This window comes from Ricinus communis, chromosome 5, assembly GCF_019578655.1.
Source record: "Ricinus communis isolate WT05 ecotype wild-type chromosome 5, ASM1957865v1, whole genome shotgun sequence".
Classification (NCBI taxonomy): Eukaryota; Viridiplantae; Streptophyta; class Magnoliopsida; order Malpighiales; family Euphorbiaceae; genus Ricinus; species Ricinus communis.
Window position 1 is genome coordinate 1,683,814 of NC_063260.1, and position 62,868 is coordinate 1,746,681.

At 31.3% G+C, this 62,868-nt stretch overlaps 11 protein-coding genes and 1 non-coding gene across 18 annotated transcripts; 5 read left to right on the forward strand and 7 right to left on the reverse strand.

Moving 5' to 3' along the window:
* Window positions 1–896: 896 nt before the first annotated feature.
* LOC8260643 (pectinesterase inhibitor 4) lies at window positions 897–1,783 on the reverse strand. The gene has a single exon (XM_002529588.3). It carries the CDS (start codon window positions 1,746–1,748, stop codon window positions 1,131–1,133), a length of 618 nt encoding a protein of 205 aa, XP_002529634.2. The 5' UTR covers window positions 1,749–1,783; the 3' UTR covers window positions 897–1,130.
* A 4,451-nt stretch (window positions 1,784–6,234) lies between these two features.
* LOC8260644 (3-dehydroquinate synthase, chloroplastic) lies at window positions 6,235–9,392 on the reverse strand. The gene is made up of 8 exons (XM_048373576.1): window positions 8,832–9,392; window positions 8,477–8,627; window positions 8,213–8,380; window positions 7,872–8,098; window positions 7,445–7,568; window positions 6,872–6,934; window positions 6,640–6,783; window positions 6,235–6,553 (listed from the first exon to the last, which is right to left on the reverse strand). Exons 1-8 carry the CDS (start codon window positions 9,155–9,157, stop codon window positions 6,422–6,424), a joined length of 1,335 nt encoding a protein of 444 aa, XP_048229533.1. The 5' UTR covers window positions 9,158–9,392; the 3' UTR covers window positions 6,235–6,421.
* A 2,207-nt stretch (window positions 9,393–11,599) lies between these two features.
* Window positions 11,600–14,247, reverse strand: LOC8260645 (probable methyltransferase TCM_000168). Its single transcript, XM_002529590.4, has 4 exons — window positions 14,011–14,247; window positions 12,661–13,065; window positions 12,282–12,557; window positions 11,600–12,155 (listed from the first exon to the last, which is right to left on the reverse strand). Exons 1-4 carry the CDS (start codon window positions 14,104–14,106, stop codon window positions 11,796–11,798), a joined length of 1,137 nt encoding a protein of 378 aa, XP_002529636.3. The 5' UTR covers window positions 14,107–14,247; the 3' UTR covers window positions 11,600–11,795.
* A 1,467-nt stretch (window positions 14,248–15,714) lies between these two features.
* LOC8260647 (cell cycle checkpoint protein RAD17) lies at window positions 15,715–20,893 on the forward strand. 2 transcript variants are annotated; one of them, XM_048373575.1, is made up of 12 exons: window positions 15,715–16,138; window positions 16,248–16,305; window positions 16,606–16,718; window positions 16,795–16,842; window positions 17,482–17,538; window positions 17,948–18,050; window positions 18,525–18,730; window positions 18,819–19,176; window positions 19,356–19,481; window positions 19,689–19,887; window positions 19,975–20,035; window positions 20,483–20,893. In XM_048373575.1, exons 1-12 carry the CDS (start codon window positions 15,953–15,955, stop codon window positions 20,711–20,713), a joined length of 1,746 nt encoding a protein of 581 aa, XP_048229532.1. In that variant the 5' UTR covers window positions 15,715–15,952; the 3' UTR covers window positions 20,714–20,893. The 2 variants fall into 2 exon arrangements, with proteins under 2 accessions (XP_048229532.1, XP_048229531.1); XM_048373574.1 differs by having other exon boundaries at window positions 15,717–16,138; window positions 18,423–18,730.
* A 693-nt stretch (window positions 20,894–21,586) lies between these two features.
* LOC8260649 (L10-interacting MYB domain-containing protein) lies at window positions 21,587–24,886 on the forward strand. 2 transcript variants are annotated; one of them, XM_002529594.4, is made up of 3 exons: window positions 21,587–21,869; window positions 23,389–23,760; window positions 24,122–24,886. In XM_002529594.4, exons 2-3 carry the CDS (start codon window positions 23,398–23,400, stop codon window positions 24,773–24,775), a joined length of 1,017 nt encoding a protein of 338 aa, XP_002529640.1. In that variant the 5' UTR covers window positions 21,587–21,869; window positions 23,389–23,397; the 3' UTR covers window positions 24,776–24,886. The 2 variants fall into 2 exon arrangements, with proteins under 2 accessions (XP_002529640.1, XP_015581148.1); XM_015725662.2 differs by lacking the exon at window positions 21,587–21,869 and adding an exon at window positions 21,941–22,133.
* Window positions 24,887–25,396: 510 nt separating this feature from the next.
* LOC8260650 (protein ALTERED PHOSPHATE STARVATION RESPONSE 1) lies at window positions 25,397–29,991 on the reverse strand. Its single transcript, XM_002529595.4, has 4 exons — window positions 28,593–29,991; window positions 28,257–28,441; window positions 27,779–28,002; window positions 25,397–26,622 (listed from the first exon to the last, which is right to left on the reverse strand). Exons 1-4 carry the CDS (start codon window positions 29,311–29,313, stop codon window positions 25,839–25,841), a joined length of 1,914 nt encoding a protein of 637 aa, XP_002529641.1. The 5' UTR covers window positions 29,314–29,991; the 3' UTR covers window positions 25,397–25,838.
* Window positions 29,992–32,993: 3,002 nt separating this feature from the next.
* LOC8260651 (L-ascorbate peroxidase 3) lies at window positions 32,994–35,460 on the forward strand. The gene is made up of 9 exons (XM_048375146.1): window positions 32,994–33,689; window positions 33,802–33,926; window positions 34,040–34,089; window positions 34,384–34,449; window positions 34,530–34,578; window positions 34,642–34,724; window positions 34,816–34,895; window positions 34,999–35,098; window positions 35,179–35,460. The coding sequence occupies exons 1-9, from the start codon at window positions 33,577–33,579 to the stop codon at window positions 35,365–35,367; spliced, it is 855 nt and encodes a 284-aa protein (XP_048231103.1). The 5' UTR covers window positions 32,994–33,576; the 3' UTR covers window positions 35,368–35,460.
* On the reverse strand, window positions 35,392–37,610 carry LOC8260652 (protein POLLENLESS 3-LIKE 2). Its single transcript, XM_002529597.4, has 4 exons — window positions 37,344–37,610; window positions 36,960–37,172; window positions 36,705–36,860; window positions 35,392–36,621 (listed from the first exon to the last, which is right to left on the reverse strand). Exons 1-4 carry the CDS (start codon window positions 37,509–37,511, stop codon window positions 35,710–35,712), a joined length of 1,449 nt encoding a protein of 482 aa, XP_002529643.1. The 5' UTR covers window positions 37,512–37,610; the 3' UTR covers window positions 35,392–35,709.
* A 6,675-nt stretch (window positions 37,611–44,285) lies between these two features.
* LOC8260653 (myb-related protein 308) lies at window positions 44,286–45,302 on the forward strand. The gene is made up of 2 exons (XM_015725672.3): window positions 44,286–44,548; window positions 44,654–45,302. Exons 1-2 carry the CDS (start codon window positions 44,286–44,288, stop codon window positions 45,084–45,086), a joined length of 696 nt encoding a protein of 231 aa, XP_015581158.2. The 3' UTR covers window positions 45,087–45,302.
* Window positions 45,303–45,802: 500 nt separating this feature from the next.
* On the reverse strand, window positions 45,803–48,237 carry LOC8260654. Of its 4 annotated transcripts, none has more exons than XM_015725676.3 (4): window positions 47,870–48,226; window positions 47,409–47,486; window positions 47,053–47,140; window positions 45,803–46,064 (listed from the first exon to the last, which is right to left on the reverse strand). In XM_015725676.3, the coding sequence occupies exons 1-4, from the start codon at window positions 47,885–47,887 to the stop codon at window positions 46,021–46,023; spliced, it is 228 nt and encodes a 75-aa protein (XP_015581162.2). In that variant the 5' UTR covers window positions 47,888–48,226; the 3' UTR covers window positions 45,803–46,020. The 4 variants fall into 4 exon arrangements, with proteins under 4 accessions (XP_015581162.2, XP_048230626.1, XP_048230625.1 ...); XM_048374669.1 differs by lacking the exon at window positions 45,803–46,064 and adding an exon at window positions 46,073–46,464 and having other exon boundaries at window positions 47,870–48,237; XM_048374668.1 differs by lacking the exon at window positions 45,803–46,064 and adding an exon at window positions 46,099–46,464 and having other exon boundaries at window positions 47,373–47,486; window positions 47,870–48,181.
* TRNAI-AAU lies at window positions 48,013–48,086 on the forward strand. Its single transcript has one exon. It is a non-coding gene; the product is annotated as a tRNA-Ile (tRNA).
* A 3,219-nt stretch (window positions 48,238–51,456) lies between the features above and the next one.
* LOC8260674 (histidine kinase 1) lies at window positions 51,457–59,293 on the reverse strand. 2 transcript variants are annotated; one of them, XM_015725671.3, is made up of 14 exons: window positions 58,333–59,292; window positions 57,734–57,976; window positions 56,849–57,640; window positions 56,443–56,690; window positions 55,684–55,843; window positions 55,222–55,348; window positions 55,042–55,131; window positions 54,365–54,559; window positions 54,194–54,263; window positions 53,931–53,973; window positions 53,588–53,728; window positions 52,524–53,106; window positions 51,949–52,415; window positions 51,457–51,807 (listed from the first exon to the last, which is right to left on the reverse strand). In XM_015725671.3, the coding sequence occupies exons 1-14, from the start codon at window positions 58,597–58,599 to the stop codon at window positions 51,592–51,594; spliced, it is 3,642 nt and encodes a 1,213-aa protein (XP_015581157.1). In that variant the 5' UTR covers window positions 58,600–59,292; the 3' UTR covers window positions 51,457–51,591. The 2 variants fall into 2 exon arrangements, with proteins under 2 accessions (XP_015581157.1, XP_015581156.1); XM_015725670.3 differs by having other exon boundaries at window positions 51,949–53,106; window positions 58,333–59,293.
* Between the last annotated feature and the right edge of the window lie 3,575 nt (window positions 59,294–62,868).

Consider the following 62,868-nt stretch of genomic DNA (forward strand, 5'->3'; position numbering starts at 1 on the left):
TCCAATAGATTACTTGGCAATATGACTACCTTCACCATATTATCAAATCTCTATATCAACTGGGACTCCTAAAAATTATTGATTAAGAAATGAATTTGCAACTCAAAAATACCCTATAATTTTTTTCGGGAAATTTCATTAATTTAATATTTTTTTTATTTTAGAATTCATGTGAATATAATTATAATAAATAATGTTTAAATTGCACAACACTGTAGAATTACTGACGTGAAAATTGAAAGAATAGTGATTATTGCATGCCACTATAGTTAACAGTATTATGCAATTTGGCTGTTATTTGCTAACGTTTATATTTATAGAGTACCAAAGTGATAAAAAATAAACCATATTATCCTAAAAATAAAAATTCATTAAATCACACGGTAGTTTAGTTTTATTATTATTATATTATTATTAAGCAATTTTTTTGAGAAATAAACAGTTTTTTTTTTTTTTATATTAAGTATAGAATTGGAACAAGTAAAGGATCGTATACATATTATAATACTACTTCTTTTGCAATCAAACTTTCACAAATTAATGAGAAGGAAATAATTTGTTTACTAGCATGAGTCTTTGAAATCTCATAACTCATGTAGCATGCCAATTATCCACCATTGGTGAATGCAGAGATTCAAATTTTACAACTTTTCATGCCCATTTGATGTGGAGAGTACTACTAAGACTAAGGGTATTATTATAAGGATTATTCAAATATTATTGATTCTTAAAAGTTTCAAATTACTTTTGAAGATTTCTTGCCCATATATATTCTTAAATTACATGGGTGAAATTTGCACATATGTTTTGGAAATTTTACTTTTTAATTCCCCTTAGGGAAAATCTAAATATTACAAGAACATTCCAAGCAGAGCTAATTCAAGAAGCCTACGACGTGAAAACAATATATTTTATTGTCTTAGACACCATCAGAATTCTATATTACACAATAGAAGCAGTTCCCATTTTCCTGGAAACCTTCCTTATAGAGATTCTGTTTCTCTAATACTGTCTGTTTAGGACATATATATGTAACAACTTTTATTTCTTTTCCCAGTTATTGCAGCACTCCAAACTAAACACCCAACAAGCTATGAAATATGGATTGTTCATCAAACCAATATAGAGAACTAGTAAGGAAGTTTATTTATAAGAGCTAAAGCATTGCAAGTGATTCTTGCAACATTGGATATGCTCTTCTTGATCTTTTTCTTCGCTGAAGAACTTACCCTAGTATCATCAATTTCATCACTGCAGGTATCTTCATTTGTAAGAGCAGCACTAACCCAAGTTTGTATGTTAGAAATCTGGAATCTCAAATCGGTACTGTTCAACTTGAGGCTGCCAAAAGCATCCAATGATTGGCTAAGTTCATCGATGCTGTCTCCCATTTCGTCTATGCAGTCTTCAATAACTTGGGCTTCGGTCTTGCTCAATCCCTTTTGCTTCGAGAGAACTGTTACTAAGGAAGATGTGTTGTAAGCAACTTGTAAGGATACGTTTAATGCAGTGCTACAAAGGGTTAGATCATCGGTTTTGATAGTGTAGCAATAGGGAGAAAGGGAGCTATAGCAGAGTTTTGGGTATGTGGTAGAATTGCAGGCAGTTTTTAGGTATTCCTTGTAGGCGCTGCTCGAAGATTTGGTGGTGGCGGCCGTGGCGCTGGATGATGATTTCTCCATGTTTGATATGAATAGAAGAAAGGTAAGAGTAAATTTGAGAAGATAGCTTGTAATAGTAGGTTCCATCTCTCTTTCTCGCGCTGATATGGCTATGCACGGGAAATCTAATTTATAGGCAGAAGGTTCGCGCTGAACCGATAAATGATTAATATATATTAATTAATTTTAAGTAATTGAATATGCGTCAATTATTAAATATCAATGTATAAAACACTTATATATATATATATATATATATATATATATATATATATATATATATATATATATATATATATATATATATATCACTTTTATTTATTGTGATATAATCAGTGTAAAATTATTAATTAAATTATTAAAGAAGATAGAATAAATCAAAAGTATGAGGCATGCAATATGAGATGGCAGATGATGATTATCCAATCCAATTTGATTCAGTGGGATCGTGCCCATGTAGAAGTCAGCATGCATGATTGTTAGTGAACCAATGAAATGGAAAGAATACAAAGAATGAGTAGACCTTGCCTGGTAGGAGATATATGCCTGTCTGGCATGAAAATGGGAAATGCGTGAAAGGGCAATTGGCATTACAGTGCAGGCAAGAGCAGCGAAACGTGCAAGAGAGATTGCTTGTGGATGTGGGCAGGACACAGCAGCCAAAAATCATACTTCATCTAAAATGATTATACCTTAAGTGCTTCTTCAGCCATAACATTTTTTATAATGAAAATGATTATACGTTATTTGCTTCTTGAACCATAATATTTCTTATAAAAAAGTGTTCAATTGCTAAAACAATCGTGTATTTTTTACTTGTTATTTTTAAAATTTTCAAAATTTTAGTATCAAATATTAATATTAATTTTAATTTTAGCATTTGGTGAAATTATCATAATTTTTTATGTGAAAGGAACTACGGCGATAACAAAAAAGAAGAGATACCGAGTCAGCACTCTTACTGCTAAATATTGTTATTTAAGTATATAAGATTAATAAAATTTTAAAATTAAAAAAAATATTAATTTTATATTATTTAAATGATAATATTTTAGTAATAAAAAGAGTCAATGATTCTATTGTTGACTCAACTTTCTTTTGTCATTGGAATTCACGTCACATTAGCAAATTTGACGAATAATTTTACTGAATGCTAAAAATGAAATCAGTTTTAAAATATGACGCTGAAATTTTAAAAATTTACAAATTACGTGTTAGATGTGATAATAAATGAAAAATTAAAGAATTTTAACAATTAAGCATAAAAAGAATTTGAAAATATATTCAAAGTAATTTTTAAAAATAAAACTCTAAATAGATTATTCATTAAGTCTATGTTTTAACTAGTTAGACTGGTGAATTCAGTTCGAAAATGAATAGGATCCGAGTCGTGGATAGATCCACGGGCGTAAGATCAAATCAAGCAAGTCGTGGATCCTGACTAGGGCTGAGCACGGATCGGTCCAATTCGGTTATTTATAAATTACCAGTACCATACCAAAACTCGATTCTTTTAAAATTATCCGTACCATATTGTACCAATTTTTACGGTTAAATACAGTTTAGTTCGGTGCTATTTTCGGTTATAAAAGATTAAAAAAATACAACTTTAATCTCATTTTTAATCAAATACATTTAGAGAAAATATGATTACCAACCTAAAGAAAGTAGCATAAAAATCTGAATTAGAATTATAATCACATTCTTGAACAACCTGTTTTGCAATTCAGTCACTTGCAAGTATAATAATTCATTCAATGTTCAAATACAAACCATTAAAATATATGTTATTGCTAGCATAAAAATATCTTGCAGATGACAATCATTAAAATAAAATATTTTTCACAGTTGTAGCCAACAATCTACCAATAAAAAATAAAATAAAAAAGTTATAGAAAGAGAGAGCACTAAAGAGGAAGACGTCTACGCGAGTCAATTCTTGCTTCTGCCCTTCTGCGAGCCAATTATGCGTGGCGCTAAAGAGGAAGACGTCTAGGCGAGTTAATTCCTTCCTTTTTTCTTTTAATTTTCTGTCTAGAAATTTACCTTAGGGATTTTCTCTTTCTGAATTGAGAATTGAAAGGTGCGGCGGTGTGTTCTAAAGAGGAAGATAGTGTGTTCAAATTGTTAGGTGTAGGCTTGTAATATGTGGTAAGAAAATGTATTAGGATTAAGTTAGTAGATAGTAAATTATAAATTTAGTGTTAAAGTATGTATATTAGTATCAGTATACTATATGATATATTAATATATAATTTATATTTTTTTATAGAATATAAAGTACATTATAATATTATAGTTATTTTTAATATATAGTATTTTTTTTCTTATTTCCGATAATAATTGCTTGAATTATATAAAATGATAAATATAAAATAATTTTTTATAGAGTATAAAGTATTTTATAATATTATAGTTATTTTTAATAGGTATTATTTATATAATGTAAATAATTATTAATAAATATATGTAAAAATTTCGGTTCTACAGTTTGGTCCGGATCAGTACAAGACGGATCGGTTATGGTACGATTTTTACTAAAGAATCAGTACCATACCGTAATAGAAAAAAAATTCGGATCAGTTCAATTTGGTTATAAAAAATTTCGGTTGTTTCGGTTCTGGTATTTTTCGGTACGGTTATTCGGTTGGGATGGGAATCACCGACATCCATGAATTTTCATGACATTTATTCGTGCGACGAATTTTGATTATTATTGTGGGGACACTATGTCAGTTAGTATCAGGCTAGGAAGTTGGCTTAATCAGATGTCTAACTTTGAACCGCAGTGGAGGCAACTAACCTCGTAACAGAGAGGAAAGGTTACAGGCTGCTTGGGAGCAATTGGACAATGGTAAACAACTCAAAATACAATTCACAGAAATCAGTGCAGTCTGTAAATAAAAATAAAGATGGTCGTTGAATCAAAACGATAAAGCTGCCATTGGTAGACTGTATGGCCGTCGTGTTTGAAATGCTCATTTATAGTTGCAATCTCACCAAATGCGATGACTTGCCATCTTCTATATTGACTTACCATTTAGTTCGCTTGTTTAGAACCGTCATCTTACTTTTTAGGAAAAATCTATTTTTGACTCTTAAAATTGTACTTTTTTTTAAAATAAATAAATAATCTTGAAACCAAAAAATGTTTAGGAGCTAAATTTGAATTCTCAAAATAATACTATTTATTTTGCCCAAAATTATGATATTTATCGAGTACGAAATAAAGAATGTTTAATTATAACAAATGAATGAGTTAAATACAAAACAACAAAAAACGGCTTCTAGCCTAATCGATTTAGACTTTTAACATGAGCGCACATTCTCAAAATATAAAAAATAAAATAAAGAAAAAGATTTAGAATGATTAACTCTTTATTTTAACTTAATTTGAAACTATTTTTCATTATCCAATCAGATTTTTATTAATTAAAAAAAATGTAAGAGAATAAATAAAAAGAGAATGAAGTGCAGAGTATATTTGTTCTGATATGTTAGAATATAAGCCAAGTAAGACTTATATAAAAAAATAATAAAATTTAAACCAAAGATTACTGAAAGTCTTTACACAATTGATTTTCTATAAATTCTTTCGTGTCTTTTTGGTCCCCTAAAAGTGGATACCTTCATTTTATAGTGTGCCAAAATCCTTTTATTTTCTAATATGATTACACCTACCGCAACCAAGGCTTGCGGTACCACAAGCCTAATTTGTAGTACTGCAAGTCTCATTTACAGTTTGGCTTGTTGCGCAAATCTAATCAACTTTTATGGTTTAAAAGTAAATTTACCTCTTAATTTGAAGTCAATGGTCAATTTACTCGTATTTTAATTTCTTGATCCATTTTATCTATCAACTTAACAAAAACGGGCAATTCTCCTACAAAATTAAAAAATTGAATCCCATACGTCAATGCAAAGTAAGTAAAGGTTTAATTAATAAGCCTAATCAATAAGTAAAATTCTATTTAGTTCTTAAAACTTCATATTAACTATCGGACTCAATTAAACTGAAATTATTAAATAATTTAAATTAAATAATAATAATTAATTAGTAATTTTCTCATTCATTTAATTAAATTATACTAAAAATAAAAACTGAAGTAAAAAATTTCAATAATTATTTTTATTAGAAATTAAAATTAACAAAATTCAAATTTAAATTTTTATTAAAAATTGTAATTTAATTATTTTTTGTTAGATATTATTATTAGATTATATTAAAATAAAAATTTTATAATACAAATTATTTTACTAAATTTAATATATAATATAAAAGTTTAAAGACTAAAATAACTTTACTTATTAATTAGATCCTTCGTTCACTTGGATGATGCGTGAAATCCAATCTTAATTTTATAAGAGTTTGAACTGAATTGATCACTTTTGCTAAGTTGGTGGATAACACTGGGCCAAAAAGTTAAAATATGAATAAATTAGCCATTGACTCCAAGTTGAGGGGGCATATTGACCTTTAAACCCAATGTGATCCATGTGCGGATTACTGTCCATTTTAAAGGGAATGCTCATGCAACAGCTACCAGGCAATGCAATGGAGAAGCAATGTATATAAAAGAAGAAAAGGGAAACGACCCATATTTATTGATCCTGACATAATTCCTAAAATTACAATTCAATAACCATAGGCTAGCGAAGATGACCTGAGCAAAGAATACCAGTAAGATCATCAAAACACAAAAATCACATCTGATACAACAATTGCATGCGGCTGGGAATTAAAATTGCCCAAAATGGAATCACGACTTGCAAAATGCATGGAGCGTATCGTCGAGGGCCTTTCTATCATAATCACCAGTGAATACACAATTACCCAGAGGACCTTTCAGTAAGATAAGCCTTAGCAGTCCGTCAGCTACCTTTTTATCAACCTGAGGTAAAGTTAAAAATACAGACACGTTAACGACGAGAAAGAACAAACTGAGCTTTCAAGAGTAGCAGCAATTATATCTCTTACCGCCATGACAGACTTGAACATTTCCACAGTCATGGTCTCTGGTGGGGAGGTGGGTAACTTTGCCTGTTCTAGAATGCTATGGACTCGCTTCACGAGAGAATCATCAATCCAACCAAGGCGGTATGACATCTCAACAGCCATTACCTGAACATGATCAAACAAGCAAGGTCAATACAAGAAGGATGGTCCATAACAAACGAATGACAAAAAACACAACCAACAAAAGCAATACCATGCCGGCTGCAACAGCTTCTCCATGGAGCCATTGCCCATATCCAACACTGGTTTCTATAGCCTGGAAAAAACATGCCACCCATGAGAAAGGTAAAGTCAAAGAGATAAAGAATGAATAATTTTGGGGTAACTCAAAGTCCTACGCACTAGCAAGCTCACAAACAAAATTTGCAGCTCAAGTATAAGGAAGCACAACTGCAATATGCAAACCATAAGTCAAGAGAGCAACAGAAGAAGTTACTTGATGACTCACAAGCAATAATTGTCCATTAAAAGATACGTAAAACACCAACATAAAATAAACATTTAGATCAGACTTGATTGAAACAATTATGCAACCCGCATATGCTAAGCTGCCTTAAAGCACTTCCTAACCACTACAAAATACTGTACTCTATATTCCTTGATTAATTGATAACAAAAATGAACAATTTGCAAGTCAATATATACATCATTAATATTGACAATTATAACAAAGGAAAACAACTGCCCACCCTTCTCTTGCGCTCTTTTTCAGTCTCAAACACACACACTCTTAACAGAGTGTCAATTCCAGAAGTACAGTACTTACATGGCCAAATGTGTGACCTAGGTTCAATGTTGCCCTGAGTCCACTTTCCTTCTCATCCAAGGATACAACCTCAGCCTTATTTTCACATGAACGCTTTATGGCATAAGCTAGTACGCTTGGATCCCTGTAATGAGCAAATACAAAAGTGAAACTATATGAAATAGTGCCATTCCCATACATGAGTAAAGCAACATTAATACATGACTTTCATGTTTGTTTCTTTATGAAGGTGACATAATTTGATTAAAACAGATATTCATTCAATTAGCTGGAATGAAAGGTTAACCACATGTATTCACGAAGGTAGATATAAGAGCAAATATTGGTAATTCCATTTCAAGTGGTTTCCTTGGTTCTGCAACAGAACAAGGTTGTACAACATGCCAGGTCTGAAAAAAAGAAATTTATTTTTGATAACATCTAATACCTTGCCATTAGTTTTGGCATATTCTTCTCCTGCCACTCAAAAAATTCAGCATCTCTAATGAGCCCATACTTGATAACCTCCGCAAAACCTGATGCCAGTTCTCTATCAGGCAGTGTGTTTAGTGTGTCAGTGTCTATGAGTACACACTGAGGCTGGTAAAATGCTCCAATCAAGTTCTTCCCAAGGGGGTGATTTATCCCAGTTTTCCCTCCAACAGAAGAATCCACCTGAAAGTAAACAATTTGCCAATAAGTCAGAACATCAAATATATTTATGGAGACTTACAAAACAGCGCAAAAGAAGTCAGTTAACAACCAAACTAATTTGCATATCACAAGTACCTGTGCCATAACAGTTGTAGGAATCTGAATGAAATTAACACCACGAAGAAAAGAAGCAGCTGCATATCCACACATGTCGCCTATAACACCACCTCCAAGAGCAACAAACGTACACTTCCTATCCAATCTTGATTGGATAGCTTTATCAAATATTTTCATAAGAACTTCCTATCATGTAACCAAAATCAAACAAATCACCAATCCTATCCCAACCATACAAAACACACCAAAAAAAAAAGAGACAAAATAAAATAAAACACCCACCATGTTCTTGTGCTTTTCACCATCAGGCAAAATCACACTCTCAACAGAAACATTTGGATTGTCTCTAGTCAATGCATCAACCACTTTATCAAGATACAATGGCGCTACTGTGCTATTAGTCACCACAAGCACTCTCTTTCCATGTACATGTCTAATAAGAAAAAATCAAACAAAAATGATAGATTTTATTTCTTCTTGTTCAAAAAAAATCCTCATATGAGAAATCAAATTGAAATAATAAAAATTAATTTTTTTATAAGTAAAGGAAAACCCAAAAGCAAGAACAGTTCCTAGTGTTGGTATCTTCTCCTCCTCTTTTGTCATTTTTTTGACCCAGCGTAGAAAAAATCAATACCTTTGAAGCAATTCGGGTTGATGAAGAAGTCCGGATCCAATATAGATGGGGTAACTCCGATTACCCAAGTCGACTTCAACAATAGTAGGAGCTTTAGAACTTGCAGCAGCAACTGATTGATCCATAACCTGAGCAGAAGAACTAGCAACTATTCTCGATGAACCAATTCGGTTCAAACTCAACGCCGGGAGCCCGACCCGCTTTGAACGGAGAAAGATACCATTTGGATTGTTGAAACGTAGACAAAAATGGGTTAAGTTTCTTCTAGGCTTTAAAGTGGAAGAATTGGAGAGAGAGAGGGAGAATGTGTTTGCAGTGGAAGCCATGGAATTAGCTTCCAATGAGAATCAGAGGTTGTTGGCAACGAGATAAGAGAGGTATTCAGGATAGAGTGGTCGCTAAAAGTAATGGGTTTGGTAAGCATTTTGATTTGAAGAGGTTGTTTATGTTGAAGAAGAAAGGAAAGGAGAGACGGGGTAGGTAAAGGAAAGGCTATTGGTGATGGACGTTTTGCTTGACCCGACCAGTAGGTCCGGGTTTTCCCATGTTATGAATTGCGGGTGATCCGTCTCGAACTGAATCAAAATATTTCCTCTAATATTGTCGCATATGTTGCACGACAAGGACTTTATAAATATATACACCCAATGAATAAGAAATTATATATATTATTATTGAATATATCAAAATTATATAAATATTAAGACTAATTAATTTTTTTTTATTCTCATCATAAAAATAATAAAGATTCTCATTAATATTCATACACGATAAAAAATAAAATTAAAATCGAAAATATTCTTGATCACTATAAATAAATATATCAATTAAATTATTCTCTAATTCTAGTATCGTGACACATATTTCGAAATTGGCTTGAACATTTTAGAAATTTTAGACAATTATAGAAAATAAAGCCTTAATCTCAAATTTATCTATATAAATATTATTTTTAATAAAATTAAAATTATATTAATTTCATAAAATTTAAATACAATATTAATAATAAAATAAAAAATATACCATGTCATATGAAAAAATTTCAGAAATCTCAATGCAACACTAACTATAAATAATAACAAACTACACTTTGTTACATCAAATGAAACCAAACATTATAACTAAACCTTAAAAAAAAGTTAATACTCTTCTCATTTTTTCATCTGAAAATCTTAATTAATTCATTGTAACATTTCTTTTTAATAAATAACATGGCCAAATCGATCAATTTCTCTTATGACATAATTGATAGGAAGTAGTTTTTCAATTAAAAAAATATTAATATATATTAAGTGTTGTGTGTTTGGATATTATAAATAATTGTTTTAAAACCCACATAATAATAATTAAAAGCCAAAAAATTTTAGTTTTATATTAAACCACTTAAAGATATATGAGATCTTTATTATTTAAAAGGCCTAGACAGTTGTCTGTGTAATCTGTTCTGATTTCTTTTAAATATATAAAATTTTAATAAGTTGTAAATATTGATGGTTCTTTGGTTTCTATAGATTTTCATTTTCATTCAATAAGAATTTTATGATTAGGTGTAAATTGTGCAGGCATAATATAAATATTGGTTTTTGTACCAATTCCACATTACTCAATGTGCTAAAAAAAACATGTATTTGACCAATGTTATAGCAGCAGACTTGTTCTTGGGTTGAAACAGACATCATGGGGAAAGAAAGGGTTTGAAAGTTTGATACTAACTGAAATTTCTTTTTTAGATTCATTTTCTAAATTAAAGCCTTTAGTCACCAAAAGGTCAGCTTCTTGAGAATTTCTGGCTGATAACTCAGATGGGTAACAGCAGCAACTGCTCTTCTTCAATTATCTTTTAATCAATCAAATAGCCCCTCTCTTGGGCATTTTAAACAGAGGGGGTCCAAACATTATTATGGGTGTTAGAAAAACATAGGTTTATAATTTTTATTTAATATATTAATTTTCTTAATCTTTTATAAATTGCTTTTCTCAAATCTGTTTTTGAAAAAAAATATAAGTTTACCTACTTTTTGCAAAAATAATTTTTAAAATTTAGAATATAATATAAAATAAAAATTAAGATTAAGAAAAAGAAAATACTTTTTCAGACCGAATGCCGAACACAACTTAAATAGAGTTAAGTGGTTACTAAGAGTTAGGTTGCAATGAGATCCTCGGTTTGGCTAATGTAGATCAATAATTTTCACAAAAAATTATTATCGAATTTAAGATTATGTTCTCAATTATACATCAAATTCATAAATTATTTGTAATTGACTTGAATTAATGAAGAACTTTATTTTCTTAAAAAATTTGAGTATATTTCAATCATTTAATGTTAAAGTGAAAAACATGAATATATATTACTCTCATTTATTGCATTATATACATCTTGCATAGTTAAATATCGCCCTAATTCTTACAACTATTGAATTATATAAATGGAGAAATTTTCATAATTAAAGAATTGATCATATTCTAAATCTAGGGTTTGGATTTGGCGATAGTGTATTAGTAGGGCGATACAGTAATCACTTCTTCGATATCTTTTTCCATGCATTAAAGAGAAGCTCATTAGTTCATTTTTCCTAGTATTACCTGTGAATACAGTTAACTTACAAACCCAGAAGTTGGTTTGGATAAATATGAACTTGCCAATCAGGCAATGGTCCGATTGATATTCTCACTTGTGAGAGTTTATGAGTTCTGATAGTTGGTTAACCATCCACCAATAAAGGCAGTTGCTCATTTTCATGACGAGAGATATGTAAGAAGATGACTAACTTAAAGCATCAGATGAGATGGTAATGATATCTTTTAGCTTAATTAAAATTTAAAGTTTAAATTTTGAATATACAATTGCGTTAAAACTCTTGAGACAGTGATTTGCCACCCGTAAGAATACAATTAGTGCAAGGAGAAGATGAACTAAAATTACACATTAGTGAAAGGAGAAGATAAGCTAAAATTACAGCTTTAAACATGTTGCTTATCTTTTCTAATTAAAGAAACAACAATATTTACATGATCAACTTCTTTTGTATCAGCTGCCATAATTTCACAGAATCTCTGAAATAAACAATCCATAATTTCTGCCCCGAAATGATTCTGAATCATGGACTCATTGACTGCTCTAATGGCCTTTCCCACATTCTTGGCTGTTGTCGCCCTATCACAGTTCACTCCTCCATTGATGTCAGCCCATGTAATAATCACAGTCACAAGATCATCAAGGACAAAGGATCCTTCCTTCTCTATCTCAGCTTTAACATCTTCTGTGTATGGTTCATAATATGGTGTATTATATGTATCTAGCTTTCCTTCTTCAATGAGCCCCTAGAATGAGCAAATTTTTACTGATAAAAAATATGCTTTGAAATATTCCTGTTACCGCATATATAAAGCAGCATAATGGGATAAAGAATTTTGTTTAACAGATTAGATAGATAGATAGATAGATACCTGAGTGACCAAATCTTGAAATGCTTGTCCTAAATAATCCCAAAGCAAACAACTTGAATCTGGTGATGGGTCTGCAAGATTTCGACCTGAGAATGTCAGTACCATTCGTCCTCCTGGAACAACTTCCTTTGAGCGTGCATGGAGAAATGAAGAGAAATCTCTTTGAAATTGACTCTGATAAGCTTTCGCCACTGCAGGTGGACTTGTCTTTGAAATGTAGATTTTTCCTTTGTTTACAAGCGGATTTGATTTGTCATGATTCAACTCGGGAGGTACCTGCAGGGAATCATTTTCAAGGATTAACATGGCCTTAAAGAGTAAATTTAGAAAACATGCAGTAAGGGAGGCAATTCTTTAGTTCAAAGAGAAATTGCAATACCTGTGAAAGCCAGTGGAGACTTGAAGCAGAGTGCACAAAGTGCAGACTATTTGAAGGAAAAAGCCTCCCGTAGAAAGAACCAGGGACACCAGAAATATAACATGGAGGAAAATCTTGCCCATTCTCTGTTCTCATTTTGTCATGGAAAACAGGCAGAGACTTGAAAACAGTGTTAAAATCATTTCCTGGAAGATCATTCAAGAACACACTAAATTCCGGTGGTGATCGACCCAATTGAATGCATCTTTTGTAGATGAGGCTTGTGACTTGAGTAACTGCAGAGAGAGAAGTTGGTCCTGAAGAACATCCAAGGTCTGCAATGGTAACAAGCTCTGGCAAATCTTTGCCACACAATTCCAGAACTGCTTGAACCATTAATGGCATTACCCTGGATAATTTTGCACTCTACCAAAACACATGGAAAAAAGGAAGAAAGAGTAGCAATTTATCATTTTTGTTTCTGAAGTATTAGTAAGCTTCATGTATTTGTGATCCATAAGAAATTTTATCATCCTGTAAATGTCCAGCATATCTAGCATCCTTAGAAAGAAATTTGCAGTCATAAATCTTTTTTCTTAAACAAAAAATAAAATGAATTCAAATGGTAATAGGGACTAGAATTCTACACTATATTAAGTCTACTTCTCTAATATCAACTTTAAAAAAGAAAGGCTTTTTGATATCACATCAGAAGCCTTGACTCCAATGGAATTAACTTCCAGGGAGAGTGCAGAAGAGAGAACTTAAATCCAAGATCTTTCTCTCCAAAAGCAAAGCCAGTCTACTTAAGCTAGCCTCAAGTGTGTGATGTAGAATATAGATGGTCGTATGTAATATGCCTGGTAAGCTACTTTTTTAGTTATATTGCAAATTGCAAACTGCAAACTGAAATGAAACTATTATAGTATGATAAAACAATGATGTGGTTTGTCCATAGATAACCCAGCATTATACATCGGATAGGAATAATTGAGAAAGACGGAGCTGATCAAGTTCAAATTCTAATTGTAATGCAAGTTTAGAAAAGATGAATCATAGTCGGACTCTACTCAAATAACTTGATTCGAACAAGGACATGTATCTATTTACGATTAGGAAGACTAATCTTGATAGAATTGGAAGCTTATTGTAATGGTAGAACTCAATGCAATGATAGATGATAACAAAGTACAACAAACATAGTAAAAACCAGAACAACAATTGGAAGACTCCTATTCATCTATATGTGGGAGTTGCAGACTTGCAGATCATCCTAAAATGAGCTTAGTTATGAATGATAAACTAAAAGACTAAACAGAACTACAATACATCACCAAAGATAACAGTAAAAATAGGGAAATTGAGAAAGACCTGTGATTTTGAGTTATTGGCATAGCTCTCCTCTCCAATCCCTCCTTTCATATGAAGGATTTGATGCATTTTTTTGTTCTCTTTCTCCATCTCCATAGGTCTCTTCTGATCCAAAAATCTTTAATTTTAGATTTATTACCATATATTTACCTAGTTTATGTAACAAGTTAATATTAGGATTTTTCTTTTTAATGGAAAAAAAAAAAATGACATTTTTAATAATTGATTGATGGGTTTGAAGCAGCCAATAGTGAGAAAAATGGACTCTTTGTCCTTTTTCATTGTGTTGCCACAGCAAGAACTGTCTAGGGATCTTTGATGATTATTTAAATTATCAGGAATAGTAATCAACAACCTGCCTATTATGCTGTGAGAACATTATGTTCATATATGTCTTTGCAGATAAAAATATTAATTATTAATAAAAAAAATTAAACTTGGCTTCTTGGTCCAATTCTAAATTCTTCATCAATTCTTTTACATAATAATAATAATAATAATAATAATAATAATAATAAAATTGTCAGTGATTATCAATTTTCTTAATCAACTTTTCTAATGAAATATGAAATAAGTAAAAGGCTTTTGGATTAAAGTTAGGATCAAGACCAAAGTAACTCAAATGGTCTAAAATTATTATTTTGGAAAGAAAAATAACTACAATTAGCCTATTTAAGAATATGAAACACAGATAGAGGCCGATTAAAAAATAATATAATTCGATATGTTCTCTATATTAAATTATAAATGATTAATTCTTTATTTTAAAATATTCGTTATATATTTTTTTATTAAATTATAAACAATTAATTTTTTATTTTTAAATATATGTGAGTTCCGGTAACACTTTCTATTTTACTTTCTAATTAATTTTTATTTTTTCTTCAGCCTAATTCTCATAGACCATATGTTCTTATAGTCTGTAAAAAATATAGGTCACTTTTTTTTTAGTTGTTAGTTTAATAATAAATATTTAGAATACTTTTCATTAACTAATATAAAATATCAAAATCTATAATTAATTTATATTTACTTGACCTTAAAATTAAATATTTTTATTTCATTTTTTATCTCTAATATAAATTCTTTTTATTTAACTCTCAGAAATTATATAATTTTTTAATTTGAATTTCAAAAATTATAGATATGCTAATAAGTTTATCAATATTTAAATTATTTATACATTGTATTAAAAAGTCTATTAAGAGTATTTTATTAAGAAAATAGTTAAAAATAGTAGTGTTAATTGAAAAAAAATTATTTTTTAATTTTTGTGGAAATTGAAAATGACTTATCAAAATTAGAAAAAGAGATAAATAAAAAAAAGGACAAAATGAATAAGAAAAAATAATATGACTCTTAAAAATATATATATTTTTAAGAGCTATTTTTTTAAAATTTAAAAGAAAAAATGTTCCTTTTAAGTTATTTTCTAATTTTATAAATACTTTATAATAAAGAATATGTATTATTTAATCGAGATGCTCTTACCTATAAGCTTACAATTGATTCTTTTAGATTTAATATATTAATAAATAATAATTCTTATATCAATCTTATCAAAAGCTTTTGTTTTCTTTTTTTATCACATTGTTAAAAAAAGACGAGAGGACACTCTTATGGCCCATTAAATTAATATAAGGTCCAACAGATGAGTAAAAAGCCCTATAAAATGGGGAGTCCAGCCCATTGCCAACTATCCCCGCCATTAATTAGCTTCCCTTGCACTCTTTCTCTTACAAAAATAAATTAAAAATAAATAAAACCCCGCGAAATCAACGCTTCTTTAACCCGCACAATCTCTGCAACCCCATTTCTCAAGCAGGCAAAACCTCACTGCCTCAAAACTCACCGTATTTGAAAAGCGGGACAAGCTATGTGCACTGAAGCTAGGCTTTCTGAGTTGAAAAGCCCTCAACTTTGTTCTCTTCGTGTTTTGTAAATGGGGAAAAGAAACAGCTTAGTGGTGTTATCATCAGATGATGAGGAAAATGAGAGGAGTTCAGTGGGTTTGAATCGAAGCTATTCTAAGCCAAAATCGCAGAAGCCTTTTGTTAGTCTTACTAATCCTAGACAATCGAAAAAGTCTAGATCCTGTTTGGGAAGAGAATTAAGAAATGTTGATGAGGTTAATTTGTTTATTTTCTTTTATGTTCTAAACTGAGTTTCTGTGATGGTTTATTCAGCTTAATTAGTATTGGTTGCATTTCTAATTTTTTTTTTCTTTCTAAATGCAGATCAAATTCCCTAGTGAAGATTTTGATGAGTTTTTTTATGGGTCCGAGGTATCTGCTGGTATGCATGGTTGTGGGTTTTTCTTTTTTGGGTTACTTGCTAGCTATTATTGTTAGAACAGAAGTCTCAAGCGGATAATTCTCTTGTTAGAATTAGTTTAAGATTTTAGGATGTTTGAATTGTGGTGCTAAAGCATGGGATGCATACTCATTGTTGAGGCCCTTTTGTTTTCTGAATGTACTCAACAAATGAGAATAATCTAGAATCAATAAGTTCTACTTGGAATTGGATGTTGCTTTGTACTTGAATATTGCTCATTTTTCTTTAAATGGTCCAATGATTTTTTATGGCCTCTTACAGCTAATTGGAAAGAGACATGTGGATCAAGTCATGGAAGCAGCAATTTAAAGGAATTGTGGGTTGATATATACAAGCCCCGTTCTTTGGAAGAACTTGCTGTTCATCAGAAGAAGGTCAAGTCTTTTTTATTGATGTTTCACATTTGCATATTGTTTTCAAGTTTCAATAAATTCTTTCTGGTTTTTGCAGGTTAAAGAAGTTAAGATGTGGTTTGAGGAAAGATTGAAAGCTTCAAAGGTAACACCACCAGAGCTATTATGATGAATATCAAATTCCTGAATGACTGTGATTATAAAAAGGAAATGGAATATGCAGCTATTCAAATATTGCTATAAGTTAAGAACTTGCATGTGAGAGCATCAAGGTGAGGGATAGGGTGCGTTTGTCTTTTGTGATTTTGTGTTAACAAATTGTTTTAATGTAATATCAATATACAATGATCAGAAAAAGACAATTTGTGTTGAGCACGTATGAAGAAGAACCTTGTCTATTAAAATCCACCCTCAGGATTGTTCTAAGTTCTCTGTTTTCCCCACAACAGCTCAGAATGACTATGTCTTTCAATCTCGCAAAATTGTTTATTGAATATGAATAGTAGGGTTTCAAGCTCTTAGGTTCAAACCTTACAAAGTGGAAGCTTAGGTGCTCAACATATGGTTAGAAATGTATTTGACATTGATTATTGTTGATTCTATCTTCTTGTTTTTCTATGAGGCTATGAAATACTGAAACTTCTATACAGTTCTAGGGCCCACAGGAAAAATTTTAGGAAACTAATAAAAAGTAAAAACAATATAATCCATTACTTTATCTTATAAGACTCTTTAGCTTCTTACATTTTCGAAAACTAGTCTTTGTTCTATGTCTTTTGCACAGGACAAGCTTAGCAATTATGTTCTTGTCATCACTGGACAAGCTGGCGTTGGAAAATCTGTAAGTTTTTGTTCTTCTTCTCTAGCATCAAAGTTCTTAAGCTGCTCATATTATTGGCAGCAGACTTAAGCTTTGCTTCTGTGCTGTTGAATGATATTTTGTTGCTGCTTGTGTATTTTTAGATGGAATTGGTTTCACATGTTGTGGAGCTGCTAAGATTTGATTTTTTTTTGTCTATTTATCCTCTGTTATGAGTAATTGCTGCATGCACAATAGGCATGCATGTATGCATTTGTGTGTACTTACATGCATTTGAAGCTCCTATCGACTTGCTTCTCATATGAGTTCTACTAATGTACTTTGGTTGATAAGCATTAATTATTTTATAGATGCTGATATGTTTTAATATTAAACCCATAACTTGAATACTGTCTCATTGATGAACAACAATCTTTCTTGCTGTCTGTAGACAACTATCAATGTGATTGCATCTCATTTTGGAGCAACATTATGTGAATGGAAAACACCTACTCCTACAATTTGGCAAGAATACATGCATAATACCAGTACAGGTAAATATTTTCATGGGGAAATAAGCCTGAGTATGAGTGGTCTCTGGTTCTTTATTACCCTTGCTTTCTGAATTCAACTGAATTTAAAGTTTCAACTACCTGATGAAGAGCTTTTCTAAGGGATATATGACTACAATTTCTTATTCTTGTGCGAAATAGTTTCCTCTTGAAGGTTCAAAGCCATACACGTGGTTGATCACGAAAACTATAGCTGATATTTTAATTAATCTCTTTCAAGAAGGAACCGAGTGAAAAAGTTTATCATGAGATCTTATTTTTAGATCAAACTTGCACCCATGATTTTTTATATTATGTTCTATAAACAATGACATCTAATGGCGGCTATGTTGCTGGCGTTTTTGGATGTATTAGGTGTAAACTACACATCCAAGTTGGATGAATTTATGAACTTCATTGAGAAAATAAGGAAGTATGGATTAATTCCTTCATTTTCTGCTGAATCAAAATCACCAGTCATGCTCCTGATCGATGATCTCCCTGTGGCAAATGGAAGAGCTGCTTTTGAAAGACTTCAAAACTGCTTGCTCCTTCTTGTGAGATCAACTCAGGTGCCAACAGCTATACTGTTAACTGACTATGGTAAAGAAGATTCAGCAGACTACTCTGCCCGTTACATGGAAGAACTTCTGCAGTCTCTTGAAAGGGCTGGAGCTTGTAAGGTTACTTTCTTGAACAAATTAAGTGTGAAAATTTGATTAATCTGTCGTTCCTAAATGCTTATTTCAAATTTCCATTGGAAGTTTTCAGGTTGCTTTTAATCCTATTACAAGTAGTTCCATAAAGAAGGTACTTACCAGAATATGCAAACAGAAGCAGCATAATGTAACTGCTGAACAGATTGAGCTAATAGCAAAAGCCAGTGGAGGTGATATCAGACATGCAATTACATCTTTACAGCTTTTCTCTGTGAAACCAGATATTATGCTCAGTTTATCATCATTGTCCACATTGACTCCAAGTTACTCAGATGGAAGAGCAGATGAGATTAATGCTTTGACCAGTGGTTTCTCCTTGCTATTTGGCAGAGATGAAACTCTTTCTTTATTTCATGCACTTGGCAAGTTTCTGCACAATAAAAGGGAAACTGAAGCTCCTAGTGTATTTGGTATGCCATTGTAACAGTTGTATACATGTCAAAATATAGTAGTATGTGCTTGAGCATGTTTACAAGATTCACCTGCAAGATGGATATGGATTTTTACTACCTTGCAGTCAGTTGGCTGATTGTGTTTATCTGAAACTATAAAATAGTTCTCTTCTGAGCTCATTTCTTGTTTGTTGTAGACCAAGATGCCTTCCTCGTACGGGATAAGTTCTCTAGGTTACCATTAAAAATGGATGCTCCAGAAAAGATACTTTGTCAAGCACATGGGCAAGCAAGGCCAATTGCTGATTTTCTACATGAAAATGGTAACCGTCTTATATAAATTTCTCCAATTAAATTCCTACCCACTCAACTCCCCCAGCTTCACTCTTAAAAAATAATGATAATTTGGAGGCAAAAAAAGAAAGTTCCAAAAGTCTCTCTCCTGCAGTTCATATGAGGCAACTTATCTCGCTTCTGGCCTTTCCAGTAATACCTCACAAGGATACATTTGATATTCTATTTTCTTGCAGTTTTAGATTTTATAAGTGACGACGCAATGGATGCTACTGGGAATGTGGCTTCATATTTAAGTGATGCAGACTTGCTTCTTTCTTCTTTTCGAGGAATGTTGGTTAGATGTAATGAGGCAGAGAGTGTTCTTCAATCAGCTGCTGCATCAGTTGCTGTTCGTGGCGTATTATTTGGAAATTCTCATCCTTCACCTTCCAGGTTCTGAACTTCATCTGTATGCTTGAAGCAGTTTGATTCTATGAGCAATGAGTCTGAGCTGTACAACCAACTGTTTTGAATATGCAGGTGGCATGCTATTCGCAGGCCAAAGCTATGGCAGGCTGGACAATCAATGTTGCGGAATCAAGTATGTTGAATCTTTCTGTGTTTCTGCAAGTTTTTGTTCACTAAATTTTGTTGCTTATTAAGAAGTCCCTTGTCATTTTATTTAAATGGAAAAGTCAACACAAATAAAGTACAACCTGGCCTCCTTCAAATGCAGCAACTGTACTTACAGGATGACCTTAAGCTGAACAGAGAATACTTTTAACTATAAGCTCATATAAGCTCACTCCAAAAAGTTGGTACTAGCTTTTCTGGTTTTGTTATTGTTTGTATTTTTGCATTGAACAGAAGAACAACTGTAGGAGGTTTGATGTGTTTGTAAGCACTTGTTTCTAAGCTGTGCCCTCTAGTCATTTAGGCAAACGCTCGTATATTGTTTACTTTGTTCTGTGATAACATTGTGGGCGTTTACTTGCAGCATATATGATCCTTTTACCTATTATAAGTTGCCCATTTTGTGTTAATGCAGAAAGCGATGTTAAGCCAGAGACTTATAGCTAATGGTGGATCCAGCTTTTCTAATGTGGCAGAGATAGTTACTGAGTACGTTCCTGTGTTAAAGTGGCTAGGACATAGAGCCCCAGGTGTTGAAGCTCATCAGGTATTTGAGCACCATAATGAGGCATATGATGACAGTTCAGAGAGGATGAGTTTGGAAGATGGCGAACAGTTTTCCGACGATGAAATAGAAGAATGGTAAGAAATTAGTAACTGCATCAGAAGCAAAGTTCAGTCTAGGTTGGTTCTCTTTTTCTGTAAAGTAATAGCTGTCTTTTACTTCAGCCTTATAGGGAAGGTGAATGTAAATCTTATCTTTGTCCAGGAATTTTCCTTTTTGGTGGTTTTGTCTATGAGAAAACAAATTCATATTTTAGTTATAGTTGAAGAAGGTAAATATCAAGGTAGAATCATTTAGCCTCAGAAACTATTGCCATTGCTGCTGGAATGCTCTCTGATCTCTAATGGGATGTCAATACATCAGACAATTTTTGACTATGCTAATTAAACACCCACAACAAAACCAGGATCCTTTGAGGCTTCTTCTTTTCTCTTTTTAATTGCATTCTCTGAAAATGATGAGAATTTATAGGAAATAATACAATTCATTTACACTTTCCACAGGTGGCATTCAAATGGAATAAAAAGGCATATTATATATAATAAAGTCATTATTAAATGATATTTGCATTAAATGTTGCTATTCTCCTTTTTCTGGGGAAGATTACTGTTAAAAGAATTCACTCCCAGTGTCTTATTTCTTAAGATTAAAAAAGAAAAAAAAATTAATATCAGATCAACCTAGTTTACCCAAAATATTATACTCATTTTTAAGTATTCATTAAATGAAAATAATATATAAGAAATAACAAATAAATAATTCAGGGACTTGTAGATTTTATTTTTTCACTCATAAATTTAGTCCTATAATTGTATATTTTCTGATTAAATTTTTATATTCTTAGACTTATATCATGCTTTTTTTTTTTCAAATATTATGAAAATTAATATAAAAATTAAAATTTTACTAAGAAAAGTAAAAAAAAAAAAAAAAAAAATGAAAAGATGAAATAGGGTAATTAAACAAGGGGCAATATAGCGAAGTAACATGACTGACAAAACTTCGAGCAACATACGACACCGTTTTTAACTTTTTTTTTTTTTTTTTTCCTGTCTTCCTTGAGAAAAAATTATAATAATTTTTTAAACCTCCTGAAGGCTGAGGGGGAAAGAAAAAAAAGGCTATGTGTTGGTGCATCTGCATGACCTAACGTCCTAACCAACCAGTTAGCTGATACGCATTGTTGTCTAACCCCTACTACTGCACTCTTAACTACAAGGGAATTCTTTCTTATAAGGTAAAACTTACTTCTTCTCTTTGTATTTCTAGGGTTTTAGAATGTGTCTCTCCTTTTCCTTTTTCCTTTCTTTCTTTTTTTTTTTTTTTTTTTTTTTTTCTGTTTCTTGAAATGTTTGAATTTTAATTTGCCTCTAATAGTACATGTTTATTTATTTTTGTTGGAATACGTCGAAATAACAATTATTATGAGCTATAAAATGTCCAATTTGCTGACGAAAAATGTTGATTAAAGAATATCCTTCTGAATAAGTAATTATTCAAGGTTTGTTTGTTAATTATTATTATTATTTTTAACACTTTGCACTGTATTCTAACAATTATTAGCTTTCCAAACACAAGAATTTTAATTGAATTGAATTCTTGCATTTTAGACCTCTCTCACGCACTCTAGGCCTACTTCAGAATCATATGTAAGAATGGAATTCAAATTTTTAGACTAAATTGGACATATTTTCATTAAATTCACGGCTTGTTGCTGTGTACGCAAGTTGTAAGGATTTGAAATCAGCAAGTTTATTCTTTCAAAGTATTCAAAAACCAAATGTTTTTGCATCGAATTGGATGATTCCAAGTCCAATGTCTGCATTTAATAGGGAATATAATGTGGCAATTGGATACTTTTGCCTAAAGCTAGATTCTTTATATATTTGTTATAAGTTTACTTTCTCATTTGTGTTGGTTTGTTGGACTTCAATAAGGAAAAGTGGTGCATTCTGTGCTTAAACAATTGGGCTATGAAACTGATGAGGTTGTAGTCATTGTTTGATTGATATGTGTTGTAAATGTGGTCGTGTCTGTTATGCACGTAAGGTGTTTGATATAATGCTTAACTGAGATGTTGCTTCTTGGACTTCCATGATTTGTGGTTACTATAGGAAGCACTAATTTGATTAAGAGAATGAAGCTGGAGGGATTTGAACCAAATGATTTTACATGGAATTGTTTGCTTGTGATGCTAGGAGAGGAAATAGTGATGGAGCATTTGCCTTCCTGTCTAGAATGAAAAGTTAAAGTGTTGGTTCTTGATTTGGTTACATGGAATGTGTTGATATCAGGTTTTGTTCAAGGTCAAAGAGTTGAGAGGCTTTAAAGTGGTTTTCTGACGTTAATTTTAGGGATTAAACCTAACCTTGTGACTATCACTGGATTGTTACCTACACATGGAATGATTGCTTCTCTACACAGAGGGATATGTATTCAGAATGTAGCAGCACGAAAGATGCCATAACAGTGTTTGAGAAGATTCATTACAAAAATGTCGCATCATGCAACGCTATGATTGGATGCTATAGGAATTCCTGTTTTCATTTCTTTTTAAATTACTTCTTTTTCCCAACTTCAAAGAATTGAATTCTAACATTTGTGTCAACGGGAATTTATATATACATGTTCATTGGAAACTTATAGTATTATTTGGATTTTATGCTGTTTAAACTTCCAAGTTTTGAATGCCTGTTTGTGTTGATTTTTACTTTTTTTTTCACATTGCATTCACTTTTTTATTTTTGAATGTTTAGAACTTATAGATGACGAACAGAGTTACGCGGTCAAGGCAACAGGTAACTCAGCAGCCACCAGAACTACAAATGCGGGCTAGGTGGACAACTGGTCTGACGAAGATATTTGCAGACTTGATGGTTGATCAGGTTCATAAAGGGAATAAACTTAGCAACAACTCATTTAACAAGAAAGCATGGAATATTATGTGTGATGAATTTTATGAAAAAACTGGACTTAATTGGGATAAAGAGCAGCTGAAGAACAGATTTTCAATCATGAGGAAGCAGCATGCTATTGTGAAGTCACTTCTCAATCAAAGTGAATTCCATTTGGACGAATCCACAGGGAACATTATAGCAAGTAATGAAGCATGGAATCGATACATCAAGGTATGCTTCTTTGATCACTGTTGTTGTTTGCAAACAAAAATATCTCCTGCTTAATTTGGAGGAATCTTCTTTGACCCCATACTTGGTGGTGGACTTCTTGGCTATAATGGAATTCATGTGTTTACTCTAAAATGTTTGTCCTCGTGGAATTAATGGAAGAGTTTAATAGGAATTGTACTAATTAGTATATCCTTAAGAATGCCATCGAATGGTTTTGTAAACTAGATTTTAGTTCCATGATAGCCAATAATGTTTATCCACATTATAGGGTTGGAGTTCCTCCAAACTGGGGCAGGAGGCTGATATGTGTTTCTTAAATTGTTCATCTCCAACAAACAATCTCTGAAACATCGACATATAGGGACATCCTGATGCTGAGCCTATAAGAGGTAGTGGCTGCCCAATCTACAAACAGCTCGGCGTGATATTCTCAGAGCCATTAACTAATGGAAAACATGTCCAGTCAGTTGAACATGAGGAAGAGCTTCCTTCGTCAGTTTTCTCGAAGGATCCTTTGGATGGTATCCCAGAGAAAGAGTTGACTACATCAATTTCCTTTAAGGAGCCTCTTACCACTATCCAAGAGGAAGAGTCCTCTTCAGAATCTGAGGATGGGGATGATGTTGCAGATGAGCAAGAGATAATTCAACCTTTACCTGTCACACATTTCACCACCACTGTTATGCATAATACAACTTCTGCTATGGACAGTACAGCTGCTGCTAATCGTAAAAGAGGTCGTAAGGGAATTGATGATGCTATTGCTGGAGCTATATTGCACATGGCAGCTGCATCAAGGCTGAGAACAGCTGCCATAAGGAAAGTTAGTGAAAGATTCAGTGTAGCTGATTGTATTAAGGAATTGAATGCGATACAAGGTTTGGAAGAAGGAGTCTATTTTGCTGCTCTAGATTTGTTTGACAACCGCAATGCAAGGGAGATCTTCTTGTCTCTTAAAGGTGACAAGCGCATGATCTGGTTGCGTGGCAAGTGTACTTCTCATCCAATATCATAGATTAAAAGAGTTATCCTTAATTGTGCAGTCATATGCTTCATGCTAAATCAGCTCCCATTTAACATATGTACAGCTTAGTTCTCCTTTGAAAAATATTTATCTTCGGTATGACTTTGTGCTCGGGTCAACTCGTGGTGCATGAATGGTGTCCCCAGGCACACAGGCACATATTCAAGCAGGAAAAGATGTTTATAGGGATTCTGCATGAGAATTGGAGGATGCTTTTCACTAAGACTTGCAGTTAAGAGAATTCATTATACAGTGAGCACAAGAAAAAAGAAAAATCCTAAATTTTAGATTTTCAATTTATTTCTTGGACCCAATTGAAGGTTAGCCATCCGGGGATCACCAAATTGGATACTACCATCCAAGTTTGGAATTGCATAAACGTAAAATGAAAAATGCCAAGTTGCATGCTGCAGTTGAGTTGATTAAGCACTTTGGGTCATTTATTTTTGTGCTAATTGTGGTGCGATTGTCCTTATTTGAGCAGTCATTTTATGCATGACATGGTCATTTTTGGCTTTACTAGCATCATTGCGGGTGAAACATGGTTACATGAAATTCACAACAAAAGGAAACATGGTTAGAAGAGTGAACCTTGAATGAACGCCATACAAATTCACAGCCAAAAATGAATTTATTTTTACTTTATCATCATTGTATTCTTTCACAGCAGCCAGCAATACAAGAAGTATGGAAATCCTTCCAGTTAGTGGGTTTGATTTTACTTTATTTCTTTTTTGTCTCCCAACATAACAGAGGCAAAATTGGGCATTCTTAACCAAAATCATCCACATTCAACAGAAACTTATCCTTAAAGTCTCCAACAAAGCAAAACAGAAAATACGAAACCTTTCACAACTTTCCTATGACAGAAAAACACTTGTATAAAACCTCAATGCAAAACTTCTAACTCCATAGAACGCAAAGGTCTCCACCACAAGCTGCAGCCAGCATATATATATTCTCCGACCAAGGGGTTTAATCCTGCAGCACTTTATGAAGTAGGATGCCTATCTATATACAGAAAACTCCATTTCATCCTCAGCTAGATCTCTCCTTAGGGTAATATCCTCTTCACATCATTTTCCAGGTTCGTACTTTTCGCTTGGTTGTACACAGACTCAAATGAATGCATACATACGCTCGAAAACCCCACAATAGCCTGAAAGACATGAGGAAATCCCATCTGTAGATTATTTATTGTCATTGCTCTTGTTATGCTCACTGATTTTTCATGCTTAGATTTTTCCTCTTCTGCCTTGCTTCTCAATATCTCGACCTTAGCTCGCTTTTCTGTTACTGGATCCTTGATTCTTGTGTTCCCAGAAGTATCAGGCATTGAGTACGGGCCGTACTTGGTTTCCAGTGATCTAAGCTCAGATACCTTCTTCTCAAACTCCTTGAAAGTTAATTCTGACTTCTTCTTTTGCTTGTGCTCTTCTGCCTGTTGGACTACTATGGCGTGGATAACTGTTAGGAAGCTCTTAATTCCTTCAGATGCCACTTTGTCTGGAATCCGATCAATTGCATGGTGCCATTCTTCACAAAGAGAGTAAATTCGAGATTCCTGACTGGTTCTTGAAAGTGGGTTATTGCTAAACTGGAAAAGACTAAGCCTGAGCCAGCCAGTGAGGGACTGTATGTAATCCCGCTGGGCCTTGATCAGGTTGCAGAAGGACTGGTGCCATTGCTGAACTTCAAGTTCAAGCTGGAGAGTAGACTGCCTGTGAATCTCAGAAGTTGGTTCTGTGGATGGAATGGTGTTCAGGTATTTGAGCTGCTGAACTATGTGTGTTTGGACTTGGTGGGCCTCATACATGCTTCTCCACATGCACATCAATCTGCAAGATAATGTAACATAATGCATTAGAAAAAAAAAAAAGGCAAACAATGCACAAATCTCTTAGTCCTTATATCCCACATTCTGTTGAGACACCTTATACTACTGTTGCACACAACTAGAAACTGCCTAAGTTGATACCTGAAACACCAATAGTTAGGCTAATTTGTGCGCACATCCACCATTTATATTCTTTATAGTCCTAAAAAACTGTTAAATTTGCTAAAATTGTAAATTTTTTCTAAATTACCATAATGAAAATATGAATTTGCAAGACACATTGGCATTAAAATGCAAAAGAAATATAAACCTGATACAATACTACATGCAAGTATGCCATCATTTATCTGGTGACCCCACTCTTAGACAAATATAGTACAGTTAAGCCACAAGATTGTCTCCTTCCAGGAAAACATATGGGTCAACAGAAGTATAACCTAATAAGCATGAAAGTATTGGAAAATAAAAAAGATTCACTGAACAATACTCAAGTCAGTCATAGCCTCCAAATACTAGTACATGACACAATATCTTTGGAACAAAAGCAAGCAAACAAACAACCAAGTGGAAAACAAACTAGTAAAAAGCAGTCAAAAGTAACCTTCTCTACAGTAACATATACAAGCAAATCTTCAGGCCTCAAAAGAAAATCTAAAGTTGACTTATCTCTCTCTTTGGTTTTTTTTTTTTTTTTCCATTTTTATTTGTTTTATATCGAGATTATATTTGTTTTGCTTCGGGCTGAGCCGGGTCGATCGGACTGACCCAATGTAAAAAACAATTGCACTAGTGTCTACCCTGTGAATCTTGCAATGGTCTAATTCAGTAAATAAGTGGAAAATAATGTACTTGATGGCCTCACACCACAAACAAACACTACCCAAAGAAGAAAAAGAAAAGAATGTCCTTGCAAGCTAGCACTTAGAAAATAATACTGGTTTGAAACACAAGAATGTCTAAGTGAACCATATGGAGTTAAGAGGTGAAATGCAAAATGCAATTACCCATTTGGACTTTCTGGCTAGGACAGGAAAGTGATACAAACAAAGTTCACGTGAAAACTTGAAGGGTGGTTGGCTGTAGCTAGTTTAAGCTATTAAATGCTAAAGATTTTAGAAACTAGTGCAAAAAAGAGAGAAGGCTTAGTGTGGATTTACCCTTTTAGAAGCTCAAGAAGTTGAGGGTAGAGCTCTGTCTCCCTTAGTTTGATGATTTCAGCAGAAGTAGTCTCAATAGCTTGGGTAGCAACCATCATTTGTGACTCCAATTTCTCCACCTCTTTCTTTGTCTTTTCAGTCTTTACGTAGTCAGCTCTCTTCACCTCTAGTTTTCTTAGCAATGCCACCTTCTTCTCATGCTCAATCTTTATACTCTCAGCATTCTATCACCCACCATCCACAAAATAATACAAATATTAATAATAATTGTAGTAAATTAAATTTTAATATAAATAAAAACAACAATATTATATCATCTTCAAGATTTTGATAGGCCAATGAATGACCAACTTTTGACTCTTTTGTTGACCCTTTTTGACTAATAATCAGAAATCTCAAATCACCAGTAATGTGAAACAACTTGACATTTTACACTAGAGAAATATAAATAATAAAAAAAAAAAAATCAGATCTTTACCTTGACTTCCTGGAATAGCTTCTTCTCCCATGCATATAATCTCTCTACAGTTGAGCAGTGGCTAACTCCTACATTGCTTCCCATCATTTCTTCACTCATCTTCCCGAACCCATTCATTTTCGGACTAGAACTCCATGTCCATAGTGATGGACTGGTTAAGTTGCAACCATGGTCGTAAATTTTACCTACAGTCACAAGAAAAGGAAAAGCAAAAAAAAAAAAAAAAAAAAAAAAAGCAAAGCAAAGCAATCACTGTAAGTTTCCTGAGTATGATTTCTCAAGTAAAACCTAACAGAAACAAATAAAATAAAATAAAATTCAAGAAACCCATTTCACCTCCTTTGTTTTGAGTGGAAAAGTTAGGGTTTGGAACTTCTAAAAGCAAAGAAAGCTGTCCACCAGCATCAGCAGCTTTAAGAAAATACTCGTCAACTTCTTTAACTATCTCCACAAGATCTTTACTATTTCTTGAAACAACCATTGCAAGTTCACTTCCACTCCCGCTACAAGTCTCCTTAGAGAACCCACTTATTATAGAAGGTGGCGCGGTAAGGCTAGCCGCCGTCCCTGTTGCTGTCACTGCCATTTCAGAAGCTGTCATTGTGGTTGCTTCTTCCCACTCTTCTTCAGTCACTGACCTAGAAGCTGAAGGAGGTGGCGGAACAAAGGGATCCCAGAAGTCCCAGCTCGATGACTGTGGCGGTGGAGGCGGCGGTGGAGGAGGAGGAGCTGGAGAAGCTGTAATGGATGTCCATGTATCCGAGCTTGGGCTCATTGGTGGGAGAGGTGGGGGTGGTGTGGGTGGTAAGGGTGGTGGTGAGGGTAAAACAGGTGGGAGATGATGGTGGTGACGGTGGCTTTGGTGGAGGTGGAGATTAGCTTCAGTATTGGAGAACTGGAAAAGGGCTGATCCAGTACTACGCAAAGAACGAAGGTACATTGTATGTGAAGCAGAAACAGCTTGTCTAGCCTTAACTAATTGTTTCATGTATCTCTTCCTCGCTTTGCATCTTGAAACCATTTCTTCTCTCTCTAATCTCGAGTAACAGCAGCCCATGATTTTTCTTTAATTTGTTTCTAACAGATCAAGTCCGTGCGCTCTGTTCTTGATTTGGAGGCCAACAGAGAAAGTGAAAAAATAAAATAAAATAGAATGCTTTTCAAAAAGCAAAAGAAAGAAACTTTCTTTTTGCAGTTTTTGGTTTCTTGGAAAATTTCTCTTGCAAGAGACAGAGATTTTTTACTTTGATCATGAAGATGATGAAAGCATCAACACTTTAGCTTCTTCTTGAGCTTTGATCAATGGAGGAGGAAGCACGATTCCTTTCAGTTTCATGCTTGTCTGCTTACTACTTTATATCAATGTTGGCTCTTTGAAGCTGCTTCCTTTCTTGGCTTAATAATCAAAACAAAAGAAACACACACAAAGGTGTATAGAGCTACTGCCTTTACTTTAGAACTCACCAATAATTCACCTCTTTTAGTACAAAAAAAACTTCTGGGTTTTTCAAATGAACACAAAATTCATCTTCTTTGTTGTTCTTTCTAGAGATGACAGATGTGGGATATGGTTGCTTTGGAGGTGGAGCAGCAGAGGAACAGTGTGGAGGAGAGGTACCCCAGAGAGAGAGAGAGAGAGACAATGTGCATTGGGCAGCGAGCCAAAGTGAATTTTATATTTGAGAAATTGTTACGAAAATGCCCAAAAAGATTATTAAATTTAATTTAAATTACTGCAATCTTGAACATGCAACATGCAGCACACCACATTAAAGCCAAATGTTTGTAAGGAAGCAGGATGTTGGATACTGCCAAGTTGATGTAGAGAAATTCCGAATCTGGAAGTGAAAAAAAGAAAATATATAAACTATAAAGGACTTAAGGGTATTTCGGTAACTTAGTTCCTTCAACGGCACAAAAAAGATGTTAATATGGCAAGGGAACGTTTCAAAAAATAATAATGAAAGGTACAACATTATATAATTGAATTGTTGATTGCTAGACGACTTGACGTAAATGCTTCAACTCCTAGGGTTATTCCATTTGGTGCTTCAAAGCCTCTTCCCTGCTCCCATAAACTAATTATTGGGAATCGTTTCTTGATAAGTGTTTTTAAAAAAAAAAGGTAACAATAGAAATGGAAACAATGGATTCTTTTTGTGATGTTTGCTCCGATCAAAATTAGGGTTGTTGATTGGAATACAGCAAAATGTGCCCATGTGTTTGCGGTAAAATAAAATTTATAATTATAAGAAGGTTATAATTTATTGAAGATTTAAGTATTAAAATTTATTTTTTAAATTTAATATTTAATTTTATTAATTAAATAATAAAAATTAAAAATAAAATATATAAATATTTTATTATATAAATAAAATTGATGAGACAAAATGATACTGTAGTAAGATAAAATAAAGCATAAAATATATAATCTTTTAAAATTATATATACAAATATTACTACACAAATAAATATTTTTTTTAGAAAAATTTATAATTTATTATAGTAAAAAAATTATTTCTATTTAAATTAGAACTGTAATTTTTTATCACTATATGAAATTATTTCTATAAACAATATCACTATATAGATATTTTAGTGGAATTCATTACCTATTCTTTTTCTCAAATAATAAATCTTTTATTTTCATAAAATTCTAGTTAAACCAGTTATAAATGGTTAAATAAGTGATATAATAATTTGTTATTTATATTTATATTATATTTATATATTTATTATATACAATAAAAGAAATTAATTTTCATCTGACACTCAATCAAACAACATATAAAAATAATTATTTGCTTTCTATTTTTTTAATTTCTATTTCTATTTCTAATTTTGAACCAATTTAGCACTAATTTACTCCAAAGAACTATGAGTTGGGCGGCATGCACCCTAGAAATTTTATATGTGGACATTGAAAAATTTATAAATATTTAATTATTCAATGTTATTTAAGAAACATATTAGATTAGTTGTTCAAATAGTTTAATCATAAATTAGTACCCGGTTGGGTCTATTTTAATACTTAAAATCAAAAGTTCAGTCAAATTTAATTAGACTAGATAATGAATCGGTTAGACTAATTTTTCTTTCTATAATTATACAATACTTAAAACTGAAAAATAACTATTTGAAAGATTATTTCATTTCGGTCATATCGATAATTCAACTAATAGACTATTTGAATTGATGATCGAATCTCTTATCAATTTAAATATTATTTAATACTAACAAAATTTATAATCTCGAGGTATAAATGAGAATATATATATTATATATAATATAGATAAATATAATTTTTTTTAAAAAGAAAAAGGTATTTTCAATTTTTGTGATCCAAGCTAATAGTTAAATTTTTAGCATTTTCTCCCTTTTCCTTTTTTCTTCAAAAATTTTCTGACAGCAGTTAAATGTTTAAAATTAAAACACGATAATAAATTAAAAATTCAAATATTAACGATATAAAATAAAATTGAAGTGATAATGTTTCAATTATAATCATTTATTGTTTCTTTAAAAAAAATTAAATGAAGAATGAGGTGATTTTGGAAGAGATTCTATATATTTATATAGAAAAATTATAAATTTGGCAGTTTAAATGTACTGTTTCTTCCATTTTAGTGTTTGAATTTTTTTAATTATCCCTATATATATATATATATATATAGTAATTGAAGCCTATATACTATATTATGTTAATCTCACTATAAAAATTAACTATAGTTAACCAAAGAAACAATACTAATAAATATTCTCACGGTAAGAAAGAAAATCCTTAACAAAATCAAAAGAATTATGTTCTATAAGAAAAAACTCAGCTCTTCTTACATGAGATAAAATCGAAGCCAGATCCGAAGTTTAATTCCTCCTTAGTTGTTATTGTATTCATAATATATGGATTCATTCTAATGTATTATAATTATATGAATCATATAAATTTATAAATATTGATATTATTTTAATTTTAATAATTTATTAATAAAATTAAAAAACTAGAATAGTCAAATTATATATAGTACTTAATTATTGATCAATTAAATATATTATTTGTATTTATTAAAATTATTTATCTATTTTTAGAATTTAATTAGTGATACTTTGACAATTATAAGATTCAACTATAAACTTTTGACTCATATAAATAATTAAAAACTATTTATAAATTCATTAACAATTTATATTCGTAGAAAAACATATAATATAAATAAATTATTAAAATAATTTTAGTTAATAATTTATAATTAAAAAATAGACTTATAATGGTAGGGGGCCACAATAGTACTCTAACAAAATTCTAATATATATATGCCAAATATGTGTTTTTGCCTCTGAATTTTAGTTATTTAATTAGTTTAACATTCTAACTTTTAATTTAACTTAATAGAGACCTAATTTTTTTTTTATGATATTCTAACATTTGAAAATGTGTGTTCATTTAGTACATTCATATTTATTGCATAAAAATATTTAAATATTATTAAAAAATAAAATTAAAAGTTAAGAATATTTAGATATTAAAATATAAAATTTAAGTGTCTGTTAGATTAAATTAAAATTTAAAATATTAAACTAATCGATATATATAAAATATATATTATTTATCTCACCAAGGGTTTATTAGGGAGATCTTATGTGTTAATTCTTTTCAGGGACAAAGCTTGTCTCATTTAGCATGGTTAGCACTCCAATTATAAAGGATTTAAAAAAACTATTTTTTTTTTTTTTCATTTAGAGACCTAATTGAATAAAAATTATTATCTGCCCACTAAAATTAAAAAAATTAAAATTTGAGACACCAAATTTGTAATGATTACTTAATAAAAAGCGGGTTGCGAATATAAACCGATCAGATTGACGGTTCAAACAGGCCTCTGGCGAGTTGGCTCAAAAATAACGAGAATCCGTTGCATGAATGACGAAACGCACCGTTTTATTCCATTCCGGGAGACCCAGAAGGCCCAAACAAAGATAAAGAGATAAAGAGCGAGTTCACCCAACACGCGCGCTTAACGAAACGTGAACCACAACATGCCCTAAAAATAAGCACGTATCATTCACACGCTATGCAGTTTCAGTTTAATGATACATGTTGAGTATTATTCATATGCAACAGTAAGGCTACCTTTCCCTCCCAACACAAAAAAAAAAAAAAGTTAAATAAAAGAAAAAGAAAATCAGAATCCTTTGCTTAGCCTTCTTCTTCAGTTTCTGCTTTGATTTTATTCTATCCTTCAATCTGAATTTTCGTAGTTCTTACTTATATAAATCTGAAAACCAAACCCAAATCACCTGCGTTTTGTGTTACCTCCTTTTCATGTTGGTTGCAGAAATGGATGCAGAGTACTTAAAGGAGATAGAGAAGGCTCGTAGAGACCTTCGCGCACTCATTTCCAGCAAAAGCTGTGCTCCTATCATGCTTCGTCTTGCGTAAAATGCCATATTCTTTTCTTCTTTTTCGAAAAAAGAAACTCGAACTCGAAACCCCTTACAGTCTTCCGATGCGACTTTTGAGGATCATTAACAGTTGTGTTGTGTGCAGGTGGCATGATGCAGGGACTTATGATGCGAAAACGAAGACAGGAGGACCTAATGGTTCTATTAGGAATGAGATAGAGTACAAGCATGAAGCTAATAATGGTCTTAAAATTGCCATTGATTTATGCGGTCTGCCTCTCTTCCTTTTTTTTTTTCGTTTGGTTGTGATATCTGAACTGAACCTTTTTGTTTGTATAAAGAAAACAAGAAATTGTCTAATTGCCTTTTTTTCTTCATTTTAGAGGATATCAAGGCTAGACATCCCAAAATTTCATATGCTGACCTCTATCAGGTGATCCTTTGTGTTTCCAGATTGTTTCTATATTAGCAGTATGATCTACAATGGTTGAAGTGTTTTTCCCTTTTTTCTTTTCTTGGTTAATTAATATGCTTGGCAGTTATGTCGGTTTGAGATTGTTTAAAGGGTTTCCCTGTTCTTGAATAACCATCTAACCCTTAACATATTTACTACAAGTACCATAAAATCTATGTCACATTAACAAAGCCATACCACTAAATATAGCAAAGTAATTATCTAATGTTTAACTTATTCTCAAGAAGCTCAGCTTTTTCGGCTTTCTATCAGCTTGCTGGGGTTGTTTCTGTTGAGATCACAGGAGGTCCGACCATTGAATTTGTTCCAGGCAGAAAGGTATGCTTATGGGAGAATGTGTTACTTGTCAAGCGCCTAGAAGGGTTCATGTACAGTAACTTCCTTTTCTTCTGTATCAGGATTCAACTCAATCTCCTGAAGAGGGGCGTCTTCCTGACTCCAGAAAAGGTCTGTCTCTAATTTGTCCCTTTATTAGACAAATTTGATTTTCTGATTCATTGTGTTTTGCAGATGCTTCTCACTTGAGGGATGTCTTTTATCGTATGGGTCTATCAGACAAGGATATCGTGGCACTCTCTGGTGGTCATACATTGGTAAATTTGTCAGAGATGAAAGTATCATAGAAGTTTTAGTTCAAGATTCAAAAAAACTCTAGCTTGATGTGATTCTCACTTGGTTTTGCAGGGAAAGGCACATAGGGAAAGATCAGGCTTTGAGGGAGCTTGGACAAAGGACCCTCTAAAGTTTGACAACTCCTACTTTAAGTAAGGCATCTTTTTTTCTTTAATCTATAAACACATGCTAGTTAAATTATATAACAACTGGAAACTGAGTGTACCTGTATTTGCAATTTGTACTCTTGACCAGGAAGCTTTTAGGAGGAGATTCAGGACTATTAAAACTCCCCACTGATAAGGCTTTAGTGGAAGATCCTATTTTCCGCCAGTATGTTGAACGATATGCAGGGGTAATGTGTTTAATTTATGAATGTGAAAATCAGTTTCTGAATTACCACACATTAACTGGAAAAGATGTTAATTATTGCAGGACGAGGATGCATTCTTTGCAGATTATGCAGCCTCCCATAAGAAATTATCAGAGCTGGGATTCACCCCACCTGCCAGAGGAACATTAGCTACAAAGTGCTGTACACTATTTGCACAGGGTGCTGTTGGGGTTGCTTTAGCTGCTGCCTTGGTGGTTCTGGGTTACTACTATGAAGCTCACAGAAATTAGCTCCTGCCTAATTGAAATCTGAAATTCTTGCAGTAAACAGCTTCATTTTCATTACATAAAAAAGTGTGAAATGAGACAGTGGATTATTTCCAAGTCAAAAAAGGATTCATGCCTTATTAGGCTTACAAATAAATAAATAAAATAGAAACAACAATGTGCTTGTTTAGTGAGAAAAACCCCGCCAAACAAATTTAGCATGCTACTACATACCACACTGTGTACTCCTTTTCTACTACAGGAACTAGGGTCAAGGAGAACAAGTTCATCTCCAACCTAGAATTTTATGTAACACTGAAATGATTAAATTAGTTAAAAGTAATTAAATTAGGCTAAAAATCTCAATCAGGCTCTTGGGCTGAGAGAAAGAGTGATGTCTTGAAAAACCTTAAGCCTCTTTTCGATCTTTGTTTGAAAGATGGCAGTGGTGCTGTTGTTGCTGCCAGTTTCAACTGGCTTCCTTCCTCCTGCTTCATTTGTTGGACCCAAAACTGCTGCAAGAATGGCATCCTCAAAGTCCTTGTTGTCTGGTAGCAACTCGGACAATCCATTCTCTGTTTCATCGGATAGTCTTCTTGACTTGGTTTCAGGTTTTTCATGCTCCACGGCTGGCATACTGAATAGCCCCATTTCATTCTTTCTGTTCGAATTAGCAACATTTCCTGATCTTGTTCTTTTAAGTGTCTCATGAAAATGATTCCCAATTGGCTCTTTTACTAATTTCGATGAAAAGAATGGACGTGCACCCACATTCAGTGAGTTAACAGAAGGAGCAAATTGTAACTCTTTGACAGTTCTCTGCTGAGGAAACATAGTCTGGTTTGTTACTATATTAGAATCCATGTTCTCGTCAGCAAAATCATCATGCAATTTACTTGCATTTGCTGGCAAGATGTTATGATCTTTGCAAGGCTGAGGCTGCCAAATTGACGAAGAACCAAGAAATGCGTCGAAGAGTCTACTCTGTTCAACCCGGTCTCCTCCTTTGTTCATCATTTCAGATTCAAGATCCTTTAGCATTTGTTGTGCTCTTTCATAGGCTTTGAGATGGGAATCTACACCTCTTGGCCCATCAGCAACTGCTGGTTTCACCCTTCGCAATGTGTCTTTAGCCTCAGAGATTCTCCCTTGCTTCATCAAGCATATACCCAGATTGCACATCTTGTTATTATCAGGTGCAATTGAGAGTGCCCTTCTGTATGCATCTTCTGCTTCTACATAGTTGTTTTGCTGCATCAACGCCCATCCCAAGTTTCCCTGAAACCACAAAATGAACCCAATTTTAATTTTAAGTACACAAGTAAGTTCTCCTAAAGCAGCAGAGAAAACAAATTTCTGACCAGTAAACGAGTTGCTTCTTGTTCTACAGAGACTTGAAACTTCTTCCCTTGAGACCGAGCAGTCTTTGTGCGTTTACCATTGAAAGCAAGCCCTTGTTGGATCAAGTAAAGCTTGTGTTTCAATAATGATATTTGATCATCTAATCTCCCACATCTCTACAAGAAATTTTTATATTTTACAACATAAGAGTCGCAAAACAAATCCAATGAAACCTGTCATACATTACTTATATTTAGTTAGAATTAGTCACGAACCTTGTAAAGATCCAAAAGAATATTGTCAAGGGACTCTTGTGCTTGGTCTGAACACCTGCTTCTCAAAGACTTGATGGCTTCAATGGCTTCCTCAGCCCTATTTTGCTGCTTCATAACAATAGCCATATCTTTCAAAGCACTATCCACTCTATCTCCAGCATTTATGGCTGCCCAAAACAGTGGAATAGCCTTCTCTGGATCCTTATCAACTAACTAACCAAGCGAAAAACAAACAAAACCCCATTAACAAAAACATCAATTTGAAGCAAAAGAAACTCACTAATTGGCAGGCAATCCAGAAGCAGCTTTAGTTAATCAAAGAAAACCCATCAACAAAAACATCAATCAAAAATTTGAAGTTAACCCAGAAAGAAGCTTTCTCACTTGAACGTTTTTGGCTCTGACATAAGGAGTGTCACCAACAGGAACTTTGTGAATAGCATGAAAAGATTCAGAGCGAGTTCTGGAAACACCAAGAGGCTTTGCCGGTGACGTTGGAGCAGATTTTGTTGGTCTAAAACCAGGAGGAGCATTCCACATATCCTGCAGCATATTTTCTTTTCAAGAACAACAAAATTTAATTGAAGACCCAGTAGAAGTGGACAGAAGAGGAAGGCCAAGAGAGAACGAAGAGAGGCAGGGAAATATGAAGGAAGGCTTGTGTTTAAGAAAGATTAAATTTGAAAATTTTCGACCGTTGAGGTTACCGTTTTACGCAGTAGCCGTTGCGTGGACTCCCCAAATAATTTACGCATTTAGTAGATATCGGAGGATTTGTATTTACATTCCTGTCCTTATGGTTTTGTGTAATTGTATTTTGTCCCCCTCTTCTTTGAGTTTATTATCATTTGTATACAAAAATGCAAAAGGGACAGGATGGATAAATTAACTAAGACATCCTTATATGTTATTATATTAAAATAGGATAATTTAATTTTTTACTAATTAGGTTAACTAGTTATTTACTCGTTAATTAAGAATAATTTTAGAACAAGAAAACTGCTAAACAAAATCTTATATCTAATAAAATTTTATTAAATTTATTAATAAAAATATTAAGGCTAGGACATTTACTTATTTATTGAATAACAAAAGATAAGAATGCTACTAATTTAAAAGAAAAATGTTGTTAAACTAAAAATGACAATCGAGGTTTCTAATACTTAAAAATTATAAATATTATTTTGTAATAATTAATCTGAGTACATATTCTATAATAAAGTCCATTATCTTATAATTTAGCTGAAAGAAAATTATTGAAATAGAAATAATTAACATTTTGATGTGCGTAAAAAATTTATATAATAATAATAATAAGTACTATTTATTCTAATAATAAGTTTTAAAGATAAAAAGGAGGAACAAGTAAATCTATAAAAAATTCGTGCATATGCTTTCATTGTTATTGGTTAAATAATAGTTTACTAATTGATTTACAAAGAATATATTTCAAATAATGACCCTATTTATCAAATTGACTAGTAATAAGGAAAAAAATTATTAAAATTTATAAAACATGAGAATTAATATATAAGAAATTACATAAAAGAACAATTATATATATACTAGTCGTTTACTTATGTGTTGCATGACCGTTAATATTATTTAATTATAAAATTAAATTTATAATATAACTCAACAGAAATCTTAATATTTAATATTTATTTATAAAATTTTAAGAAATAATAAAAATTAAATATTTTTAATATTATTTTTAATATTTTAATATTTTAATATTTTTAAGTTTTATTAGTGCTATAATATAAATTATTTTAAAATAATATTTTCTAATTTTAGTATTTTTTTGGAATTAAAAATTATATATAAATTAAAAATTTATTTATTAGTGAATATAATATTAAAAAATAATTTAAAAGATTATTTCATATAATTAGAATCATTATCTAATTAGAAAACTAATTTATTATTAATATAATATTAAATATAATTAATATGCCATTTTTAGGATAGAATTAGAATATTATCTAATTAGAAAACTAATTTATTAGTGTTCAACCTTAAGGGTTATTAATCATATTCTGATGGTTACAAACAATTAAGAATGACTAATTCTATGTCTAAGTGTTGATATGCAAGGAAAGAAAATTGGTTTGTCTAAGATAGGGCAGATTCACGCCCGTGAAATACTAGTTTCTCAGACATGAAAAATCTTCGCCACAAATAGCAAAAGGACAGTAGTGTTCACGGCATGCTTTCCAGCCGTGAAAATGAAAATTCATAGCCATGAAGAAATAATCACGCCCATGAAAAAAAATTTCTTTCTAAAAAATAAAAGACATCATAGAAGGATTCACAGAGAGAGTTCCCAACCCGTGAAGAAGATCTTCCTAACTGTGAAACAATATTCACACCCGTGAAAAATGGTATTCTCTCCGAAAGTAGAAGAATCCACATAAGAATTGAGGGGAAAGGTTTTCAAGCCATAAATATGGATTCTTAATCGTTAACAAATTTTTCTAGCCATGAAAAGGTTGTTCACGCCCGTGAATTTTGAAGACTTTACAGATTCTCAAGTAATCACAGAAGAGTTCACTGCCAAAGTTTTCAACCCATGAAAGCAACTTTCACGCCCGTGAAGAATTATACACAGCCGTGACTGGTTCCAGCTTTTCAAATTTGTTTTTCGCGCTAATGATTCAGAGCCATGAAAGATTGTTCACGCCCGTGAAACTGTATTTATGACAGTTGCAGAAACGACTATTTTTGCATTTAATGAGGGTGTAATGACTCTTTTTCACTTAGAGATATTTAAACAACAATTCTAAGTGTTATAAGATAAGAAAGAGCATTTACTTTGAGCTCTATTTGTGCATTTACTTACTAAAAATCTTTATCTTAATACTTTGTATTACAGATTCAAGCTTGAAAATTAAATCTTTGGATAATTGAGCATTTAATTTTTGTATGCAAAGCTCAAAAAGTGAGATTCAATATTTAGATAAGAGATTAAAAGCTCTTGTAACTAAGATTAGAAATCTTAGAACTGGTTAGAATGTAAGCCTAAGAAAAACACTTAGGTTAAAATGACTTTGGAAAAAATACTTGAATTTATTCTTAGCCTTGTAAAAGAACACAAATAGAGTTAGGGTTATAATCTCTATTTAATAATAGCAATGTCAAGAGAATTCTTGAGAGGTGGATGTAGATAAGAGTTGGTCAAACTACTATAAACATTTGGTGTTAGTGAGTTGTGCTTGATCTTTTCATTTTTAGTTTAATATTGTTTTTGTTTTTATTGTCAACCAATTCACCATCCCTCTTGGATGCCTCTAGAATTATAATTAGTTAACACAATATTAAAGTATAACTAGTATATTATCTTTCAGGCCTATAATTATTGTTTAATTACGAATGTAATTTATTAAATAGTAATTAATAGAAAAAAAATATAAAATTAGATATAAATTTGAATTCTATGTATAAAAAATAACACATCTTAAAATAAAAATTTATATATTAAAATATAAATACACATATAAAAAATATTTTATATTTCATATATATATATATATATATATTTATATTTATGTAATTACTAATATATATATTTAAGTAAAATCTATAATTACCAGAAAATTATGAGTATTATAAATATTTGATATAATTTTATATTTAAAATTATTAAACAAATAAATGTGTTAATTTTTATTTTTTAATTACTTTACTTCTTATTGAAAATAAAACGAAATCAATTATTAAAATTTATGTGCAATAAATTAAAAAACGGTTACATTTAAGAGTACAAATTAAAATAGAAAATGTCTTTATTAAATTATTACTAAATATTTACAAGATTAGACTATTGTGATAATTAATTAATTATATCTATTTAAGACAGTATTAAACAAATGATTAATATTTCGTTTCTTAAAGTAATATTTATTATTTAATTAGCATACAAATTAATACTATACATGTAATTAATGTACTATTTTCTTAGAAACAAATGATTGTTGAAATGGGAAAATACTATTTAAAGATAAATTTATATCAACTAAAAATTTATTTTTTATTCAAAAAATAATTTTTATGAACATTTAAAAAAATTTCTGATTCTAAAAAAATAATATATTAATAATATTCTCATTATTAATTTATAAATATAATCAATATATCAATTGAAAACCGCAAGAAAAGTAAAATTATCCTAAAATTAGATATTTTTAAAAATATTAAACTTGTTGTCGATTGTTATTTAATAAATTTTATTATATATTTCATTTATTATTAGTTAAATTTTATATATAAATTCTTTTAGATGAAAATGAAATTATAATCTTTTAAATTAAGAAATATTTATAATTAAAATAATAATATCGATATTGATAGATGACTAGTTGAATTATAAAAAATATCTTGAATTTTGAATGGACAAAAATTAACCTTGTAGTTTGTCAATGTTATAAAAGAGGTGTGTGATTATTCTTTTGATATTTTAGTACCTTGTAAGCAAAATCATTAACATTTAACTACCAAATTGACTAACAAGATTTATTTATAATGATTTGATGCTGATTTTAATTAAAAAAGTGTTATTATTTAAACATAGATCCCACAAGAACTTAATTGTACACATCATTAACAAAAAGGCTCTTGTTAAGGTGCAACTCCAAATCATCAATATTTAATAAGGACGCATCATTAAGTCATGATCTATGCATTAGTTCAATATTTTTATAATTAAAATCAATATAAGAATGAATTTAAAATTCAGTTATCATATTTATATAAAAAGAAACCATTGCAGCAAATAAGAAAAACACAATAAATTAAATATGAAAAATTACTCTTGTAAGATAAAATTACTCTTGTAATAAGTATAATATATATCAAATTTATGACTTTCTCTCTTATTAAGAGATATTATTTTAAATAAATTTTTTAGTATGATTAACATATGAATTAATTTCATATAATTAATACTAAAACTATACTATTAATATTTTAGGATAAAAGTTTCCTCAATTAAAATAAATTAGTTACTTTTCAAACGATAAATTTATCATAAATCACCAAGTATAAATTACTTGAAAAATATTATTTTTATGATAATAAGTAATTATTTAAAGCTAATTTCAATTATGCAATATTAGTAGAATAAAAAAAAAGAATAAAACAATTATCATTTTAAATTAAAAATAAGGTTTTTTTGTATAACATTATAATTATAAATATTTTACCCTTTCAAGCATAGTAATTGCAAGATATTATTTTTTAATTTATAGAAATTATACTTTTGATTAGTAACTTTTAATCAAATTATTATGCATATATGTTATGAATTCTTTTGACGCAATTCTAAGTAAATATGGAAGAATATTTGGATGAGCTTGGGCCCTATCGTTTTGGTACGGCTACGCTTGGTCTCACTCAGGATTAGCCTGGCCCGTCCAGGCGTCTCCAATTGAAAAACAGAAAAAAAAAGGTTTTTGTTATTTTTTAACCTAGTTACCAATTAAATTATTAACTTTATACTTTTAATAATTTAATCTATTTATTTTCAAATTCTAACAACAAATTTTAAAACTTTACAATGAGAAAAATGACGTAGCAACTCAATTTTAATTATTAAAAGAAAAATTAGTGAATCAACACAAATCTGTAACACTTAGATGTAAGATGTGTGAAAGAATATACAAAGACGAGACTTTTAATGATTATATTGTTAAGTATAGAATAAATTATTTTTACTAATTCACAATTAGTATTTTTTTAATAAATACAATCGATTTTTCGTGTCATTTTTCTTACTATAAAATTAGAATTTGTTATCGAAAAGTGTTTCTAAAAATAAAATAAAAATAAAAATATTTATTTTTAAATTTTTTTAAAACAATCGAATAAAATTATTAAAAAAATATAAAGTTTAAAATTTAATTCGCAATTAGATTTATTATTATTATTATTATTATTATTATTATTATTATTATTATTATTATTATTATTATTATTAAGATTATAAAATACGTTATTTCATAATTTTTTATATATTTTAATACCTCCCAACTAATATTATTTTTTACGAGACATTGCTATAAAATAACTTTAAATAATAAAACAAAAAGATTTTTATGAGATTCACCATCGAGCTAAATATTAGAATACTTTTTGCAATATATAAAAAATTTGTTTTAAAAAGTTATTTTCTTATTCCTAATAAATAAAAAATATATGTTAATTTTTATTTACCAAAAAATTCATTGTAATAAATCACATGTTATATTACTTACTAAATGATTTTACTATTAATAATTTATATTATACTAAATTAACATTACATAACTAAAATCTAGAGATATTAATTGGTAAAGCTTTAAAAGACCCTAAATTACTACAAAGAGAAAAGGAAACCACAAATTCTTAAGCACAAAGATGCTTAATCACAAGTTGTTTTTCTTTTTTTAATACTTTCTCTTAGATTTAGATTTGAATCACAATTTTTTTGCACAAAACGTTTAGCCATTAGCCTATTAGTGGAATAGATATTAATTTGATATATTATTATTTACAATTAAATAGCAAAAACAACTATTCAATCAAGTGGATGAGTTCTTCAACGATCCCATTAAATGCCATTGAATCTTTTAGAGTGACCATACCCTATCTACTGGGACTACAAAATAAGATCCCCACAAAGCATAAAGTTATTACAACAACAATTTCAACATACTTCTTAAATTGTTTTAAATATTATCCCAAATCCATATTTTATATCTATTTTAAATATATATATCAAACCAATAGATGAATAATACATATTTATTATTTTTAAATATTATGTATTGATCCAATACTAAAATATAAAAACATTTCGTTCCACCTACTGTGCATGGGTGAAAATACCCTCATACCCAGATTAGCATAATTGATCGTGCTTATAGCAGCAGCTTATCTCGTACGTTAATAACAGGAAGGACCCAACTCATTTCACCTTTTCATCCACTTGTGCATCACTTGACAATGACTTGATAGGCAGCCATAGTTACTTCATTTTTCTTTTATTGGATCAAATAATACAATTACAATACATCCTGACATCCTTAAATATCTTCCAGCCAAACACACAGAGACAAAGAGATAGAGAGAAGATGGTTAATAAAGTCACCAGAGTGGACCCTCTAATCCTTTCTCTTCCACCAACCAACATCTAGAAACAATTAGTGCTAGCCATTATTATCCATACCAGTATATAAAACTTCAACCCCAAAAATCTGCATAGATTCAGCTTCAATGCAACTAAAACCACCAGTACCATCTATTATCTCTACTGCTGCGGGTAACTCTCTTGACAATCTGTAAGAAGACATGGGGAGGTCCCCATGCTGTGAGAAAGCTCACACCAACAAAGGAGCATGGACTAGAGAAGAAGATGAACGCCTCATTGCTTATATTCAAGCTAATGGCGAGGGCTGCTGGAGAACCCTCCCTAAAGCTGCTGGTCTTCTTCGCTGTGGCAAAAGTTGCCGCCTTCGATGGATTAACTATCTACGCCCTGATCTCAAGAGAGGAAATTTCACTGTTGAAGAAGATGAGCTTATTATTGAACTACACAGCCTTCTTGGAAACAAGTAAGGTCCTGAATTTTAGAGTGTTTATGCTAGTTTTAGCAGAAATGCCAAGAAGAAGTTCTCTAAAGACTGACATGGGTTTTGCATGTGTGCTTGCGTTTTCAGGTGGTCTCTTATAGCAGGTAGATTACCAGGAAGAACCGATAATGAAATCAAGAACTACTGGAATACCCATATAAGAAGAAAGCTGTTGAGCAGAGGCATTGATCCTTCAACTCATAGACCAATCAATAAGCTGGCCGTTGACAGCTTGAGCACTTCTCTTGGTGCAGTTTTAAGAGAAGAGAAGATAGCCAGTGCATTCAGATGCAAGAAACAGGAAAACCCATATGAAAGGAAGTGTCAAGAATTGAATCTCGAGCTTAAAATATCCCCTCCCTCTCAACAGCAATCTGAGTCACTGGAAAGCAGTAGGAGGAAAGCTGTGTGTTTCAACTGCAGTCTGGGATTGCCAAACAGCAAGGAATGCCGTTGCAGCAGGGGCAACCATAATGATTTACTGGACATGAAGCATGATATTTTGGATTGTAGAAGCTAAAAAAAAAAAAAAAATAGCAGTTAGAGCAATTGGTTTGTGTCCTGTCGAAAAGGGAGTAAATACAAGAAAACATATTGTATGATTATTATGTTTTGAATTAGCTGTGTCACAGTGAAAGTACTGATGGCTTATGAACTATATTAATTTGTACAACTAAAAGTTTGAGGATCCTTTTGTCCATATATCAAAATATAATTTAATTCCTCCCCCCAATCACTGCCATCGTCATCATGTACTAAAAGATTTTCTAGCTTTCTGCTTTCTTTACTTTCCACTAGGATCCGTTTTTTAGTTATGTTCTACAAATTCAGAAAGCTCATGCACATCACTATCTAATTGATAATTTCATTCTCATTAAAAGGATGATAAGCCCATGTGCCTGATCTTTTTAAATCAGTTTCTTTTCTCTTTTTCCTTTTAGGAAATTCATTGACCTCCCATCACTGAGTAATGGATAAGCTGTGATGAGAGGAGGGTGGTGAAGCAGATGGAGGTAGGTAATCTATCTGAGTCATGCATAAAGGGGAAGGAGAGAGAGAGAGAGAGAGAGGGTCATGGTTGATAGCTCAGCAACAGCTTACATAATTTCTACCAACTGAAACAATAATTGCTCCAACCACACTGCATGTGAACAAAATTAGATTCTGCGACATGTTTGTGCATTTCTCTCTCTTTCTCCCTCTCTCAAAATTGCCTTTTAAAAAAAATTCCTAAAATGATATCAACATAGCCCCACTCTTCCATTACTTCAATTTAGCTCCATTAGTCTTTAATGTCTATCATCAGTTGAAACTGAAGATATATTGTACAAGTGTATACCACTGAAATTAAGGCATATTTTCTAAAGCAAGCCAGTCAACGGTGGTAGACATTTATGCAAAAGGTTCAATTCATATGCTATATCAAGTAGTTATCGTGCATAACCATGTTTGAACTATCTGGGTTCCCAAGAGATGATCAAGAGAACTTGCATCAAAACTGCATGAGATTGGAAAAAGAAAAAGATCAAGAACAAGAAGAAGCTCTTGTCAAGAGATGTTTGCATGAATGTACTCAGATGATGATCGTGGAGGCAAATTAAGACTTTTTTTTTATCCAAGCAAAGGCTATCTTCAGGGTCATGCAGATGGTTGCTTTTTAAGTCCTATTTTCCTATTAAAAAAGAAACATACTTCTTATCCATGGACTATAACTCATATTGAGACTTTAAGCAGAAAGCTATTTTCAGAACCAATGTAATTGATCTGTTGACTTTGAAATCGAGGGCTACATTAGGCAAGTTAAAAGGAGAAAAAGCAGTAAGCTAGCATGTGAAGATGGCCGAAGTCGGTATTAATATGGCAAGTTGTGAGGACTAAATCACGCCTGTGAAAAGTTCCTTCAGAAAAAAGTACTTGTTAGCATGAACACTACATAATTGTCTCTTCTGAAATCTCTCTCTCTCTCTCTCTAATAGTTATGGTAAAACATCTATCTTATCACAATTGCTATCCTACAAATGATTTACTCTGAATGTTGTTAACATATGCACTGAACATATCAAGCCCTCAGACTGAGGAGAAAGATTGGCTGTTCCAACTAAGTCCAAAATCTACAAGGCTCTTTTTTCAGTTAAACCATCAAGATACATCTTCCTTTCATCAACAAAGATGCAAATATCAAACATAAATTGGTGTTTCAGCTACATTAAAACAATATGAAAAACAATGAGGTGGAACTTTGTTTATGAAGGAAATAAGCAACTGAAAATAAACTGCAATTGCATAGACATCCCTGTATAATATAACTTAAAAAGACAGACAGGTTTTTGATATTAAAAATTTCTTCTCAGACCCACCAGCTAACAATAAATAGAAACAAGGTTTACTAGTCTTAGCAATATGCAAAGATTCTGAATGACAATTCTCCATAACTCTGCCAATTTATAGTGCTCGAAAACTGTCTGCTTTATCAAGTCTGGCCGTACCTGAGCTCGATGATTCACCCATTGCATCAGGTGAAGCTGCTGTCTGAGGCAATTCTCTCTTCAGAGAAGTTGGCTGTCCAGAGATCTCCTAAAAAACAGATGGGGAACAAAGTTGATTACCGTGGCTTAAATTTTGACCAGGTCTTTCTGCTCACCATTTAGATTCGCTTTCCACAGGCCTAGAAATCTATTACATAAATACTGAGACTGTTCAAATCATGGGAAACCCATATAGCCCCTTGAAATCAAATTATTTAGAAAAGACATATATATGCATACAAAAGAACAGGAGAACCTAAATAGGAAATCACCAAGGATACCTTCATTAAATGAAACCTCAAATCGCAAGGTCGAACCTGATTTCCAATGCATGCCATAGCAAATTTTGAATATTGAAACATTACATCAGCAGCAGCTTGCTTTTTCTCTTCAATCTGCAATTACATTAAACCCGCGATGAAAAAAAGTAAATTTTTTCTTAAAGAAAGAAAGCATAGAAGAAAGAAGTAAAAACTCCTCTCTCTCTAAAATCCACCATTAACACATGAATGTTCTGAGCTTAATAAGGAACCGAGATTTTGCAGTTTTACTAATTTGGCACAAATAATCAAGTCCATAAAGTACGTAGGCTATCCAATTTCTATACATATAACACTTATTGATCCATAAACAAATGCTCTGAAAATAAAACCCTAATTTGCTCTGTTTTACCAGAAAGAATTCATCTTTACTAAGAAAACTAAACTGATCTTGAAAAAAGATTAACCTCACCGATAAAAATGAGAATTGAAGACAATAATAACAAGAAAAGCAATACCTCATAGTCCTCTTTCATTTTTGAATTTTGTTGAGAATTCCTTGTCCGTCGATCCTTTCCCGTTCGTTGTTCTGTAAGTTATTTTGAGCTTGAAAAACTTAGCACTGATTTCTGATATTTTCTATGTGAAATCCTGACCATCCGGCCTATTAGCTCAGTTGGTTAGAGCGTCGTGCTAATAACGCGAAGGTCGCAGGTTCGAGACCTGCATGGGCCATTTGTTGTTTTTACTTTTTCTTTTTTCATTTTTTTTAGGTTGTTTTTTGTAAAGTCAGTTCGAGTTTCGAATTTTCTTTTCCTTTATTAAGTTTTACTTCAATTTGAATTCAGATTCCAAATTATTTGAGTCTTTTTAAATTTAAACCATTTTAAATTTACTCATTTCAATTTAGTTCAATTGAAGTTGACTATTTTTGGTTGCTATTTTTTTTTTTTTAACTATTATCAGTTCAAATTGAGGTGGGTTCAAATTATTTCTAGTTTGAATTCTCTAGAATTAGAGATTTACTTTCAGTTTAGTTTATACAACTTTAATTACTTTTCATTTTAATTTCTTAGAAAACTTTAATATTCTATCTTGGTATAAAAGACCTAGGTTACATCATTAGTTTGAATGAATTAGGGAAAAAGTACATTACAATTTCATTTATTAGATTTAGGCTTAAAGAAAAATAAATAGATTATTAAGTATAAATTAGAATAAATGCTATTTTATCATATAGTTAATATTAAATATTTTATTTGTATATTTATTTTCTAGTTCATTTAATTCCTTTCATAAACCTTAAAATCATTCTCAATACAACGTACTTGACCCCGTACTATAAAATATAACATAACATACACTTTTAAAAAATATATATCTAAATATTACTATATAGAAAAGTATTTTCTTCAGACATGATTTAAAAAATTTATAACTTATTATAATAGATTTTATTTTTATTTATAACTAGCTCAAATTAAGACCAAATTTCTTTTATAAATATATAGATATTATTTCTATATAAAGTATCACTATAGTGAGAGTTTATTAAATTAATAAATTATTAGTAAGAGATTTAACAAGCTTTACAATTTCAATATCCCAAACTCTTATAAATACAAGAAAAAAAATTCTACTTATTTATTTATTTTATTTTTTAAAAATTAATTAGTTTATTTAATAATTAAGAAGTACATAAACTATTATTTTTAAAAGGCTAAAGATTATGAGATGAAATCATTTTTTAAATTTTAATTGAAGATAAAATAAGTTAAAAATAATAGTATGTAAATAATTGATAATGCATATGATACTTAAATATTATAGAAATATTATACTTGATAGGTTTAAATTATATATAGATATTTAGGATATTTTAGAGTTTTAATAATATGATTTCTATATATAATATGATGAAAATGCGTATTTTTATCTCACTTAAGTTTAATTGTCTATTTTCAGGTGATATTAGCCAAGAGAGGAAATATGGAGCTAAATGCTAAAAAAGAAACTTAATTGAATATGTTCATGTTAAGGTCCAAGATTAAGACGCATAGTCTGCTATTTGCAAGATCTAGCAAAAAATTACAAGGCCCAATTGACTTTTTAGTCATTTGTATAATTATTAAGATTTATATTAAGAGTTATTTATGGGATAATATTTGGTGGATATAAAGATACTTATAGTCTTATTTATTAGATATGCTTATTTTAGGTATACATCTCTAGGGAAATTTATTTAGAGGATGACTCTTCTCTATATATATCTCTGCAAACCTAATTCTAGAAGGAGGAGGAGAGCTCTCTCCTATCTGCTCTCTATATCTATCCACCATTATTTTCTCTACAGTTCTTTTATAAACACTTTAGTTTAGTTTTCGTTATTCTTTTTAAGATTGAAGGAGCTTTTCAAGAAATTGAGAGTGATGACCAATTATTTTCCTACCTGAAGAAATTCTGGATCTAGAGGGAGTTTTTACTCTATTGTTTTATGTCTTTCTATTTAATATCATATGATCATTGGGTTAAATATATTAGGCTAGTTTTCATAAGAGTTTAGTTTAGTCTTTTTACTTTTGTATGAATCTTGTTATTTATTTATTTAATGAATGATTTTTTTACCTTCATATCCTTATTAGTTTCAGTTATTATTGTTAGTTAACCATCATATTAATTTAGCAATAGTAATTTTTATGAATATATTTAGGTTGAATGTATTAGAGGCACCAACTTTGCTTCAATCTATGTAGGTATAAGATACTTTAGTTACATTATTAGTTTGAGTTACTAAAGGAAAAGTCACATCACTATCTCATTCATTAGATCTAGGCTTAAAGTAAAATAAGAAAATTATTAAGGAAATGACTAGACTAAATATTGTATTTAACATATAGTTTTAAATCATAAGCATTTGCATTTGCATTGCATATTTATTTATTGTTTGGTTTCTTTACTTTATGAATATTATTTTCTCAAAAATGTTGATTTATAGTGTTTAGATATTCTTTTATTGTTTTGTGTTCATAATTAGTTTTTATAACAAGTGGTCTCATAGTTTATTGAGAGATCGATCTCGTGGTGAACTTACTTTTACTATAGAAATGGTTCGTGCACTTGCAAGTACTAACTTAGACACATCAATACTATTTTAATAAATAACTATATTTTGAATTACTTTAAATATTCTAAATTATTATTGATTATAGTTATGAATAATATTGGTTCTCCAATCGTCTCAAGCTCAAGTTCAAAATGTTCTAGGTTTGCATTATTTTAAACTTTGAATGTTTCAACCTTAAATTATCAAATTACTTTAAATTATTTTAAATTTGAGATTATAACATATGGACAAAATTTATATGTCAAGTACATATTTATATCTTTAAATTTATATCGATTTGTTAGTTTAACATTTTAATATCTGATTTAACCTAACAGACACATGAATTTTATATTTTTTAATATTTAAACACCTTTAACTTACAATTAACCTAACATACACCAGAATTATATTTTTTAGTAATATTTAAATATCTTTGTATATTACACATGGACGTACTGTGAAGACACATATCAAGAAATATTAAAATATAACAAAAAAATAAATTCAAGTGTCTATTAAATTAAATTGAATGTTAGAGTGTTAAATTGACTAAATGACCAAATTTAAAGACATAAATATGCATTTGGCCATTTGAAAAAATTCATACTTGAATATTGATGCTATTATAATTTTGAATTGCTTTGTCTTATTTTGTTAATATAAAAGAATTACAGCAGAATATGCATCAGGATTTTGCTAAACATGCATCATAAATTTGCAGAATTACTGCAAATCTTTTTCTCTTCTCCAAGTTTGAAGTATCAAAACAACCTTACTACATGGCAGACCTTGGCTATTATTTTCTTAAATTAATGACCTATTCTGTTACCTTTAATTAGTAATAATTAACTAATAAATCAATGCCATTTAGTTGGCCTGTGACAAAAGTAATTTCCATTTTCATTTTAAGAAGCTCTGCCCCTGGTTGCTACTATAATACTATGCCTTTTATCACAGATACAAAAGCAACAGAAACAGCCGTAAGGCAAGCATAAGAAATTGAAAAGCCAAAATTGGGTAATACTTTTTAAAGGCATATACAACTTATGTTACATGCTATATATATATATTTTGAGTGCAAATCATCTGACTTGTTACATCCAAAGACTCCTCTGTTAGTTTTGGTTTGATAAGTTAGACTGTTCGTTTAGTGAGGGATAGAATGGTGGATACCATCAGCTTGTAGTCAATTGGCTTAGTTAGATAAGCATCCATGCCCACCTCCAAGCACTTTGCTTCATCAGATGACATTGCATGGGCTGTCAATGCCACTATTGGGATGTGTAATCCACTTCCTGCTTCTGATTTTCGAATTGCTTTCGTTGCTTCGTAGCCATCCATTTTAGGCATCTGCTTTTGCATTTAGACAAGGAATCAGAATCCTCAAAGTCAGTATAATAATCTATGGAGGTTTGTGCATATATGCTCAATGTCATAATGCTTCAGGATTCAATCTAATATCCAAGACCAGGTTTGATTTTGGATTCTCACCTGACAGTCCATCAGAATCAAGTCATATGGTGGGGGATCCAGCATTTCAGTCTGTGAAGTGTTGTTTTCATCTTGAAAGACTGATTCCCTTCTGCTCTCTCTTCCGCTAAGCCGGCAATTGAGAGCATCCACTGCTTGCAGTCCATCTCCCACAGCAATAACAGTAGCACCCATTTTTTCTAACATGATGGTAGCAACTCTTTGAAGAACTGGAGTATCTTCTGCTAGAAGGATACGTAGTCCCTCCAGAGCTTTCTGTTCTTTCACAGATTTGTTTAAGCATGAGCTTGTTTGCCCTTTAAGACAACTGCTTTCTAAACGTTGTTCCGAGCGTTTTGAACTCTCACTTCGGGAGTCTGTTGAAAAGGGTGCTTCTTCGTTGCATACCAACGTAGCTTTTTCATCTTTTGTGTCAAGCAAGTTACGCCTGACTTGACTCACTTCTTCTCTCTTGAATTGGTCTTCTTCTGAACGCATATCAGTCAATTCAACTAAGCACTTCTTAAATGTCTGATACTGTGATGGATTAGTGATCCTTGATCCATGATGAAATGAACTTACATTATTGGAATTACCTGTTTCAGCCATATCAGAATCTTCGGAACTGGCATTGTCAAACTGAGTGGAATCGATCTCAAGACAATCATGCATATCATCATCCTTTGATGAAGATCTTACAGCACCGAAACTTTTCTTTTGCTGTTCCTTTATGACAGTTTCCAAAATCTGAATCATTTTTGCCTTGTAAAGAGGTTTATTAACCATCAATATATGACCCTTCCTACGAAGCTCCATCTTTATGGCAGTCGAAGTATCATGATTTAGCATCCAAGCAAATGTGGCTTTGCTAGAGAACTTGTCAAGGAAGTTAAGTTGTTCTTTCCATATATCTGTACTCAAGTCGAGCAATCCTATATCTACAACTATAACAAATATAGGATCCCTGATGTCTTGTATGTTCAGAACTTCTGATCTTAATGGTTCATTCAGGGAACATTGAGCCTCAAAGCCTTTGTTGTGTCTTCTCACATAAAAAAGTTCTCGAAGAACTTGCGTCAGCTCATTCCATTCAGACACTCTTAAAGTGGACAATCCATTTTTCCGCAACCATTGAGACATGATACCTCTTCCAATCGAGCCATATAGTGCTAGCAGCACCTGCATTCACAATTAAAGAAGCTTCAAGTGTCATGCATTTGATATTTGCTGTGGAAAGCACTGAGCAGAACTGACGAGAACCAGTGAGTTTATTCAGCTATCTGTATATTCCTACTTAGACAAAGAATTTACAAAGGTTTGTCTCGCATTTGGCATGCCTCAAAGCACTTATCTTCTCTGAGTATGCATAGTTTATTTCCTAGGATTGAAAATGGAAAATTTGAAATTAGAAGAAATACATTTTAGAAATAACTTCCATCAAATTCTACACCATGCTTAACTGTTTTAATTTATTAAACTAATTGTATTTACTGTGGGCCCATTAGCAATTAATGCAGCAGACAGCCTGTCATGATGTTCATTATTACTCAGACCTCTACCATTTGACTTGTCGGTATCAGGTAGTCTGGTGGGGAAATAGCAGAAATAAGGGTAACTAAAGGATTATAATTTATTTACAAAGAGGGTAATTTTTACTCACCACAACATTATGCCTGGCAAAATCTATTTGGCAATGCTGTTCTGTACCATCTCTAGGAGTCCGGAGAAGTAAGTAAAGTCGCATTAGAGTTCCCGGCCCGTTCTTCTTTACAACTTTTATTTCTCCACCCATCTTGTTAACCTGCAATCATGGTTCAGAAATGATTTATCATAATATTTGAAAATCATTCAGATCCTAAACTCAAAGGGCTCTAGGCATACACCCGACAATTTACAGGTATAAACTTCCACATCAAAGTAATCAATGTGGAAAGGCGCATGATGTTGCATGTTGTTTTCTTTCTAATGCAGTATAATATTACATATTTATGGAGTTTACTCACCAAAGTCCGAACTATGCAGAGCCCAAGACCGGTGCCACCATGCCTGAAATAGATAAAAGTTAAAACCTGATTAGAATCTCTAGGAATATCAATTCTTGATTTTACAGATCACTTATTTATTTTATGTATTTGTTTTGGCAGTTAGCTTGAATTTCCTCATAATAAAGACCATGAGGACAACCTTCAGCTCAGGTATTCACACCAGTTGTCTACATTTCAATTTGTTTTAGTTGTTAGCAGTTATACATGTTTTTGCTACTCACAATCTAGTTGTTGAGGGATCAGCTTGCTCAAAGCTTTCAAATACAGATTCCCATTTGCTTGGATCAATTCCTACAGAATGCCATAAAGAACTGAACATCAGTTGTCGAAAAATAAAATGTTAAGTTTTTATAATGTAAACAGAAATCTCTTGAGATTCTTGAGGTTCCTACCACAGCCTGTGTCATCAACTTCAAACCAAAGAATCACTTTGTTCTCTTTCTTAGAGGCCTTCTTCATATGGTTCCCCTGCTGCCTCAGTTTTGTTTTAAGTGCACACCGTAGTTTCTTCTGTTCAAGAGGAGACTTTGCAGTATCATTGGAAGTACTTATGTTCTCACACCAACCACGCAAAACAATATGACCCGCTGCAAGCCATTTCAAATAGTTATCAAGAAGCCAAAAACATACTCATTACACGGGGTGCTTACATTTTTTTACTTTTCGTTAAAATGATCAAACTTGAACTCAATTTTATTTTTTTCCCAACATTTGGTCCCCTGGATGCTAATCACAGGCTTCAACTCTCATAAAAGGCGTGGACTCTTATTCAGGCACCTACTTATCACTCTTTGAGTTGATTGGCATAACAACAATTCTAACCATTCATAAGTAACAAATTTGTACTTCTTATATCCACAGAACTGACAAGTTAACAACTGAGGTCATGATAGTTTATGCAGTTCTCTGATATGTAAAATAAGCTGTGACTGGTTCTTTTTATTCAGATACTAAACTAAAACAAGAGTGAGATTCTTCAACAGCAAATGACCAAATCTTTTGTTTTATTTTACTATTTCAGTAAGGTCTATTAAAATCAAGAAGTTGGCATACTGAATGTTGCACTTACATGTAGTGAACTTGATGGAATTGCTTATGAGATTTGCAAATATTTGCACAACTCTTGCAGAGTCTCCTCGGACTAACTTTGGCATTTCATCTATAAAATCAAAATATCAGTATAAAGGCATGTCAGGGACAGAAAGTAGAGGTTAATAATCACATCTGTCAGTGTTAAGATTAGTTATACCAGAAAGATCTAGAACAGCCTCCACATTGTGGTTAATGCACTGCACAGAGAACATGTCGATGAGGCCTTCAAGTTCTCGTCCTAGGTCAAACTCAGCATCTTCCAAAACTAGCTTTCCAGATTCAACCTAAATTTTTTTAGAAAAGGAACAACCATAGAATCACGAATCATTTTCTTATCAGAAGTGCAATAATTTAAATAGAGCTAAATGGTTAAGAACTGGTTGCTGCTTATGATATTATAATAGTAGAGCAATGAAACATATAAATATTGAAATGAACTTCCTAAGGAAACATAAATTTTACTCCAAGCACATGCCAATTTTCAAAAGGCAGTGAGAGACTAATACTCCCGTCCTTAGTACTGCATAATGAACATTTTGTAACTTAATGCAGCATGAACTTTTCTGATGTGTTTATATTCAGAAATTGGTTTGATTTCACAATCGAAAAGACTCCTCACCTTGCTGAGATCCAATATATTGTTAAGAAGCCGGAGAAGAGCTGTAGAGCATTTTCTAATTTGAGTGACGGTTGCATATTGTTCATTTGTGAGACAATCATCAGAAATAAGAATATCCAGTAAGCCAATCACTGCAGCCATAGGAGTCCTCAATTCATGACTGTAATAGAAAGAAAAAACCAAATATTTACTTTTGCAGCAGCTTAGGAAAAGATCATCAGACCATGATTCGTGCTGATTTTACAATCAAAACAGCCTCAACGTCATTTGGTCCCAATACATTTAATTGACAGCCAATAAACCAAGAAGGATCAAACAAGTGTTGGTTCTTTCTAGGAATTACGGATGATGCAATCTCTATGCTGCATATGACTTCTCTGGAAAAGTCACTAAAGCATAGATATGAGTTGGTTGCCCAAAAGTAATTGCAAATTCACTCAGATATGAGTTGTCTGTCCAAATCTTCCTGCAGCTTATGCTTCATCCTTTCTGAACCAGTATGCTGTAGTTGAGTGAACTGTCATATGTACCTCTACTCTTAATTTAAGCCATTCCTATGCTTTGGTTACTCAATCTATACTAAAAGATGAGGCAAGGAGCCAAATAAGACTGGGTTTACCAGGTACCATAGTTCACTCAAGCAGCATCTGATTCCAAAAGACCCAATTTCTGAGATTTTTTTGCATAGTTATGAATCTAAAGCACTTTAAACCCACATAATATGCCAGACTCTAGTACTTTGTAGATTGAAGCCAATACCTCATATTTGCTAGAAATTGACTTTTGTAGTTGTTTGATGCCTCTGCCCTTCTTCTGGCATCAAGATGGCTTATCAGCTCTGCTCTCAACTTCATTTCCTTTGATACCCCATTCGTAAGTATTAATATGCAGACACATCCAATGACTAATATGCACACAGATGCAGAAATCAGTATAACCAATGTTTTGAAGGCCCTTTCATCTACTTTCCCCATTATATATCTTCTCGGAATAATGATAACCCCCACCTGCACAAAGACTACTTGCTAAATACTCAAAATATGGAAAATATTAAAGTTCTAACCTTTTTTAGTCTGTTTATATTCTATTTATGCTTATAAGGAATTAGATATACAATGTTTATAAAAGTAAAAAATAGAAAAAGAAACAATAGATTAATGCTTACTATAGGTAGTCTCTTTAGATTTAGGAAAAAAGAATCAATGTAATATTGCTGGTTGCCAAGCTCCGCATTTTCTTCATGAACAGCATGAGGAAACTTGTTTCCATAGCGACTTTCTAACCATTGAGCTCCCATTCGTATTATGTCATCTTCAGAATCAACAGCCATCATAAGCTTGGGCCCTCTTGATGAATTTCTCAAGAGAGGCGCATTTGTTGAAGTAGCCAGTAAATAACCCTCTTGAGAGGTCAAATATATGTGTCCACTGTGGACTTCAACAAGTTCTTTCATCAGCTGGCCTACACTGTAAAGTGCAGTAGTAACACCTACAACAGCCACTATGCTCTTATTTGAAGCATCCCATACCGGCAATGCTGCTGAAAGTAATGGTGAATCTGTATACTTGCTTACTGCTACATGCCAGGAAGCTGCACCATCCGGAACTTGTGAAAAGCCAGCAATATTGATCAGATCATCTGGTTGTATTTCGCTTGCTTTTCCAATCTTATTGCCTGTTGTGGGATCAAGTGGTTCACGATACCAAATTGCTGAAAGGTTACCGTGAATGGATTGATCATTCCACCCTTGACGCGAGGACAACATATTGGCATCAGAAGGCTCAGCAGCGCTGATTGAATAGTTGACAAGATTAGAGTAGATGTAAAATGTATTATTACTCCTATGATCTCTATGGAAAGCCTGAACAAAGCCATTTCTGTAAGTTATAGTTATGGCATTGAGAGCTTTGCGACTCGCAAACATTGCCCATGTCACATCCTTCATCACTTCATACAGCTGAAAAAAAGGCAAAAAGAACATTGCTAACAATCTCAAACATTAGCTTTATTCTAAAAGACACGAAAGTACCAAATGATCATAATTACAAACCTCAACTTGTTCTGCTTGAGTAGCTGAATTGCTATACCGTTTGATTACATACTCTGACAGCTTAACCTGGGCTGTTGTTATTTCAGAAGTAGAATTCAAAATGTTCCACATTCTTAGTATGGGACGTTGCAGAAGCTCATATCGAAGACCAGAAGCTAAGGTATCTAGTGACCTTTTTGTGTAACTCTTTGTGAAATGCCATGTCAGAATAGTTAGCAGCCCAATCAAAATTGCTAGCATGACCTGAATTCAGCCATTAATACAAAATAAAGGATTAATCTACCAAAATTATAGTATCTGGGTAGAATTGTTCTATTCGATGGGATTGCAGTTCCTAACTATAAGCACATAAAAATAAAGAGAAAATTGCATATGAAGATTGAAATTTTTCTGTTATAAAAAAAGATGGAAATTTTTCAAAGGCAAGGATCAATCTAATTGACAGGGCCAGTTAATTCCATTGCATCATCTTTGAAATGAAACTGATAACCATCCTTACTCATTAAAGCTAACTGAATTTCATAATCATGTAACAGGAATTCTAAGCAATAAGATAGTGAACATGCAAAAAGAAATATAGACAGTGCCTGTGTACTAACCATGATAGCTAAACGAACAACAAAGACACTGTAGTATGATGAGAGACAATGAGTATTTGCATATTGAAACTCATCTTCTTCAACATCCCTATGGAAAATTCTTCTACCACGAGGAAGTGTATTACTCCTCAAAGAAGGGGCAAAAGTCAGGATTTTATCAAACACCTTCCTTATAGGAGGACTACCCATTGGTGCCCTTAAAGTTGGTGAACTTTCAGGACTTGTAGAATAACTTCTATCTTCATTCTCTGCCATTTCTGAAACCATACAAAGTGTATCATTTACCAAGAACTTATGCTTGTTTTTGTTTCTGTGTGGAGAGTCAATCGAAGAGAGAAAAGAGAGGATAGAGAGATTCTGTCTGTGTGTATGATCTTGAGTTGGGTGGGGGGTTGTGCATTAATATGCTGGTTCATGTGTCATTCCCCACTTTTTCAAGGTAAGAGCACAAGTTCTTGCAATTTTTCAAAGTGGGGAGATATGGCGTTTTTATTCTTCTTCCACAACAATCTTGCCACCTCTTTTCGTCTCTCTCTCTCTCTTACCCTTTATTCATTTCCCTTAGCTAAATTCAGCAGTGTCAAAAGATTTTGGAAAATATACATATATGTATAATAGGTGAAAACTTCTGATATGCTACTGCCAAGACCACTCTTTATAATTGCTCTGCAGGAAAAGAAAAACCAATTATTTGGCCAAGACTGTTGCTCATTTTGGGACTAAATGGAAGTGGGTCAGCATGATCCCACTTCTATTTTAAAAAATATGAGAACCAAACAACTTTTATCTTATTTTGAGGTGAGAGAAAATTCCTTGAATGAAGGGGAATGTTGAAACAACTGTAACTGCTGTAACAACTAAAAAAAAAAATCAAACAAAACCCAAAAACACCATTTTCATTTTAGATATTAACGAACCAGAACTACCCTTTTAATTATTATTTGAGGGTTTTGCTCAAACTATAAGCCCCATATGGTTTCATGATAAATTTCATAAAGGTCTTAAGTAACTTGATCTCTCCACAATAAAATTGATGAAAGATTTTTAATTCAACTCTGTTCCCTGGGAAGGTTGATGAATTTTTTTATTTTAATTATTATTATTATGATAACATTTTACGATGCATTATATTTACAATAGTTAATAATATGAGAGATCCTCGTACGCACTACCATCACTGACTCATTGGTGGTATTTGGGTTTCACGTGTTGAGTGGAATAGAGTGGACTGACCACTTTCAAGAAGAAGATGACTTTTAATTGCACAAAAAAAAGAAAGAATAAAAGGATCTGAAAGAAAATGAAAAATCAAGAAAAAGAGAAAACGACAGCAGCTCTAAACTGCAAAATTTCAAAAGGGTTCTCTTTTTCTGCAGATGTGAATGATGTTCAGTTGGCTGAGTGGTTTTGTACCCCTGCCCACTCTCTGTAGAATAGAAGTCAAACCCTAAACTTGAAACAAGAATTTATTTGTTTTTATGAACATGAAATAAAAAATACAAGAAAACCATACAACCACAGTTCTCAGTGGCCAATACTGAGAAGATAATATTTCAAACAGAGTGTATAAAAAAAAATATGAATCTGTCAAAATACGCATAAAGCTGAAACAAATACTGAGCGAACAGTGAAACATAATAGAATCATTGTGGCGAAATAATTGCTGCTCATTTAAGCTAAAATGAAGAATAAAGTATAAAATGATTTAAGATGTAGATTCACTTATTTGATGGGTAATCTCCACATGCAATGCAAGCAATTCAAGGAACAAGAAAAATCTCAAATTTAGATTCACTTCCACATCATTAAGTAGGGTTTGTGTTTTGATATTTCATGAGAAACACCAAGAAGAAAAAAACCCTAATTTACAATAATATCAGAATATATGGCCACTAGACAGCAGTGGAGGTTAGGTGATGTGAAGGTTACTATCTACTTGTTTGAAATTCTTTTAAATGTTTTTATCTTATTCACTTCAAAACAATCTTAGATTTTTTATTTTTCCTTTTAAAAGTTATCAGAATACTAATGAATATAACAATTCAACCTCCACTTTCTAATTATATATGCCTATTCTATAAATTGGTGTAAAATGAAAGCAACTAATCAGGACCTACTTTTTAACTCATTTTAAAATATAAATATTCTGAATTAAATTTCATTTTAAAAAATTATTAAAATTTTTTCTCAAGAATAAAAAGATAAATATTCGACACAGTATATTTACTAGTTTACAGATTTATCATTTATATATATAATAATATAAAATAGATCTATTTTGAAAACAAATTTTTACTTATTGAAAATTAGGAGATAAAGTTAAATTATTATTATTTTTTAAAATTTAGATGAAGATTGTATCTAACTTTAGCTAGAAAACATCTTACGTGCAAAGAAAAGAAATAAATGGGCAGCACAATATTCCAAATGTTAAACTTGATTTAGATTTAATTTATTTAAATTTTTTCAAAATAATCCAAATTTAAATCGATCTCAATCGCTAATATAATTTATAAATTTAAACTTGGATGTAATATAATTTATATCAACTCGACTTGTTTTCACTCTAGTTTTTAAATTATATATCCTTGAATTTTATCTTTTCTTCCCCATATTATTTAGGAACACTTGTCAACTATATGCTTATTAATTTGTTTGTAAATAAACTGAAAAATGTGTAGATGAAATGGTAGCTAAAAGATATACTGTAAAAATTTAATTAATAATTTAACCTTATTTAGGAGTTTCTTATAAAAAGTAAACAAAATTAATGGATGGGGCTCTATGGGGTTGAGGTGCTCCTTTCCTTCCAGAACTTGTTTGGTTTGGCTGATCAGTAGAGCTGGTAATTAGTGGCTGATGACTGATATTCGATGATTGATAAATTAAACCATTTGGTAAAATCTTATTAGCGGTTGCTGTTAATATATTAAATGACCATTGATAATATAATTTATTATTAAATATAATTTATTTTATTATATTATATTCGATGATACAAATTAATAAAAATAATTTATAATGATTAAAAATATTGTAGTTATTTTCTTAGTTTAATTATATTTATTATTAAAATATTTATAAAAATTATTTTAAAAGTAAAATTTAAATGTAAGTTCTAGTTATTTAAATACTAGAATTATAAACATTATAATTATTTAACTATTAAGAATAATTTTAAAATAATAATTATTTATTATAAAATATAAAAATATAATTATATGAGATTAATTTATAGTAAATTATTATTAATAAATTTTGATAAGGATAATAGTGTTCAAATACATAAAAAAAATCAAATCACATATCAACTAATAAAAAAAAGCTCTAAAATAAAATTAATATAATCAAAATAAAACTAAATCAACTGACAACTATTATTTTTTAAATTTTTACTAAATATTTTAATATAATTATTCTATCAACTCCATCAAATCTATCGATTCAACATAAAAAAAAGAAGAAACATTAAATATTAATATCCATTAATTTCCTTAAATTCTTAACCTCGAACTCAATGTTAAAAGGTGTAAAGTAACTTTATTTTTTCTTTTTATAAAAGGTTAGAGACCAGCCATAAGTAAGTACACCGAGAGTTATAACATTCTCATCATTAACTTAAGATTGTAAAGATAATTAATATTTCATCACATTCCATTTTATTTTATTTTCTTTACAATCGGTCGCTCACTCTATTTTCTTAGATAAAAAAAGAAGTTAATAAACTTTTAAAAGTGTCCATCATATATTTTTGTATGATTAAAAGGACTGAAACAAAAAAAAAAAAAAAGAGAGAAAGAAAGAAAGAAAGAAAATGACTTATATGGTTACAGATTAAGATGGCACAATGAAGATTTATATATATTAAAGAGAAAAAAAAGTGGCTATTTTTTTAATATGATGTAAAATAAAGCCACTAGGTATAAATTAATATGAATATATATACATGCATGCATGTAAAAAGAAAAATATATTATTCTATCATAATAACTTAATTACTCTTAATGTATTATATTTAATGGTTGAGTTCAATATGTGGGATTCATCTTTTAATCTAAATTAGTTATTTTTTTCAATAAAGAAATTTAAATTACTTATTTATCTATACGTTTATTTTGATTATAAATAATAACAAAAAAATTTCTATATTTTATAATTATTTATCAATAAATATGTTTAAGTGTCTTTGTTAATATATATTAAGTTTTTATTAATATAATAAATACAAAATTATTTAGTAATTGATTACAATTGTACATAGAACTGATACTATAATATAACCTATTTCCTACTTTTAGAAGTAAAAATTATTATATAATAATTTATTAGATTTTCTTAGATAATAAAATAATTTTTTAATTAATATAATACTAAAAATATAATTACTGTACTATTTTTTAGAATTATAATTATTCTTAACCAGAAAAATAAGTTTTTAATTAACATATTTATATAATAAGTATAAAACTATATTATATTTATATATAAAAAATAATTATATATATTAAAAGAATTATATATCTTAATTTATTAATT

Coding starts and splice junctions, on each gene's coding strand:
- LOC8260645 (XM_002529590.4), bottom strand. CDS start 14,106: ATGGAGATGGAGAAAGAGAACAAAAAAATGCATCAAATCCTTCATATG. Junction 13,066..14,010: donor CCAATAACTCAAAATCACAG/GTCTTTCTCAAT, acceptor GTGTTTTGGTAG/AGTGCAAAATTATCCAGGGT. Junction 12,558..12,660: donor GTCTCCACTGGCTTTCACAG/GTATTGCAATTT, acceptor GATTCCCTGCAG/GTACCTCCCGAGTTGAATCA.
- LOC8260650 (XM_002529595.4), bottom strand. CDS start 29,313: ATGGGCTGCTGTTACTCGAGATTAGAGAGAGAAGAAATGGTTTCAAGA. Junction 28,442..28,592: donor TTCCACTCAAAACAAAGGAG/GTGAAATGGGTT, acceptor TTGTGACTGTAG/GTAAAATTTACGACCATGGT. Junction 28,003..28,256: donor AGCTATTCCAGGAAGTCAAG/GTAAAGATCTGA, acceptor GGTGGGTGATAG/AATGCTGAGAGTATAAAGAT.
- LOC8260647 (XM_048373574.1), top strand. CDS start 15,953: ATGGGGAAAAGAAACAGCTTAGTGGTGTTATCATCAGATGATGAGGAA. Junction 16,843..17,481: donor AAAGATTGAAAGCTTCAAAG/GTAACACCACCA, acceptor TCTTTTGCACAG/GACAAGCTTAGCAATTATGT. Junction 20,036..20,482: donor AATCAATGTTGCGGAATCAA/GTATGTTGAATC, acceptor GTGTTAATGCAG/AAAGCGATGTTAAGCCAGAG.
- LOC8260643 (XM_002529588.3), bottom strand. CDS start 1,748: ATGGAACCTACTATTACAAGCTATCTTCTCAAATTTACTCTTACCTTT.
- LOC8260649 (XM_002529594.4), top strand. CDS start 23,398: ATGACGAACAGAGTTACGCGGTCAAGGCAACAGGTAACTCAGCAGCCA. Junction 23,761..24,121: donor CATGGAATCGATACATCAAG/GTATGCTTCTTT, acceptor ATCGACATATAG/GGACATCCTGATGCTGAGCC.
- LOC8260651 (XM_048375146.1), top strand. CDS start 33,577: ATGTTGGTTGCAGAAATGGATGCAGAGTACTTAAAGGAGATAGAGAAG. Junction 33,927..34,039: donor AATTGCCATTGATTTATGCG/GTCTGCCTCTCT, acceptor TCTTCATTTTAG/AGGATATCAAGGCTAGACAT. Junction 34,450..34,529: donor AATTTGTTCCAGGCAGAAAG/GTATGCTTATGG, acceptor CTTCTGTATCAG/GATTCAACTCAATCTCCTGA.
- LOC8260644 (XM_048373576.1), bottom strand. CDS start 9,157: ATGGCTTCCACTGCAAACACATTCTCCCTCTCTCTCTCCAATTCTTCC. Junction 6,935..7,444: donor TAGGTCACACATTTGGCCAT/GTAAGTACTGTA, acceptor TGTTTTTTCCAG/GCTATAGAAACCAGTGTTGG. Junction 6,784..6,871: donor AAGCTGTTGCAGCCGGCATG/GTATTGCTTTTG, acceptor GATCATGTTCAG/GTAATGGCTGTTGAGATGTC.
- LOC8260652 (XM_002529597.4), bottom strand. CDS start 37,511: ATGCTGCAGGATATGTGGAATGCTCCTCCTGGTTTTAGACCAACAAAA. Junction 37,173..37,343: donor TCAGAGCCAAAAACGTTCAA/GTGAGAAAGCTT, acceptor TCGCTTGGTTAG/TTAGTTGATAAGGATCCAGA. Junction 36,622..36,704: donor AAGAAGCAACTCGTTTACTG/GTCAGAAATTTG, acceptor TTGTGGTTTCAG/GGAAACTTGGGATGGGCGTT.
- LOC8260674 (XM_015725670.3), bottom strand. CDS start 58,599: ATGGTTTCAGAAATGGCAGAGAATGAAGATAGAAGTTATTCTACAAGT. Junction 57,641..57,733: donor CTCAAGCAGAACAAGTTGAG/GTTTGTAATTAT, acceptor CCTTTTTTTCAG/CTGTATGAAGTGATGAAGGA. Junction 55,349..55,683: donor ATATATTGGATCTCAGCAAG/GTGAGGAGTCTT, acceptor AAAAAAATTTAG/GTTGAATCTGGAAAGCTAGT.
- LOC8260653 (XM_015725672.3), top strand. CDS start 44,286: ATGGGGAGGTCCCCATGCTGTGAGAAAGCTCACACCAACAAAGGAGCA. Junction 44,549..44,653: donor CACAGCCTTCTTGGAAACAA/GTAAGGTCCTGA, acceptor TTGCGTTTTCAG/GTGGTCTCTTATAGCAGGTA.
- LOC8260654 (XM_048374668.1), bottom strand. Junction 47,141..47,372: donor TGAGGTTTCATTTAATGAAG/GTATCCTTGGTG, acceptor TCTGTTTTTTAG/GAGATCTCTGGACAGCCAAC. Junction 46,465..47,052: donor GGGTGAATCATCGAGCTCAG/GTACGGCCAGAC, acceptor TTTTTTCTGAAG/GAACTTTTCACAGGCGTGAT.